Source organism: Ovis aries, chromosome 23 (assembly GCF_016772045.2).
Source record: "Ovis aries strain OAR_USU_Benz2616 breed Rambouillet chromosome 23, ARS-UI_Ramb_v3.0, whole genome shotgun sequence".
Lineage (NCBI taxonomy): Eukaryota > Metazoa > Chordata > Mammalia > Artiodactyla > Bovidae > Ovis > Ovis aries.
The window spans coordinates 62,233,096-62,293,094 of NC_056076.1; the positions used below are offsets into that span (position 1 = coordinate 62,233,096).

At 46.8% G+C, this 59,999-nt stretch overlaps 2 protein-coding genes and 1 long non-coding RNA gene across 5 annotated transcripts in view; all 3 read left to right on the plus strand.

Moving 5' to 3' along the window:
* The first annotated feature begins 12,057 nt into the window (after nucleotides 1–12,057).
* Nucleotides 12,058–29,715, plus strand: LOC101104363 (serpin B11). Its single transcript, XM_027960789.3, has 8 exons — nucleotides 12,058–12,130; nucleotides 19,520–19,704; nucleotides 20,997–21,056; nucleotides 22,480–22,608; nucleotides 24,310–24,427; nucleotides 25,641–25,783; nucleotides 26,428–26,583; nucleotides 28,812–29,715. The coding sequence occupies exons 2-8, from the start codon at nucleotides 19,537–19,539 to the stop codon at nucleotides 29,214–29,216; spliced, it is 1,179 nt and encodes a 392-aa protein (XP_027816590.2). The 5' UTR covers nucleotides 12,058–12,130; nucleotides 19,520–19,536; the 3' UTR covers nucleotides 29,217–29,715.
* Nucleotides 29,716–33,247: 3,532 nt separating this feature from the next.
* LOC121817735 (uncharacterized) lies at nucleotides 33,248–42,329 on the plus strand. Of its 2 annotated transcripts, XR_006057776.2 has the most exons (4): nucleotides 33,248–33,323; nucleotides 33,439–33,674; nucleotides 34,283–34,357; nucleotides 40,878–42,329. It is a non-coding gene; the product is annotated as an uncharacterized LOC121817735 (long non-coding RNA). The 2 variants fall into 2 exon arrangements; XR_009598187.1 differs by having other exon boundaries at nucleotides 33,263–33,674.
* Nucleotides 42,330–52,292: 9,963 nt separating this feature from the next.
* The window catches only part of SERPINB7 (serpin family B member 7), a 23,733-nt gene continuing 16,026 nt past the window's right edge, over nucleotides 52,293–59,999 (plus strand). The window contains exons 1-2 of one of the 2 annotated variants that reach the window (XM_004020578.5): nucleotides 52,293–52,337; nucleotides 56,734–56,919. In XM_004020578.5, the coding sequence (XP_004020627.3) occupies nucleotides 56,752–56,919 (168 nt within the window). In that variant the 5' untranslated portion in view covers nucleotides 52,293–52,337; nucleotides 56,734–56,751. Of the gene's footprint in view, nucleotides 52,338–54,529; nucleotides 55,370–56,733; nucleotides 56,920–59,999 lie in introns of those variants that run through there. The other variant, XM_042239256.2, reaches the window with a different exon arrangement.

The window sequence follows — 59,999 nt, forward strand, 5'->3', positions numbered from 1 at the left end:
AGCACCGAAGAATTGATGCTTTTGAACTGTGGTGTTGGAGAAGACTCTTGAGAGTCCCTTGGACTGCAAGGAGAGCCCACCAGTCCATCCTAAAGGAGATCAGCCCTGGGTGAATATTGGAAGGACTGATGCTAAAGCTGAAGCTCCAGTACTTTGTCCTCCTCATGCGAAGAGTTGACTCATTGGAAAAGACTCTGATGCTGGGAGGGATTGGGGGCAGGAGGAAAAGGGGTCGACAGAGGATGAGATGGCTGGATGGCATCACTGACTTGATGGATGGAAGTCTGAGTGAACTCTGAGAGTTGGTAATGGACCTGGCATGCTGCGATTCATGGGGTCACAAAGAATCAGACATGACTGAGTGACTGAACTCAACTGAACTGATTCAACCCACTACAAATAACGATCTCATTAGTCAAGATGAATCACTTTAATAGTTTGAGGGGAAACCACCCGTCATTTCCCATACCTATGAGACAGGAATTTGATGGTGGGGCCCTTCCCCTTGCCCACACATCTTCTGAAGCTGGCCTTTCCATTAGAGCAAATCTCGAGGCGCCTGCCAGGATGTTTCTATTTCTCTATCTTTTCAACATCTCAAGGGTCTGTGCTCTGTCTCCAAACGTAGCTACCTGAGAGTCTCCTGCATTCACAGGGGCAGGTTTCCTAACCTGCCAACATTTCACAAAAGAATAGTGACCTTGTCAGCTCACTCAGACCTTCCTGATGAGAAACGCCTGGGAGCAACAAGGACAAACTCTTTCACCCATCAATCAAGACATGCAGGCCCACTCACAGGCTTCTGCCTTCCCCCTTTTCATACAGCTTCCTGTAACATGTGAAGTATGGGGGGTCAGAAAGACAGCATTTGGGGACTTTCCTGCCTGTCTAGTGATTATTAAGACTCAGCACTTCCTCTGCAGAGGACAAAGGTTCCATCTCTGGTCAGGGAACTAAGTTTTCATGTGGAATGGCCAAAAAAGGGGAGGATGGGTGGGTATTTTAGTTCATATTGACTTGTTCTGAATTAAGAATATACAGAAATTAAGATGAGGAATGGTGGGAGTGATGATATATGCTCAGTAATATTAGCCTCTTCGAGGCTTTGACTGTGGTCAAGATTGAGCTCCTCTGGAGACCAGAGCAGAGGGCATCTACCGAAATTAAATATGATTTTTCTACCAGTGAGTTTATGTGTAGCAAATTCTTTTCTGCTGTTCCTGACACTTAATGTCAGTGACAAGAAAATGCCAAACCAACTGGAATGCTCTACTGGATGATGTATTTTTAAGCCTCACTGGATAAAATGCATGAAATGTTTTTTCAGATACGGCACGCATCATTCAATCAACATATAAAATCTAATTCATCAAATCGCATCATGATTATTTCCTCCTGGGAAAGGACTCCTCATTTTACTTTATCTCTAAAAGTGTTAAATGGCTCCACTAGTTAGCTGTTCAGAAAGTCCAAGATTCTATGTTAGATGCAGAACCAATGAATTTTTAGTAGTTGACATTTTTACCTGAAATTAAAATATGGATAATTTTGCTGACTCTCATTAAGAATGAGCATGCTGTTCCAATGAAAAAACTAGCTTTTGTTTTAGTAATCTCTCATCAGATTTCTAATGGATTCTTTTTCCAGTTGTACGGTAATGGTAGGTGTAGTGATAATCCAATCCAAAAGAGACCCGTGAAATTTCGAGAAATATGATCATAGAAAATAAGAACATTTCATGTTTTAAATTTATAAATATTTTCATTTGAAAGCAAAGATGACAAAGTTATCAGTAAAAGACTTTAAAATTTAAAACTAGGGTAAAATTTTTTGGAGAAAGTGGAGTAGAAATATAGTCTCCTTGTAAGGAGGAACACTGTAACACATTAGAAAGCTGCGGGGCTTGTCATGTATTTTGAAAATGGATGATAGTGAGCGTCTTAGGGTTGATTCCACTGGGTGCATTTTAAAACGTGATGTGATAGTTTTATCATAAAACAGCAACACTACTAAATAGAGTAGGTCATGAATTTTCTCTATAACTGTTTACAGCACGGACAGACTTTGGATGTCAAGTAAAAACTCCGGGAAAGTTGGAACAGAAGCTCTGAGCTGCTCTTGAACAAAAGGCTTGGACATCTCTGTTGCGGGGGCCGCGCCCAGGCCCGCGTGTGGCTGTGCGTTTCCGGTGCGGTCTCTTTCTGGCCAGACCTCTAGCGACACCGTGTGGCAGTATCCGCAACAGCAGCTCGGCGGAACAAGACTTCCGGTGTGTATTTCCTCTTTAAAGCGAGTGTAAGGTTGACCATCCTCCTGTATACCTTAACTTGGGATCACCCTGGGCTACTTATAGTTATTAGGAGAGGGAGAATCCGGGGAGAGAGAATGATGTTGTAACTGACAGGATGGTGGATGGTTTATACTCCATCTGATCATGTAAAGGGTGTGGTCTTCCGTGTTCACTAAAATTCATTGTTTCTCCCAAAAGAAAAGTCCTGTGCTAAATGGCTTTCACTGGTGAATTCTACCAGATATGCTAAAACAGCACCAATCCTTCTCACACACTTCAAACAAATCAAAGAGGAGACAGTACTTCCTAACATCCCAGAGAGGCAGCATCACCCTCATACTGAAGCTGCTGCTGCTGCTAAGTCGCTCAGTCGTGTCCGACTCTGCGCGACCCCATAGACGGCAGCCCACCAGGCTCCCCCGTCCCTGGGATTCTCCAGGCAAGAACGCTGGAGTGGGTTGCCACTTCCTTCTCCAATGCGTGAAAGTGAAGAGTGAAAGTGAAGTCGCTCAGTCGTGTCCGACTCTTGGCGACCCCATGGACTGCAGCCCACCAGGTTCCTCCGTCCATGGGATTTTCCAGGCGAGAGCACTGGAGTGGGTGCCACTGCCTTCTCCAATGAAGCTAAACAGACACTAAAAAAGAAAGCTGCTCCAGTATCTCCCGTAAGTACTGATACAAAAGTCCTTATAGAATAACAGCAAACTGAATTCAGCAGCCTGTTAAAAGGACTATGTATCATAACCGCGTATGGCTTATTTCTGGAATGCAAGGGTACATCAACATGTTGGCAGAATCAGCTTCTATAGCACGTTAGGGCTTCCCAGGTGGCGCAGTAGTAAAAAATCAGCCTGTCAACCAGGAGACCCAGGTTTGATCCCTGGGTCAGGAAAATCCCCTGGAGGAGAAAATGGCAACCCACTTCAGGACTCTCGCCTGGGAAATTCCATGGACAGAGGAGCCTGGCGGGCTTCAGTCCACGGGGTCACAAAGAGTTGGACATGACTTAGCAGCTAAACTACCACCACCAATGGCACAGAAATGAAGAATGAAGAGGAAAAACCACTATGTGATCATCTCAGTTTACCAGAAAATCATCAGACAAATTCAAAACGTTTTCTTGATAAGAGCATTTAGCACATTAGAAATAGAAGGATATTTCCTCAACACGATAAAAGATGTTTATGAAATGCCCACAGCTCGCTTCACACTGCAGAGTGAAAACTTCAAGCGGCTGCCTTTAGAACAGGCGCTTTCTTTTTCCTCTTCTCCTCACATAGTTTTGGAAGTTCTAGCTAGGGTAGTCAGGGAGGAAAAAGAAATAAAAGGCATTCAGATTGGAAAGAAAGAAGCATTAACAAAATGGTCTCTGTACACATATGGCATGATCTTACACGTAGAAAACCCTCAAGAGGCCACAAAAAGATCTTCTAGCTCTAACTAATAATTTAATAACTGCAGGAAGTTTCTGCAATATGGAATCAACACACGAAATGGTTTGTGTCTGCAGGCCCTAAAAGAGAAAAATCTGAAAAGGAGATTAAGAAAACATGTCCATTTATAATAGCATCAGATTTTTGTGGGTTGTGGTTGCAATGAAAGTTTTATTGTCAGAGCATTTGCTGTGCTGCTCTGGTCTGTGTGATGCTTGATAAAGCTGTGGGTCCCGCCGGTAGTGACTGGTCATGACCGGTGCCACGGCAGGGGGTGAAGGAGTTTTCTGAGGCAGGGTCTCCTGGTTCCACTAGATGGAAGAAAGAAATTTCTGAAGCCTCTCTGACCGGCGGCGAGGGAGGTTACTTCACAGGACTGGTCCCGTGTTACGGTGGATCCTCCTTGCTGATGCTGCCTGGTCATGCAGCATCTCTTTTAAAATTATTATTTCTTATTTGGCTGCACCTGGTCTTAGTTGTGGAATATGCACTCTTAGCTGTGGCATGCGCAGCCCAGTTCCCTGACCACATACGGAACCCCGGCCCCCGTACTGGGACAGCAGAGGCTTAGCCGCTGGACCACCAGCGAAGTCATCTGGGCAACTTTTAGAGTCTTCCTTTGGTGGTTCTTCCCCAGAAGGAGAGGCTGTAAGTTTTGGAATATGTTGATATATCTCATTGAGATATATCAGAAGAACACCCCCCAGGATTTCGTACAGGACTTATTTGGGTGGCACAGGCAGCAGCTAAAAGAAAGGACGATTCAGATATCAACAAGGTAAAGAGTTCTAATGGTCCAGGTGGAGACTGACCGCAGGCCGGATCTAGTCCCAGTGAGCCCTTAACCAAACACACAAGATCTAAGCTTCCCTGGTTTGTCTTGTGTAAGAGGAGCAGTTTGTCCTCAGTGAACTTTGAGGTGTCAGCCAACTCTCATATGTACAAGCTGAAATCCATCCTTTTCACACTTAGTTAAATTAGAATGATGAGCCAAGTTTCCTCCATAAATTCCTCCCAACTGAGGCAGCTGGATTCAGGGATGACTGGGCATAGAAACCGTTCTGGTATCTCTGCTGGCATCATAAGCAAACCTCAGTCATTTGTATATTAATTATTTATTGGTTCATTTGATTCAGCATCACTAATTAAACAAGTATTTTCTGTATGCTCCTCAGAACCAGTTTTGTCTGAGGTCCCGTACAAGATAAAATGTGAAAAGGAGAGATAGATTCTCCCACCCATGTTACTCAACCACTTATTTGGAAATTTCTTCCAATAAGCACGCATTCAATGATGTGAATAAGTAACTTTCCAGACGAAGACATAGCCTGTGGCTAGACTTAGCATTCCAGAGGGTGGCACTGGTTTTCTGTGAGGCTGCCTAGGGAAGCTGGGGGCGCTGTTTACGGAGTCTGGGAGCACTGTTTAAGGAAGCTGGGAGCACTGTTTAAGGAAGCTGGGAGTGCTGTTTAAGGAAGCTGGGAGCACTGTTTAAGGAAGCTGGGAGCGATGTTTAAGGAAGCTGGGAGCGCTGTTTAAGGAAGCTGGGAGCGCTGTTTAAGGAGTCTGGGAGCGCTGTTTAAGCGAATCTCAAAGCCTAGCGCTCTGCACTGCTTGGCTCCCAGGAACACGCTCCAGCGATTCTGCGAGCTTTTGTTCTCTAATAAGTTGCACAAACGTGATCAAGTGTGGTCGCCTTGTTGCTGTTCACTGTGCTGTGTAACTGGAAGAAGAAGCCCTAGTTTTCCTCTTCCCTGAGGAGCAACCAGTCAGGCAACAGAGCAGTCTTCCAACATTCCTGCCTAGGATGGTTATGGAATCTCAGGGCTCAACACTATATAGACTTTTTTGCCTGATTCACAGTATTAATAATAGCTGGTACCAAAATCTCAGCGAAGCAAGTAATCATAGATGCATACAATAAATTACAGACTATACTTAAAGGGCTAAAAATCTACAAGCAGATTAAACATTCAGCAAAATGAACAGCAGCCCAAGCTTTCAGCAGGGCTGCTGTGTCAGAGCCTCCGCACGGAGCCAGCTTCAGGCCTCAGAGACGGGCGAGGTCAGCACAGAGAAGGAACTCCAGAAAACCGTCTGCTCCACCTGCCTGACTTAACACCCGGGAAGATGAGGCCAAGAGCGTTTCCTAAGATGGCCCGGGACGTGGGACTGGGCGCGTGACCTCAGCCGGGCCCCGAGGGCTGCGCCTCTCCTCCCGCCGCCCCGCCCGTGCCCCCGGCCAGCCTGCGGCTTCTCTGGTTCTTCCCTCTGCTCCTCGGGCCCCCATCACACCTCTGGGCTTCCCTGATGGCTCAGCGGCGAAGCATCCGCCTGCGATGCAGGAGACCTAGGAGGCACGGGTTCCATACCTGGGTTGGGAAGATTCCCTGGAGGAGGAGGTGCAACCTGCTCCAGTATTCTTGCCTCGGAAATCCCAAGGACAGAGGAGCCTGGTGGACTACAGTCCATGCGGTCGCAAAGTGGCGGACACGGCTGAGCACACCCCCCCACATCTTTCCCCTCCCCCTTATCTCTCTGCTTCTAACCCCCACCTTGACTTCCAGCTCCTGCCCCTCTTCTTTTATTGCCTAGTATAAAGCTCCAGTACTTTGGGCACCTGATGTGAAGAGGTGACTCACCGGAAAATACCCTGATGCTGGGAAAGACTGAGGGCAGCAGGAAAAGGGGAGACAGAGGATGAGATGGCTGGATGGCATCACCGACTTGATGGGCATGGGTTTGAGCAAACTCTGGGACATTGTGAAGGACAGGGAAGCCTGGCGTGCTGTCGTCCATGGGATCTCAAAGAGTTGGACACAGCCGAGCGACTGAACAACAACTATCGAAATTTTTATTATCAGTTAGTTCAGTTCAGTCGCTCAGTCGTGTCCGACTCTTTGTGACCCCAAGAATCGCAGCACGCCAGGCCTCCCTGTCCATCACCAACTCCCAGAGTTCACTCAGACTCACGTCAGTGATGCCAGCCAGCCATCTCATCCTCTGTCATCCCCTTCTCCTCCTGCCCCCAATCCCTCCCAGCATCAGGGTCTTTTCCAATGAGTCAGCTCTTTGCATGAGGTGGCCAAAGTACTGGAGCTTCAGCTTTAGCATCATTCCTTCCAAAGAAATCCCAGGGCTGATCTCCTTTAGGATGGGCTGGTTGGATCTCCTTGCAGTCCAAGGGACTCTCAAGAGTCTTCTCCAACACCACAGTTCAAAAGCATCAATTCTTTGGCACTCAGCTTTCTTCGCAGTCCAAGTCTCACATCCATACACGACCACTGGAAAAACTATAGCCTTGACTAGATGGACCTTTGTTGGCAAAGTAATGTCTCTGCATTTGAATATGCTATCTAGATTGGTCATAACTTTCCTTCCAAGGAGTAAGCGTCTTTTAATTTCATGGCTGCAGTCACCATCTGCAGTGATTTTGGAGCCCCCCAAAATAAAGTCTGACACTGTTTCCACTGTTTCCCCATCTATCTGCCATGAAGTGATGGGACCAGATGCCATGATCTTAGTTTTCTGAATGTTGAGCTTTAAGCCAACTTTTTCACTCTCCTCTTTCACTTTCATCAAGAGGCTTTTTAGCTCCTCTTCACTTTCTGCCATAAGGGTGGTGTCATCTACATATCTGAGGTTATGGATATTTCTCCTGGCAATCTTGATTCCAGCTTGTGTTTCTTCCAGTCCAGCGTTTCTCATGATGTACTCTGCATATAAGTTAAATAAGCAGGGTGACCATATACAACCTTGACGTACTCCTTTTCCTATTTGGAACCAGTCTGTTGTTCCATGTCCAGTTCGAACTGTTGCTTCCTGACCTGCATATAGGTTTCTCAAGAGGCAGGTCAGGAAATGGTATTCCCATCTTTCAGAATTTTCCACAGTTTATTGTGATCCACACAGTCAAAGGCTTTGGCATAGTCAATAAAGCAGAAATAGATGTTTTTCTGGAACTCGCTTGCTTTTTCCATGATCCAGCAGATGCTGGCAATTTGATCTCTGGTTCCTCTGCCTTTTCTAAAACCCATACTTATGCTCATTAAATCTAGTGTTCTGTTTTGAATCTTTTTTTATTTTACAAGTGGATGTGTTAAATATTTTATATTTATCTCTCTGAGAAAAGAGTGTGTGCACTTGCCAAGTTGCTTCAGTTGTGTCTGACTCTTTGGGACCCTCCAGGCAAGAACAATGGAGTGGGTTGCCATTTCCTGCTCCAGGAGATCTTCCCGACCCAGGAATGGAACCCACGTCGCCTGCGTCTGCTGCATTGACTGGTGGATTCTTTACCAATAAAGCCACCTGGGAAGCCCCCCATTAATTGAGCCGCGTAGGGACCCTGCATCTACTCGGCGGCTTGCATGCCAGCTCCCACCCTCACATCCCCTAAAAACGACTTCTCCTCCTGCCCCAGATGCTCCCTTTTGGATGTTAGCCCTGGAAAAGTTTCTTTTCTTCTAAACTCTCCAAATAAGACTCTATTGTGAACACAAACCTCAGATAGTAAGCTCACATAGCATTCACTGTCTCCTGCGGTCAGTGGCACTCAACGCATAGGCTGGAAGCCTACAGCCCCAGCGCGGCTGCTGCCCAGTAGCTCCCACCTGTCTGGCCGCACATTTCCTGGGTGAGCCTCTCTCTGAGAAGCTGAACTCTGTCTCCCCATGCAGTAAAACAGACCCTGTGGACTGCAGTCTCTAGGAAAGTGGAAGAGGTTGGTGCCAGGCTGGCGTGGAGGTGATTTGCTGAAAGGCTGAGAAATACAGGAAGCAGATCAACCCGGGTGAGTCAAATTGGCACCAATTCAGGGCCCCGGGCTGTCAGAGGAGGGTATGCTGGGGCTCCACAGAGGCGTAGGTATCTCACACCATCAGTGCTCCAGCCCAGGCGGCTCAAGAGGTAAAGAATCCGGCTGCCAATGCAGGAGGCGCAGGAAACACAGGAGACCTGGGCTCCATCCCTGGGTCGGGAGGATCCCCTGGAGCAGGAAAGGCAACCCCCTCCAGTGCTCTTGCCTAGAGAATCTCATGGACAGAGGAGTCTGGTGGGCTGTAGTCCCCGGGGTCGCAGAGTCGGACTCGACTGATTGACTGCACGGCACAAGTTCCGTTCCATCCAGACGCAGTGTTCTACCACTCCAGGGAGCGAGAGCTGACAAAGATACAGGCCCAAACAGAAGCTGTGGGGCCTGTAGATGGAAAGAGTGATTCTCTAGGACAAAGGATAACTAGTAGCAGACATTAGGCAAGTGGGGGACATCCCCTCGTCTCTATAGTTGGTGAAGAGGGTGCATTGAAAATTTGAAATACAGTTGGAAACTCAGAATTTCTGATAGTTAATAAGCAATACGGGTGCCTCTGTTACTGTTTACTTATTTTTGTAACAAGAACGTCAGGACCTACCTGGAACAAGGGCAAAGGGACAGAAGCAAAACCTGGAAGTCTCAAGAAGATCGCTGTGGTCCAGAAAAGATGCCTGAAACAGCAGGGGATCCGGGGGGAGGGGTCGTTCCCCAAAGCCGCCAAGCACAGAGCTGGCACCTAGGCGTTGGCGTCTAGGCACCAAGTTGTGTCCAACTCTTCTGTGACCCCATGGACTGTAGCTCACCAGGCCCCTCTGTCCATAGGATCCCATAAATATAAGTTGAATAGTCAAGTAAGGCTTTTGACAAGTTTCTAAGGAAGAAGAGTTAGAAAGGAAGGCTGGGAACCACCATCTCTCCTCCCCCTCTGTTGTGTATGTTCGCCAGCTGAGCACGTTCCTGCCACAGAAGGGAACCAGCTAATCCCTGACTCTGCTCGTAAAGCTACAGGTGAGAGAATTTTATGGTGATAAGCGAACTGGGTGCATCTCCCCTAAGGACTGCAGCCGAGATCCTGGCAGAGGCCAGAACCTGAGGGCGCCGCGCCCGCACAGGGTCTGGTGTTTCATGAATCGATTATGTAATATCCGCCACGTGCATAGGGCCAGACGCGATAGGGAAGAGGAGCAGGAGGGTGCGTCTGCTTCCCTCGGTGGCTTTTGATTTGCTTGGTCCTTTTACTTCTCTGTTGCCAAGTAGCAAGTGACGCAGGGCTTCCCAAGTGGCTCAGTGGTAAAGAACCTGCTTGCTGAGGCAGGAGACGCAGAAGATGCAGGTTCTATCCCTGGATCAGGAAGATCCCCTGGAGGAGGAAATGGCAACGCACTCCAGCATTCTTGCCTGGAGAATCCCATGGACAGAGGAGCCTGGCGGGCTACAGTCCAGGGGCCTGCAACGAGTCGGACAAGACTGAGTGACTAACACACACACAGCAAATGATGCCAGAACTAAGTGTCTTAGAAGAAACATTTTATTTGTTTGTGATTGTGTGGGTCAGGAAGCCAAACAGAGCCCCGTGGAGGTGGCTGGTCCCCACTCCCTGCGGCGCCTGCTGGGGGCTAAGAGCAGCTAACTCAGTCTAAACCGGCTCCCGTTTGCCCATTTCCCTTCCTGGTGTGGTTTTGGCCCTCCAGAGGCTCTCAGCTCCACGGCAGCTCTTCGGCTTCTCGGTTCTGCGTCTGCACTCACCCTTCACCGATTGTCCCGCCGAAGCCACAGGAGGGGTCCCGGCTCATGTAGCTGCTCTCCTGACCTCCTTCCTCCGGGAAGGGAGGCAGGGAGGAAGGTTCTGACACACACCACTCCCTGTCTTCCCGCATCCGAATAGGCTGCGGTTGCAGACGCGAGGCCTCGCCAGCTCTGCTTCCTCCATCACCGTCTCACATCGCAACCCCACCCGAAGCGAGGGCTGTGCTCCAAGGCGCTCTGCCAAGGGTCGCACCCCAGGTTCCGCACTTAGAACACTGTCCAAGCAGCTCCCGCCAAGATCACTTGGGCCTTCCTAGTTGCCTCCAGGTTCTTCCTTGAACTATTTAAAAAGTTCAGGTGATGGGTACGGGGACCTTATCATTGTGTATATTCAGTCATGGCTGACTCTTTGCGACCCCGTGGGCTGTAGCCCGCCAGGCTCCTCTCTCAGTGGAGTTTTTCAGGCAAGAATACTGGAGTGAGTTGCCATTTCCTTCTCATAATAACCTATAATGAAAAATAATCTGAAGAAAGAATAAATATATATGTACATGTATAAAATCTGAGTCACTTCGCTGCAGCCCTCAAACTACCACAACATAGTAATTCAACTAAATTTCAACAACAAGAAAAATAGATCAGAGCAAGATGAAAAGATGGAGAATCAGCCTTAACGTTGGATATGACGATTCCAAACGACAGAAACTCCTCATGGGAAGGGGCGCCCATCAGAAAGCACTTTCTCTGAGCAGAGGAAGATGGGGCAGGTTTGGGACTCTTTAATTCTGTGCAAATGGTTGTGTACAAGTATTTTTCGGAGAATCTCATGGGGACAGTGGGGAGTAGGGGCATACTTTCAGGCCTGGCTTTTCTTGTTCTGGCTCTGTAGAGGGTGCAGTTTTGCCTGAGAGAGGACGTGTTGCACACCGAGGATGGAGAGAAAAGCCCCATGAAGAGCGCCCCCGCGTTGCATGTGGTGCAGCTCAGCTCTCCTTTCCACTCCGGGCAGTGGCGTCAGTGGCAGCCTGGATGTCACCGGCCGGGGAGCCTGGGGGAGGTGGCCTTCACTCAAGGCGCTGACCCCGGTGACTGTCGTCCCAAACATCGTTCTTTTGCCCCAGTTTTCATGCGTCATCTCTAGTCTCTCTTACACGGCACTGGGTCACACCTTCTAACTCACCTGAGGTGGGGTGGCTTGCGGCTCCTAGCAAGCTTTTAAATGAAAACCACAGAATAACTCTTGCTTGAGCTCATTCTTGTGTTCATTTTATGGGACAGGAACTACCTGCCAGCAGATTGCTTCTGCAAGAGAGCTCAGGAGATCTCAGGATGAACGTGCCTCAGGTCAGGCAGCTTTGCTCACGGCTGGAGAGCTTCCACTGGAGTAGCTCTGTGCATGCTCCTGACTCCAGCTATCCTTCCCGTGCTGAATATGGCACCATGGACTTGAATGGGTTCAAGTTATTCTTTTGAGAAAGACAGCTTATCCTCTTGAACAGAGGTTAGGCTCGACAATGCTTCCCCATTAGCAAAGTGGAGGGAGGTTGACATGCGTGCTTCTCCAGCGTCGGGAGCCACACCTCGGGCTGGTGGCCCTCCTGAGAGCTCTGGGGTCTTTCAGAAGGATTTCCCCTAGCCGTCCTTTCCTGAGGGCCTCCCAGCGCAGCTCTGGAGCCTCTCAGAAGGATTTCCTCCTCAGAGCCGTCCTATCCGCCCGGCAGGTGGAGTTGAGTCACTAACAGCAGAAGGTGAAAGGGAGGGGCAGAACGTAAAGGCTTATATTTCCTCTCCAGAGACGCAGCTTGCATATCTCCTGCCCGACTGTCCACTTCACCACCGAAAAACAACAAGGTAAAGAGAAGTAGCTTTGCGCTTTATCATTTCAGCTGTGCTTCTTGTCAAAGGGGAACAGATAAAGGCAATAAACGACAGCATTTGAACAGAGTTGCCATGAACCAAAATGAGGGGGAAACTTACTCTTTAATGAGGGTGGTTTTTGTTCATATGTACCTTAGCTGGCCTGAATGTCACTGATAGCGTGCATTTTTAAGTCTCTGAGGCAGGAGAAACTGATTTCAGATTTCTGATTCGTTCAGCGAAACAGCACTCTGTGGATATTTTTTATAAACCCCCTAATAACGTTTATTCAGAACACAGCTGGCCACGTGCGGCTGCCAGCTCCATGTGATGAAGTCCTTCTTAGCTCCTCAGAGGACCTTAGCTTCACTGGAAATACCTTAGTAAAAACTTTCTGTGTGGGGAAGAATCCTTTTAGTTTTCTGGGTCTAAATGTCTTCTTAGGGCTTTACCATTAGTCTCTCAAGGTGAAAGTGCATTCTGTAGCCAAATGTAAAATCTCGTGGTTTATGTCTGTGTGATGGGGTGGCCACCCTGAAGTTCCTGCTGCTTCTAGGACCAACAAGCACGTTGTGAAGTTTACAAAGCCTGAAGGACAGAGCCTGAGAGTGAAGGATTAGCCCTGATTTAGGGCAGGAGAGGGGGCACTGTTGCGTGAAACGGTTAAGAATTTAGCCGGGCCCTGCTCCAGTCTGGAGCACTTGGTGTCTCAGCCACCCTGGGAGATGTGTGTCCCCCGGAGTGACGCACCCTGGCTCCGAGTCTTCTCGCAATCTCTTGGTTGTCAGCATCCCCTTCTGAGGGGCTTCCCTGGTAGCTCAGTGGCAGAGAACCCATCTGCCAATGCAGGAAACACAGGGTCCATCCCTGGGCCTGGAAGATCCCCTGGAGGAGGAAACGGCAGCCCACTCCAGCGTTCTTGTCTGGGAGAATCCCGTGGACAGAGGAGCCTGGTGGGCCACAGTCATGAGGTCACAGGTCGGACATGAGTTAGCGACTCAACAGCAACAATGCTCCCCTTTAAGGCATGTTCTCTCCTCCTGTTTCCTGAACAAAAGCCTCCCTTTCTCAACCTAGAAGAGCTGCAGCCTTGCGCATCCTTTTATTTCCCTGTCTTTCCTTTTTCCCATGACAGCTTCCGGATGACACAGCTCTACTGCTTGGGAGGGATTTTTTTTTACCCTAAAAGCAGATAGAGAGGTGCACTAAGAGAAAATGTCTGCAAGTCTTTGTCTTTGAGGTTTAATTTGAAGCCCTTCTACCACTAAGGACACTTCCAACTTGCCCTCACTGCCTGGGTGGTGTCTTCTGTGTGTGTGTGTGTCTCAGCTGTGTACGACTCTTTGTGACTCCATGGACTGTAGCTTATATCTTTGGTGGGATCCATGTGCCTTGGAGCTTCTGTGTTCCATGGGTTCCTTTATCCTGAAACTGACTGGGTAATATTAATGAGACCAGAAATTGTGAAATGTATGGAATGTCCGTGTTGCTAATACATATTGGTTCCTGGGTGACTGTGCAAGACACTGACAATTTCCAGGTAACTTTTCCCTGCTCTCAATAAATGTTAAATCTAGTGCTGAAGACTAGCCTATGCAACGTAAGAGATGCAGGTTCGATTCCTGGGTCAGGAAGATCCCCTGGAGGAGGGCATGGCAACCCACTCCAGCGTTCTTGCCTGGAGAATCCTCATGGACAGAGGAGCCTGGCAGACTACAGTCCATGGGGTCACAAAGAGTCAGACACCACTGAAGCGACCTAGCATGCGTGCACACACGCACACACACACACACACACAGAAATGCTGACATGAATAGTATGTGACAGCATGTGGAAAGAGCGTAGGCTTCAGAGAGATGGACCCATATTTACATGGTGGTAGACTGTGAATTCCCAAGACCTTACTGTCTCATCTGCAACACCAGGGTAACATGACCCATTCTGCAAGACAGAGTCTGAGTAATGTGTCTGTGGTGATTGACGCATACCTGAGCCCTGTGATCCAGCTGCTTCCTTTACAAAGAAGCTCCCACCCAGGTGGGTAAGGGAGTGTGCAGGCGGCGGTGCCCCCAGCAGTGTTTGTGATGGTGTGGGCTAGGAGGCCACTGGGTGTCTGTCCCTGAGGGGTGGACACACCAGTGCGGTGAAAGCATAAAAGCACAGCTACCCAGAAGTGGCAGCTTATGTTTTCAGAGTAACATGGATGAATCTGTTTAAAAATATTCATTTATCTGGCTACACAGGTCTCAGTTGCAGCACGTGGGATCTTTCATTTGCTACAAGCAAGCTCTTAGTTGAGGCATAAGGGGTCTAGTTCCCTGACCATATTTCAAACTTGCCTGCTGAAGGCATTGGGAGCTTGGAGTCTTAGCCACTGGACTACCAAGGAAGTCCCCACAGATGAATCTAAAAAAAATAACACTGAGTAAAAAATCAACACAAGCTCACTTTTGAAAATGAAAAAATGCATTTATAAAGAAATCAATATTATACATGAATGTGTAAATAGAAGAACATGCTTTTAAACAAATTTTGTCTCCTATAGGAATGGAGGTGAAAGGGGGCCTTTGGGTTGAAGGTAATAAGCCAAGGAGAGGATGACTTCTGCAGTCCGACGATGGCTCATGCTAAGAACGGAGAGATGTGATTGCCTCAATTTTTTGTGCTTATGAATAAAAAGCAGACACAAACACATGGAGCGTTTAATGAAAGGAAGGTGCCTGAACACAAAAAGGGCTTCCCTGGGGCTCAGTGGTAAAGAAATGGCCTACCGGTGTAGGAGGCGCAGGTCCAATCCCTGGTCCAGGAAAGTTCCCTGGAGCAGAAAATGGTAACCCACTCCAGTATTCTTGCCTGGGAAACCCCACGGAGGGAGGAGCCTGGTGGGCTCCAGTCCATGGAGTTACAAACGGTCGGACACGACTCAGCCACTGAACAACAGCAAAACCAGGGCAGTAAGTACTGATGGTGTTTTCCAAACTCTTCCTAGTGTTCCAGGAACTACTGGGCTACGGCAGCGATGCTATGGAGGCAGGTTGTTTCATAATGAAAACAAGACAAAGATTTAAGAAGCATAAACTCATATTTGCTTATAAATCAGAAACTGCATCCCAGAACCTGGCGTTAGCCAGAATGCCTTAGGAAGTGTGCCTGGCTTGGACATGCTTCATTATGGAATGTGCTTTCGTTATTGAAATGTTATTAAAGTAAGTAAACAAAGAGCTTCCAGAGATAGTTATTATCAGGCATGTTACAGAGAGCTGTACTGAAATTAACTCGTGGAACAGCATCTTGTTAAAGGCACGTACTAGTATTTTCATTAGGTAAGATCACCCAAACCTTTGAGTTATAGCTTCAAAAAACCGGGAAGAGCAGAGAAGGGTACGGTCCAGGCTCGGTGTTACGTAACTGTCAGACTCCATGAAACCAAGCTGGGTGGTCTGATGATTGGAACACGCCACATCTATTCCTTAATGATTATTTTAGGACAATGAGTTTCGATGACAGGGATGTGTGGTCATCTTTTTAACCACATAAATGTCCTGGGCCATTATTTTGAAAGTCCACGAGTGACACGCTCGATTTCAGCCTCTCTGCCTGATTAATGCTAAGCCATGCCCTCTCCTCCCTGCCCCAGTTCTGAGGCTTTGGCCCTTGGCTTTGTTTGGCTCCCAGTGTGTGCGGTGCTGTGCTAGTGAGAAGCTCTATACGCTGCCTGAATCAGCAGCCAGAGAATGCACTTCCAGAGAGCTCAGCTCGGGTGGGCATGGGTGGCAAACAAGGTAAGTTAGTAACTAAAATAAATACACACAGGTGCAGATGCAGCTCGGCCCCCTGCCCCAACAGCCTAGAGAATATAAACCTAGACTAGGATTCCGAAAGAGGGGGCAGCTGTGGTCTAGAATAGGGGTCCCCAACCTCCAGGCCTAATGCCTGGCGATCTGAGGTGGAGCTGCTGTAATAATAATCCAAATAAAGTGCACAATAAATGCGCCTGAATCATCCTGAAACCGCCCCCACCCTGACCCGTGGAAACATTGTCCTCCATGAAACCGGTCCCTGGCGTTAGCCAGAATGCCAGCTGCCAAAGAGGCTGGGAGCCGCTGGCCTAGAAGATGAGACAGGAGGATGGAGTCGTTCCAGCTCCCCGTGGGACTAATGGAAGAAACGCTGCAGGAAAGCATGCACGTGAGGTCAGTGGTCTAGTTGGTCCAGGTGGACGAGGATGTGTAAAGCAATTCCTAAAGAGAGTTGAGATGCCTCTAGCTGCAAGAAACAGAAGACTCAACTAACATGGCTTGAACAATAAGGAAAAGTTATCATCTTACAGGACAAAAAAGTCCCAAGGCGGGGGGCAGATCCAGGTGGCTCATGCATCCACTCAAAGGTGCGTCCTCAGAGACTCAGACTCTTTCCGTCTCTGACACCCTGGCCTGGTCACAAAGAGCTGCTGCACCAGCGGCCACATGAAGGCAAGACAACCCTAAAACGAAGAAGAGGGCGGTTTCCTCCTGAGAGTCTCTTATCAGCAGGAATTTTCCAGAGGTCTTGCAGCAAAGTCGGTCGTCTTACTGGCAAGGTTTGCCACGCCTTCCGATTTTTAAGATTTTATTCATTTATTTCTGCCCCCAACTTTATTGAAGGATGACTGACAAGAATAACTGTATATGTTTAACATGTAGTGATGGGTCTTCCCTGGCGGTGCTATCGGTAAAGATTCTGCCTGCCAGTGCAGGAGAGGCAGGAGATGTGAGTTCGATCCCTGGGTCGGGAAGATGCCCTGGAGGAGGGCGTGGCAACCCACTCAGTATTCTTGCCTGGAGAATCCGTGGACAGAGGAGCCTGGTGGGCCACAGCCCATAGGGCTGCAAAGAGTCAGGCATGACTGAAGTGACTTAGCACGCACGCATGCACCTCACTGTTAAACCTTTCTTTGGTGTATGACGAACAAGCTTAAGATCCATTCTCAGCAACTTCTGAGCACACAGTACAACGCTCTCACCATGCTGCACGTTAGATCTTATTCTCATAAGTAAAACTTTTTACCAGCTATGGCTTCCCTGGTGGCTCAGACGGTAAAGAATCTGCCTGCAACGCAGGAGCGGCGGGTTCGATCCCTGGATAGGGCAGATGCCCTGGAGAAGGGAATGGCAACCCAATGCAGTGTCGTTGCCCGGAGAATCCCGTGGATGGAGGAGCTACGGTCCTTGAGGTCGCAAAGGGTCAGACACGACTGAGCGACTTGATGCTTTCCTGTTCTTTTCTCACTGATGTGGGATACAGAATGCCTCAATTGGCTTAAACCAATCACGGCTTATTCTTGAGGAGTGGGAAGCCTTTTCTGAAGGACATTCTACATGAAAACTACACCTTGAAATCCATCTCTCAGCACAGAATAGGGGAATGGAAGGGAAGGACTGAACAGCAGGCAATGAACATTTTTAAAAAATGTGCTATGTGGGGAGAATTTGAAGGTGTCCGAAAGAGGGAAGACGTGCTTGCTGGAGTGATTGTGGGTGAGAGTTTCAGCGGTGGCTGTTAAAGCAGCTTGGGAAAGGGAGGGCAGGAGACCTCTGAGAAGAGAATTGAAGTCAGGAGACCGAGAGCGAGAGCTTCCAAAGCCAACATGAGCTCCAAGCAGGCAGCCTGGAGCCCTGACTCTGTGAGCCCTCGGGCTCCCTCTGATCTCTCCTCAGTGGGGTGTGCAGGGCCTCCGGGACATTTCTGCCCTTTCTCTGGCCCTCCTAGCCACCACCTTTGGCCTCCTTCGTTGCAGTCACATGATACAAATTTCTCTTTCAGGATTTTGAGTCCCTGCTCATGTTTAGCCTTCTGTCAGTAATGATCTTCCTTTATGTGTATACCTGGGTGACTTGTTTCATTCTTCAAGGGGGGTTAGGACATTGCCTCCTCCAGGAAGTCTTCCTGGGACTCTTGGGTTAGTTCTGTCCCCACTGAGCTTCCTCAGTATTCTGTGTACATCTGTGTATCATAGATATTTAGTGAATTGGTCAGGGCTGGTGCTGGAATAAAGCATAAAAAGCAAACTCCTTGCTTTAATGGAGATTGTATTCCAGTGAGCAGGTTAGGCAATAGATACGCGTATAGTCCATATACATGTTTTATTTATATAAACAAACATAGACATTGCTTATATTTACATTAAGTCATGTATATATAATGCATAAAACACAGATTTATAATACATGTGGTAAATATATTAAAAAGTGCAAGACTAGGCTGGGAGGGGGGTGCCTCCCTGGTGACTCAGTGGTAAAGAATCTGCCTGCAATGCAGGACATGTTGGTTAGATCCTTGGTTTGGGAAGATTCCCTGGAGAAGAAAATGGCAACCAACTCCAGTATTGCTGCCTGGAGAACCCCACGGACAGAAGAGCCTGGCGGGCTACCATCCATGGAGTTGCAAAGAGCCAGACATGACTGAGCAACTGAGCTGGAACAGTACAGAAGGCAGAGACTTGCACCCTGACGCGCTACTGCGTGCAGAGGCTGAGAAAGGCGCGGCTGGAGGAGCCGGTGATGGGTGAGAGAGAAGCATGGGCAGGAAGTTGAAGGAAGAAAGTGTTTGCTGGCAATGGGCCCAGAAAGTGGGGCATCCCTGAGGCCCCGAGTGCGGCTCGGCTGTCTCTGCACTCGGCGGTGCTCAGCAGGCGTTTGCGGGCTCCTTCCTGATGTGCCGCTGTCCGTAGAGAACACTCCTTTCCAGCGTCTTTTCTTTCCTCTCAACTTCTCCTCCTTTCCTCCTTTTTTCCTGCTGTCACGCGGGGCTGAGGGCTTGGTCCACCTTCAGATAGCATGACCTATTTGCTAGGATCCCCTTACTTCTGTGGAGGAGACCAGAAATAAGGGTCACCAAGGAGGTGAAATGTGCAGAGAATGCCATCCGAGTTCGCCCCACTGTCTCCCACCTTGCTTGTGCAGGAGTGAGAGGGTGGAGGCTGTGAGGACGGGAGCTGCTGGGAGGATCTCTTTTGGCTGGGCTGTGTAGCTCCAGGACTTTTCGGTACAAATTCCAGGACAAGGAGAGCCCTTAAAGCCTGGAAAACAAGAGCCAAGGGGTCCCATTCTTCGCACTTTTGCTCCAGAAAAATTAGCCGTCACTTTTAAATGTACACAAACGATAGAGAGAGAGCTTTGAAGTCCTGGTTGAAGAGAACAATAAATCTTCTCTTCATGAGAATAAAAAACTACTGTGAAGGCCCCTCCCCCATTCTAGCATTTATTAGCTCCTCGGGAAGTGTGACAACAGGCTATGAGGCAGTGGGCTCAGACGCTTACATACACAGAATGTCATAACTGAATGCTTGATATCAGCTTTGCCTCCAGGTATGCCTGAGATATTTTTTTTCCCTTCCATTCTCAGGTAGGGCTTTGCCTAAAATGGACTCCCTCAGCACAGCAAACGTTGAATTTTGTCTGGATGTGTTCAAGGAGCTGAGCTCTAACCATGCAGGAGACAATGTCTTCTTCTCCCCGCTGAGTCTTCTTTACGCTCTTAGTATGATCCTCCTGGGAGCCAGAGGGGACAGCGCAGCGCAGATGAAGAAGGTACTGGGCACAGCAGGAGTCCCGGGTGGCCTGGGGTCTTCCTCAGGATGACTTTCACCTCTATACCCAGGAAACGCTGCCGTCTTGTGAAAGAAGAACCACATGTGGACAAAGCATATTTCTTACTTCTAATAGCTGAGATAAAGCTATACCTTACGGTGCAAATAACACAATGCGTGCCACGTTCCATCTCTTTCTTGCCATCAGCGCTTTCACACATAAATGACTGAAATTTACTTTCATAGTCTATCCTTACAGTGATTTAAACATGCCAGAGAACACGTATACGGTACGATTCTTGCCCTCTACAATTTTAATTTACAATAAAATGGGTCTCTATCAGAAACGAACACAGTGTTGTAGAATAATTATATTCCAAATGAAAAAATAATGGAGTTTAAAAAAATGGCCAAATTCAGTAAAAAAAAAAAAAAAAAAGACTGTTTAAAAGTTATCTAGTTTTTTACAGTGCTCATTTATGCATCTGAAGCCCTGTGTGTTAGGGGTAGGAATTGTTATCCCCATTTTACAGATGGGGAAACAGAGGCTGAACTGAGACTAGGAGAGAACGGGCAACACAGCTGATATGCAGCGGGTTCCCGCCGTCCATGCGCACATACGCATTCACACGTCTCTATACGTGTGTGTGTGTATACGGCTTCCCAGGCAGCCCTAAGGGCAAAGATCGCCTGCGAAGGCAGGAGACGCAAGAGACGCAGACTTGGTCCCTGGGTGGGGAAGATTCCCCTGGAGGAGGAAATGGCAATCCACTCCAGTATTCCTGCCTGGGAAATTCCACGGACAGAGGAGCATTTTTTTTTTTTTTCTGTGAGAAGTCTGGAAGGATACCACTTAACAACTCCCAGGTTATTTGCACATCTTATTATTGCTTGTCCTTTATTCCATATTTTGATGCACTTTTAGCATTTTCTGACATTTAAATAAATAATTTACTGGGAAAACATGCAGCATTTGCGCAGCCCCAGAGGAGCTGTCAGTGCCTGCCTGGAGACAGTGGCGGAGGGGCTGAGGAGTCTGTGAGCCAGAGCTCAGGGCCTGGGGCCAGACAGGCAATGCGGGTTGGGCCAAGTGGATTAACCTCATGAACTCAGTTTCCCTAGCAGAAAATGAGGATAATAGTGTCTACTCTAAAAGTTATTGGGAGGATTAAGTAAGATATGCAAAAACATTAGTTCTTACTAGGTCTTTATCTGAAGTGGAAAAACTTGTAACTGTTAGCCTCTATAGACTGTACGTTGCTTCTGATGCCAATCTATCTCATTTTTTTCTAGGTACTTCACTTTAATCATATTGTAGAATCATCAGGACCAGAGTTCAAGGACTTGGCTAAGGTATGATAATATCTCTGCTGAGCTGTCAAATGCTCTTTGATAAAAGAGCACCAAGAAATAATGCAGTCCAGGCGCTGAGTGGCAGAGCGCTTTTCTGATTCATAAGCGCGCGAGGGATGGACCCTCGGTTTCCTCCTTTAATCCTCCTGAGGGTGACTGGCCGATAGGATTAGCGCTATGATAGTGACAACCACAGTGAAGCCCCCAGATTTTTATCACCCGCGTTTGTCGTCCTCGTTCAGCTTGCTGTTCTCTTATGGACTGTGCCCCACGGTGAGTCCGCCAGGCTCTTCTACGTAGGGTCAGGTCTTCAGGCCAATGAGGGGACTGAGACAGGACCCGATGCTTTACCTTTTAATTCTATAGCAGGAAAACAGGGCCTGATGTCACCCAACCGCGTGCTCCAGGGCTGCGGTCTCTGTTCTTTCTAAGAAAAGGGTATCTTTTGACGTCAAAATCAAATAGAACTGCCACGTATATGCTTGACTGTGATGCCTAGAGCCATAGAGTGCTTGCCTCATGGACCCTTATTGTTAGGAGATTAGAACCCATAGTTTGGGAACATTCACTTTGGGCAATATAGGCATGAACCCTACAGTTTCCATGAATTCAGATTCATCAAAGCCACGGGGAGAGGGGAGGAGGGGTGAGATGTATGGAGAGAGTAACATGGAAACTTACATGACCATATCAAAATGGATAGCCAATGGGAATTTGCTGAATGTCCCAGGGAACTCAAACAGGGACTCTGTACTAACCCAGAGGGCGGGATGCGGAGGGAAGCAGAGGGAGGTTCAGGAGGAAGGGGATATATGTGTACCTGTGGCAGATTCATGCTGAGGTCTGACAGAAAACAGCAAATTCAGTAAAGCAACTATCCTTCAATTAAAAAAGAAATAAATTTTAAAAAAGCCACATGCTTAAATGAATTTCTTCTGTGATGGACAGATGGGTGTGTCAGGTCAGTTCAATAAAGAGCTCAGTATTTGATTAAATGATCACATAGAAAATGAAGACATTGAAAGGAGCATGACCGATAGAGAAGGAGAATGATTCTTTAGGTTCAAAGGCAACAGTCAAACTCGGATCGTCGCTCTGAGAAGCCCCACTAGGATCTCGTCATTAGAATGTCTGGTTTTGGATTAAACCTCGAGAGCCGACAAGCCCCTGTGTGTTTGCGGTAGTTTACAATTCTGCACGCGGTCTGCAGCCCAAGTCCCAGAGTGCCGAGGTCACTGCGGGAGAGGAAGTCTGGAGGAGGAGAAGGCTTTCGGCTTGCCAGCTCCTGCTTTGCTCATGTTCACAGCCCTTCTATTCAGAGGCAGATGTCTTGCTGTCTGGTTATTGTTTCACATTATTTATACTCTCTAACGGCAAGAAATCAGCAATTTAATGCTCCATTCTTTATTTACTGGTGCTTCAGTGCAACCGAGCTGGAAGGATCCACTCAGAGTTGGGAGCCCTTTTCTCCCAGATCAATCGGCCAGACTCTAACTACACCCTCAGCATCGCCAACAGACTCTACGGGACAAAGGCGATGGCATTCCATGAGGTGAGTCCCTTTGGAACAGAGGTCAACAGCTTTCTTGGCACCCTCTGAATTTCACATTATAAAATAAAATGAAGGGTAAGAAGGGTCACACGATGTTCATCTTCAAGAGATTACATTTGAGTGGAGATAGAGCCTCAGTGAAATGGTTTTTACCAAACTCCTATTTAAGGTTGTGAAATGTCACGTAACTTCTGGCAAATAGCCGATGTTGTCCCAGAGTAAGGTGAAGGATGAAGCACAAAACAAATTTGGTAATAATTATCCCTTATGAACCAGAAAGAAAACAAAACGTATGTCTCATCTCTTTTTCAAAGGTCCCTAATGGCAGAATGTTGAGAGTTGATGGAAAGCACACTGAGCTGGGAGCCAAGAGAGCTGTTCCCACTGAGGCGTGACTTTGGACAAATCTCTTTCACCTGTAAAATGAGAGGGTTAGACTACGCTCTTTCCAGTTCCCAAATTCTAACACTAGGGAGGCCACTTTCCAATGGCATTAGCATATACAGCTTTACTGAGTGTTTATTACGTGCTGGTCATTCTACTTAGTCTCATCTATTCCTTACACGGTCCTGTAAGATGTAGTTAGAAAATTGTTATCAATTCTACAATCATGAAGCAGATTCTACAAAGGCCACAGACATAAAGTGACAAAGCCTAGATTTGAACCCTATCTAAACTCATCTTCCTGTATATTAAATGCTACATTATCCTGCAGCGAGTGAGGTGAAATCCTAAATTCAGTGACACAGCTTTGGTTTGACCAGTGTGACTTAGATGTCAATCAACCCTGAATATTCACTGGAAGGAGTGAAGCTGAAGCTCCAATACGTTGGCCACCTGATGAGAGGAGCTGACTCATTTGAAAAGACCCTGATGCTGGGAAAGATCGAAGGCGTGAGGGGAAGAGGAAGACAGAGGATGAGATGGTTGGATGGCATCACTGACTCAATGGGCATGAGTTTGGGTAAACTCTGGAGATGGTGAGCGACAGGGAAGCCTGCTGTGCTGCAGTCCATGGGGCTCACAAAGAGCTGGACATGACTGAGCGACTGGGCAAGGAAACCTAAATGTCAGCTGGGTGAAGCGAGATGCAGCCTTGAATTCCTAATGTTCTTCCCTAGCCTGGGTTGCAGGCTACATCTTATACTCAACAAGATTTGGATTATCAGAGTTTTTGCAACTTAGTGTGGCCCATCTTGGTATCATAGATATTTCGGAGGTATTTTCTTCTATAGCCCTAGAAGCGTAAAGAGAGCGTTTACGGAGAGGACCTGAAGTAAGGGGATTAAAACTGTGGGCCCCTCTCTCATTATTTTCTCTCCCTCAAAGCTGTCGTGATCTGGGCGTAATTGTAAATAGATGTTGACTTGAGACAATGATGATTACATCTGACATGAGACGCTGACTTGAGAAGCTCCCCATTAGTTTCATTAGATTGTCTTGGTCTGTGTCAGAAGATACTGATACCCCAGGATTCTGTCTGGAAAAACTCCCACTGCTGTGAGCTGTCATGGGCTGTGAGCAGTCACGTAAGCATGTTCCAGCTGCAGCTGGATGCAGCTCAGGGCAAGAACTGGGTCAAGGGCCAGATTTTACTCTCAGCTAAGCTTTCCCTGGATTCAGGCACAAAAAAATCCAGTTAAGCAGTAACTTTCCTTATACTATTTTTTTGGTGTTATGCAACTATCCTTTCTTTTGCAGCAATACTCACACTGTTCTGAGAAACTGTATCAAGCCAGGCTGCAAACTGTTGATTTTGAACGGTCTGCAGAAGAAACAAGGAAAACCATCAATGCTTGGGTTGAAAGTAAAACTGATGGTGAGGATAAGTCAACCACATGCCTCCAAACTTTATTTGAGCTGTGTTGGTAAACTTGCTGAGTTAACGTTAAGGAGGAAGCTAGATGCGTTTGTTTGTATTAGCGTTCTGGCCTCAGTTTGGGGCTCTGTGCCTAGAATAATGCCTGGCACGTAAAGGTTTTGTAAAGCTTTTGAGCATAGACTGATCAGTGCTGTCTGTCATCACGGACCCACATGCTGTGTATGTTTAGACTGTTACCAATATTTTGTCATTAATTTGTGTATTTATTTATTTATCTATTCATTTGTGTATATACACACACATGTATATATATAGTCAAATGATGTTCATCATTGTTGTTACATGCTAGGTATTATGTTTGGTCCAAAAGTTCAATAGAAATGAAAGCTCTCATCAGGCTTAGAGTCTGATATTTCATATACCTTTGTTTCATATTGTATGATAGATTATATTCCAAAAAAATGCTATAAATTGCAACACTCCAAAATGCTCCAAGAGGGCTTGGTGTTCCATCTTGATCAATATATTTACAGCAAGAAGTTCTTGGTATAGTTTTATAAATCCTGATTTTTCAGATACATTTTTATTTCAAATGTTGGCTTATATGCTTGTGATACACTAAGCTTAGCATACGGAAAGGTCCAGTGGATCTTTGGAATATGTAACATATTTGCAATTGGTGAGGTACTGGTAACTATAAAGCCTGATAGATATTAGAAGTAAGACACAGGAAATGATTCCGTGGTGGCTCAGATGGTAAAGAATCTGCCTGCAATGCAGGGGACTCAAGTTTGATCCCTGGGTCAGAAAAATCCCGTGGACAGAGGAGCCTGGCGGGCTACAGTGCAGGGGCCACAAAGACTGGGGCACAACTGAGCAACTGGCACACTGTAGGGATGATTCTAGAATTTTGCAAAAAGCAGTTCTGTATAAGAAACATATGACTAGCTACAAGACTGGTTGATTCATAGCTAACATACTTGGTATTCCTTGAATGCCAGCTTCTGATTAGAGGTAACAAAGCATTCAATATTCTTTGAAATAAACTTCGTTTGACAAGAGCATGTGTTATGGCCTCAGATGAGGGAAGGCTTCTGGCATCTCAAATCTGTAATTAGCCTTAACAAAGGCTCCAAATTTCTTGTAACTCTTCAACTCTCTACTAAGTTCAAATCCAAATATATTATTTATTCTTTTTGTTTCATACAAGGGAAAGTCACTAACCTCTTTGGAAAAGGCACAATTGAGCCCTCCTGCGTCATGGTCCTGGTGAATGCCATCTATTTCAAAGGACAATGGCAGAGTAAATTCCGGGAACGAGAAACGTTTAGAGCCCCTTTTCAGTTAAGTGAGGTGAGCATTTTATTTTCAGGTGGATGATCAATTTCGGAGAATGCCATATCCATTAAAGATAATTTAGAAAGTTTCAGTGGAAATACTGGTTCTAGGCCTTGTGTTTCCTCGAATTTTGTTTTTGTTGCCCCTATGAAGTGATGGTAACCTTTCTCACAGGGCGCCTAACAGGGTGATCAGGAATAGAAGGAAGTCCATCCTTTTCTTACTGTTCTTCTGGGTCTACATTCTTCCCAGACATGCTTTCTCTAGCAAATAGTTTCTCTAGAAACACAGCAAAGTTAGTTGAACTATTTTTCTCCCAGAAAGTCTCTAATCAGATCCCAAAAAAGGAGATGATCCTATAATCTCACTTTCCCACATAAATCACTTTATCTAGAGACCTTGCCTTTGTTTTGGGGAAACATATATGTTATCATTTTTATTAGTATGTATATTATCTGAACACAGACATTTTAAAATTAAAAAAACTTATAACCTTTGCAAAGCAATGTAATACAGGGTGCGTTTTGTCATTTCTGTTTCACCCATGCCTTTCTGGTGCTAATACAGTTACCCTTTGAAAGGAAAATCAGTATGCGCACCTGTACACACACAGATGTAACTGTACCATCTAATTACAACCTTTTGTTTTAAAAACATAGGGTAAAAGTGTAACTGTGGAGATGATGTATCAGACTGGGAAGTTTAAACTGGCCCTCATCGAGGAACCACAGATGCAGGTTTTGGAGCTGCCCTATGTCAACAACACACTCGGCATGATCATTCTGCTTCCAGTGGGCACGGCTGACTTAGACCAGGTGAGGGTATGAGAATGCTAGTGTGCAGTGAGAACACGGGTGTGTGTGCGCACACAAACACACGCACGCACACACACACACACAGACACACACAGACGCACACACACACACACGTGCACACACACGCACACACAGACACACACACGCACACACACGTGCACACAGACACAGACACACACGCACACACACAGACAGACACACGCACACACACATGCATGCGCGCACACACGGACACACACGGACACACATGTGCACACACATGCACGCACACACAGACACGCGCACACACAGACACACACACGCGCACACACACGCACACAGACACACATGCGCACACAGGCACACACAGACACACACAGAGACACACACGCACACACACACAAACAGACACACACACGCACACACAGACACACACACATGCACACACACGCACACACAGACACACACACACGATGTATATTTCATGACCATATAGTGCTGCCAGTCACGAATTCTATCAGGTTCAGCAGTTCTGCCCAGGTGCTGTGAGAGCAAAGCGTGGACATCCCGAAGCCCCTGACTTCAGGGTGATGTGTTCAGGGAGAGCAATCTGTTCTTACATTAAAAAAAGGGCATCTGGAGGCAGAAGTACCTGTGGTACCAGTACACACACACACAGATGCACACATACACACACAGACACGCACACAGACACACACGCACACACTGGTCATTGGGCATTTGGGAAACCCCTTTCTATAGCGGGCTTCCCTTGTGGCTCAGGCAGTAAAGAATCCGCCTGCAATGTGGGAGACCTGGGTTCGATCCCTAGGCTGGGAAAGCAGGGAAGTCTTCTGGACGTCCCTGGGTTGGGGTGTGTGCTCTGGAGCTCTAGGAAGAGCAGCACAGCCCCGGCTGTGAGAACGCGTGTGGCAGAGGTGCGGTCACTGCATGGGAGCTCAATCCTCTGGAGGTCTGCGGGCACAGAGCACTTGGAAGCAGCTTAGAAGTGATCTTTTTTACCTTTGGGCTGTGCTGTGAAGTGTACGGGTTTGGAAGGGTGGGGTTTTAAGCACTGGACTGCCAGGGACATCCCAGAAGTGGTTTTTATTGAATTGTGATTCTTTTATTTAATTGTTCATTTATTCATACACCAAACATTGAGTGTCTACAGCATGCTAAAAATTCTGCTGTGTTCTGGAAACACAGACAAATCTGAGGTTACAACACAGAGTTGAATGTGTAAGGAGCGCTGTGATAGACCCTGCAGAAAGCCACGTGGAAGCGCAGAGTCCAAAGCTGAGTGAGGAAATCAGGAAGGTATCTATAGAGTCACCGCGATGCCAGCCTCTCCGGATAAGGAGGAGATGAAGGAACAAGGGCAGTACCTGCTGCTCAGCCAGAGGAAAGGACACGTGCCAGGGCCTTAGAAGTATGCGGTAGCGAGGTGGGTCTGACATGAAGTCATGGTAACTCGGATCAGGGCAGAAAAGTACAGGGGAAGAGAGGCTTAGGAATGAAAACTGCCTTTATTTTAGGTCTGATTTTATACTGTCAGGATGGGGAAAAAAGTACAAAAAATTTTCAACTCTTGTAATAGATTGATGCGGTTTAACATACTGGTTTGGAGCTGCAGGGAGGTCTGAACAGAGAGTTTCAAATGACCAAGGGTAGAGTTTGAAGGGCTTCAGAAACTCTTGAAACTGGATGTAGGGTGAGAGGTCTGAGTTGTGAGACTGCTTGGGGGGAAATCGGAGCATAGACCCAGGAACTGCATTGCTGGGTGAAAGCAGAGTACATCTGGGGTTCAGAAGCTTCTGGCACAATGAGGGCAGGACCTGGGGTTAGAGCGGTGAAACCAGCTCATAAAGGAGACGTGACTCACGTTTCAGGTGTGCGCGCCCAGAAGAGATGGTTGAATTCATCCAGGAAATGGGGCACAAGGACTTCACGGCAATAGAGGGAGTTTAAGAGATGCCTAGCTGCTGAGGAAATGAGGCAGAAGAAGTGTGTAGGACACACATAGACAAGTTTGGTTATGAAGCATTAGTGAGAGGCAGACAAGGGAAGAGGGGAGGTGTGGCCGCACGTGGGGTTTTTGTTTTTTTCAGACAGGGCTTGAGCACATTTTAAAGGTAGGGAAGAAGCTGATGCTGAATTGTTGACGCCGAGAGTTAGGGAGCAAGCAGCGTGTAACGTGCAGGGCCTGTGTCCAGCTCTCGCGGCCCCACCCATGTCTTGTCTCTTAGGTAGAGAAGCAGCTGAACTCGAAGGCCTTTCAGGAATGGACCAGCCCGTCCAACATGGTGCAGAGAGACGTGGAAGTGCATCTCCCGAGGTTCAAGCTGGAGATCAAGTACGAGCTCAGCTCCCTGTTGGAGTCCCTCGGGATGACAGGCATCTTCAGCCAGGTCAGGGCAGACCTTTCTGGAATATCCCCAGTCAAGGGCCTCTTTGTATCAAAGGTCATCCACAAGTCCTATGTGGAGGTCAACGAGGAGGGCACGGAGGCAGCCGCGGCCACTGGCGATGTCCTGGTACTAAAAAGACTTCCCATCCGAGCTCAGTTCGTGGCAAACCACCCCTTCCTGTTCTTCATCAAGCACTTTCACACCAACACAATTCTCTTCTGTGGCAAGCTGGCCTCTCCCTGAGCAGAGTGGGTGGAGCAAGGCTCAGGGTCACAGAGGACGTGCAGTGTCCAACCTCGACTAAAAGCGGGTCATCCCTCACCGTCCTCCCTGCCTCAGTTTGCTCCTCTGAAAAATGGGTCTAGGACATCTCCTAGCTTATCCCATGAGTTGGTGAAGCCTCAGACGAGGGTCATCACAGAAGAAGCTATAGCTACACACAAGCCTCTGTCTCTCATCTTTGGGGCCTCGTTCAAGTGCTGTCCGGGTGATATGATCCAGCCAGCGGGACATAGTTTAGAAGATTAGATTTTCTCGACTTGTCTGTGTCACTGGGCTCTTGGCTAAGTGGTCACTTTACCTTCGGAAGACCGATGTAAGGGCTTCAACTTTGGCTGGGTCCTAAAATCTGTTATTTTTCTTGTATGTGTAAATATAACATCATGATTCTGTATTGACTATAATAAATTCATGAAACGCCTTAAACTCTTGGAGGATTGTTAGCACTCTGCAGCGACTCAACACATGTGAGAAAAGACTGGGTAAGTGGAAGCCTGATTCAGCGCACAGTTTAGTAGAATCTTTGGCTAAATCTTTTCAGGCTCTAAGTTGAATCAGAGCCTCCCTTCTTCCCCTCCCTCCCTCCCTCCCTCCTTCTCTTTCTCAATAGCGTTTAGTTGCTTAGTCACTAATTCGTGTCCAACTCTTTTGCTACTCACGGACTGTAGCCCTCTGGGCTCCTCTGCCCATGGGATTTTCCAGGCAAGAATGCTGGAGTGGGCCGCCGTTTCCTTCTCTAGGGGTTCTTCCCCACCCAGGGATCGAACCGGTGTCTTATGCATCGGCAGGTGGATTCTTTACTGCTAAGCCACCAGGAAGCCCTCAATATTCACAATAATGCAATAAGTAAAATTCACAACAGAAAAAACCAGACATCAATCAGAATATTCCATTAGAAAAATTTCTCAGGGACTTCCCTAGTAGTCCAGTGGTTAAGATTCAGAGCTTCCACTGTAGGGGGCATAGGGTTTGATCCCTGGTCAGGAAACTAAGACCCGGCATGCTATTAGACATAGCCAAAAAACAAAATAAGACCAATTTTTTGAAAAAGAAACCCTCCTTAATTTCTGTGTGTGATAACGTGAAGTGATGACCAGATAGCAGCGTCCATAATGTGCTCACTGCCTTCTCAGTGTCATCTTGACGAATGCTTCCTTCCAGAACTCTCTCAGAGGGCTGAACACAGAAGAGTCCCTCAGATCCCCCTTCTCTTATGCTGTCTTAGAGCAGTCAGTCCAAGACCCCCATTGATTCCCTCCTGCACTGACGGGCCACATCTTACTATTGCCAGTGGTGGCGGACAGGGATGGGCTCCAACTTCCCTACTGGGGCCTGAGGGATGTGCGTATGCTCAGTCATGTCTGGCTCTCTGTGACACCCTGTACAGCAGCCACCAGGCTCCTCCGTCCACGGGATTTTCAGACAAGAATACTGGAGTGGATTGACATTTCCTTCTCCAGGAACTTCCAGACTCAGGGATTGAACCCGGGCTTCCTGTGCTGTGGGCAATCTCCTGCATTATAGGGGGTTCTTTAATGACTGAGCCACCGGGGACGCCCTTATTTAATAATAGAATATAAAGTAGCAAGCGAGCAGTGATTTCCAGAGAGTATGAGACGGAAGGATACCTCCTTAAAGCACCACGTGGCGTTGCCTGTCGGCACTGGAGGGGCTGCGCGTGATCTTGGGCCCTTTACCGAGTGCGCCTGTCACATGGCACAAAGCCAAGAAGCCGCCTCGGCCCAGCTCACGGATGACCCAGCATTTTCAACTGCAGAACTGTGAGAACCATGGCGCAACTATGATGGGTGTGAAAAAATACGTTGTTTCTTGGCATCTACTTTTCACCTTAAACATCTAGGAAAGACAGCGGCGGCCATCTGTCTGGTGGATGCTGAGTCCTTCTCACGGCCCCCAGTGTGTGCTGTACAGGAGCTCAGAGGAGCTGCGGGACCAGGCATGGGGGTGGGGGGTGACTGAGGCCGAGATGTAGGACCTCCCTCCCTGACAGAGGCTCAGAGTGAGTGTCCAGTCACAGCCTCCATTCCAGAACCTCAGAGTCCCCTGAAGGGGTGGGAATTGAGCTGACGGTCACCAATTGAGAGGGCTGCAAAAGCACCAATGGGCCCTGGGCAGAGACATAGGACTTGGAGAGACAGTGACTAAACCAGTCTCTGGGCGCGGAGGAGGGGGTCACACTCTTGAGACTTTGCTGTGCGAAGCCAGGAGCTCCTCGAGCACCCAGTGCTGGGTGTGGAGAACATAGCTGCGTTCACTCTCTCACAGAGCTATTTTTTTTTAAACCTGAGCATAGTTGCTTTATAGTGTCGTGTTCGTTTCTACTGTACAGCAAAGTGAACCAGCCATTGAGGTTTTTTCAGTCACCAACTTGTGTCCAGCTCTCTGAGACCCCATGGACTGCAGCACGCCAGGCCTCCCTGTCCATCACCAACTCCCAGAGCTTGTTCAAACCCATGTCCATCGAGCCGGTGATGCCACCCAACCATCTCATCCTCTCTCATCCCCTTCTCCTCCCGCCTTCAATCTTCCCCAGCACCAACCTACATATGCATATATCCCCTCTTCCTTGGATTTCTTTCCCATTTAGGTCACTACAGAACAGTGAGCAGAGTTCCCTGAGCTATTCGGTAGGTTCTCACTAGTTACCTATTCATGCCTTGTATCAATAACGTATTTGTGTCAACCCCGATCTCCTTTCCTCCCCACCCCTCTTCCTTCCGTGGTGTCCACACGTTTGTTCTCTCTGATTGTGTCTCTATTTCTGCTTTGCCAATAAATTTATCTATACCATTTTTCTAGATTCCACATATATGCATTGATACATGATATTTGTTTTCAGAGTTAATGTTAAATGTCAGTTATATCCCAGCAAAAAATGGGCAAAGGGCTTAAATACGCATTTCTCCAGAGAAGGCATGCGCGCAGCCAACAGGTCCGCAAGCACGGGTGCAGCATTGCCGATCATCAGGGGCACGCAGATCAGAATCACGCTGTCACCTCACACCTGTTGGAATGGCCGTCATCAAAAAGAGACAGAAGTTCAAGAGGCAAAAGCTTAAATAAAAGGGAGCTCTTGATCACCATGGGTGGGAGGTTGATTCACCCATTATTGACAATAGTACGTTCCTCAAAAACATTGAGAGTAGAACCACCATATGACCCAGCAATCCCACTCTGGGTACGTATCCAGAGGGAATGAGTGGCTCTCTGCACACCTGTGTTCACTGCGGCATCTGTTGCAACAGCCCAGATGCGGAAGCGGCCTGTGTCCCCGCGTCAAGCTCTGAAACCATTCTGTGCGACGCCGGACTGGAGGACGCCGCCGCTATACATTCGGCCAGGTGTGGAGGATGCGAAATACGGAGTGAACGCGAGGTAAACTATGGAATTTAGTTAAGAATAATGTGGTTAAGTAAGCAGATTAATTACTGACAGTAACTGAAACAATGCAGGCTTACGGTCTGTGGCCCGTGTGTCTTGCTAATGGCGGGGCTGACAGCTGAGGACACTGTGGGGAGGGGAGGGGAGCATGTGAAGCTCTGCGTTCTCTCGGCTCAATTTTTCCAAAAATCCGAAATGATTCCAAACCACTGCTATTAATTAAAAGCTAAAGACTATGAGTTTAAAAATAAAGGAAGTGGGGACAAAGTAGGAAGGGCATATCCCTAACCTGGCTCCCGAGACCCAGAAGGGCTCTGCGTTCTCGTCAGGGGTTCTCTGATGGTGTTTCGTTTCCACTGCGCTTCTCTCTGTTCCTTCTGATACTTGGAAGTTCTTCTGAGTTTATCAATGGTCTTTTGTTCCCCCTCTTGTTGCAAGAACACTGAGCCTCCAGACTGGTGTCAGGGACACATGACTCAGACAAAATAGCTGCTTGCCTAATGCATTCACATCCGCACCTCTCAGCCCTGGGAAGCCTGGTGCCCGCCGCACGCTGTAAATAGCATCGCATGAGGCTCTGAGTCACAGCGCATCAGCGGCCAGCTTGCACAGGCATCTCTGCTCAGGGTGTCTCCTCCAGGTTAAACTCCTGCAAACTTAAAAGACTAAGTGAGAGAAACAAAGCAAAACAAAACAGTATTTGGGCCAGCGGTGAGAGATTTGTGTATTTACTGATAAATCCAGTTTTTCCTCTTGACCTTTGACTTGTCACTTTTTCCCTCAGAAAACTTCAGGAGCTGAATGGAATGGCAGAAACAAAGGCTTTTTACTGGAGAAATCCCCCGTCCGAGTCCCGCGTCTGAGGACTCTGTCTCCTTCTCCGCATGCTGTCCCTTGTGGAGCCTGGGTGATGGGGCGGTCTTGGTCCGGGTGTGACCGGGTCCATCCCGGCTCACTTCCGCTGTCCTCGTGCTCCGGTTTCAATGCTAAGTTATGTGATTTCCCTGCCCTAACGCTCTGGTAAGTCCCCTACGTACGGATAAGTTCCATTCCCAGAGCACAGTTGTAAGCCCAACAAAGTTAGCTTAGGTATCCAACTCACACAACTGGCTATAGGTGGCTGCTTCATGCTTGCTTCTGGGCATCCTGAGCTTGGAATAAAGCTCCTGTGCACTGCATGCTGTACAGAGGGTGTGCTTGTGCTGAGTTGCTCAGTCGTGTTCAGGTCTGTGACCCCAGGGACTGTAGCACACCAGGCTCCTCTGTCCATGGGATTCTCCAGGCAAGAACGCTGGAGCGGGCTGCCCTTTCCTCTTTCAGGGGGTCTTCCCGACCCAGGGGTCAAAACCACATCTCCTTCGGCTCCTGCACTGCAGGCGGACCGTGTGCCGCTGAGCCACCAAGGAAGGCCGAGGGCACGTGCGCCTCTGGCCAGCGCCAGATTTGCTGCTCAGAGTGAAAGACTTTGAAATGCTTTTGCCATTTCGTTATCCATGGATATCCTGATCCATTTCTTGAAGAAGCATTTTGTGGGCACCCACTGGGCTCCAAGCACCATGTTAAGACACAGATGTACAGCGTGAATAACAAAGAGCCTCCATCTTTGTCCTCAAAATCCTACCTTTTAGCAGAGAAGACAGACTTCAGAGAAGTCATGACCATTGGGCGTCGTGAGAAGATTGTTATGGGGAAGGAGAGCTAAGGTTAGTGAAGGGCTACTACCTTCCAGACACTGTTTGAAGTATTTTTTAAAGCCGATGGGAGCCCCACAAGGCTATGAGATGCCAGGTTACTGGGTCATTTGGAGCAAGGCTTGGAGAATGTTGGTGACTTGCTGAGGTTGCTAACTGGAGCCAAGGTTTGAGCCCATGCAGCTTGACTGCGTGGCTTCCCAGGCGGTGCAGGGGTGAACCACCCACCTATGGAAGCAGGAGACGCGTCCCTGGGTCCGAAACAGCATCCAGGCTCCACCCTCTGCACTATCGCTGTAACTCTGCTCAGCACATTCGTGGACGTTGGAAGAAGTGTTAGGCTGGCAGTTTACAGACCTAGGTTCTAACACAGCTTCTGCCACAGAGCCTCTTATAATGCTTTCAGTTCAGTTCAGTCGCTCAGTCGTGTCCGACCCTTTGCGACCCCATGAATCGCAGCATGCCAGGCCTCCCTGTCCATCACCATCTCCCGGAATTTATTCAAACTCACGTCCATTGAGTCGGTGATGCCATCCAGCCATCTCATCCTCTGTCGTTCCCTTTTCCTCCTGCCCCCAATCCCTCCCAGCATCAGAGTCTTTTCCAATGAGTCAGCTCTTCGCATGAAGTGGCCAAAGTACTGGAGTTTCAGCTTTAGCATCAGTCCTTCCAAAGAACACCCAGGGCTGATCTCCTTTAGGATGGACTGGTTGGATCTCCTTGCAGTCCAAAGGACTCTCAAGAGTCTTCTCCAACACCACAGTTCAAAAGCATCTATTCTTCAGTGCTCAGCTTTCTTCACAGCCCAACTCTCACATCCATACATGACCACAGGAAAAACCATAGCCTTGACTAGACGGACCTTAGTCGGCAAAGTAATGTCTCTGCGTTTTAATATGCTGTCTAGGTTGGTCATAACTTTCCTTGGAATCCCTAAACATTCCAGGAGAACAGGCAGGAACCGCGAGGCTGTAGATAGATTGCTGCAGGCCCCCATCTCACCACCAGATGGAAGGGTTTGCCGCAGGCAAGGGGAGCACACGACAGATCTTGGTTTTGTGAACCTTGAATCCTGCTGGTAAAGCAGTTCATGAGCTATTTCAACCAGCGTTACAAATACTTATTATATGATGACTTATTAAATGCTTTCAGTCTGTAGTCAACAGCTCCACTTTTCCTCTTTGCTTGCTCAGCGTGTGCATTTTCTACCAAAGAAGTGACAGCCTGGGGCTTGGCTGCCTCATTCACCAACAGTACCTGGCTTACAGCAGGGACTCAAAAATTTTAAGATTTTTTTCTTTTCATCATGTTGTAAGCACTTATTTTAAAAGAAATCTCTTTTGTTCTGAATGAAAAAGTTGCAAACAGAAAAAAGCATTCCCTTATATTGCTCACTCTATTTCCCATAATTTTAACATCTTACAAAGCCATAGTATAGACATCAAGAGCAAGAGGTTAATGCTGGCACAGCCTTACTTACTAGACTATAAATCTTACTTGAATTTTACCCATTTTTCACTAGATGTTATTTCTTCTTAGTCTCCCTCAGTCTGTAAAAGTTTCTTAACTTTGATATTCTGAAGTGATGCATTATTTTATAGAACGTCTCTTAATTTACATTTGTCCAATGTATTCTCTTAATTGGAGTGAGATTGTGCATTTTGGGCAAAAGAATCAGAAAAATGAAGTGTCCTGATAACAGCGTATCAGGGGGTTGGTCACGTTGGCTTGCCTCATTGCTGGTGATGTTGCCACTTGGCTAATTGTCAGGTTCCTCCACTGTCAAGCCGCCCTTTACTCCTTTGCAGTTACTGAGTGCTGTTGAGATTTGCTGAGGCTGTGCCAACCCTGTGCCCCTCGAGCTTTTGCCCACAGACTTTAGTGTTTGTCTCTGCTCTGACATGTCTCTCTATTATCCCTTTGGCCAGACTGCCATGCTGCTGGCCTCATTTCTCATTCTTACGTGACCCCCAGTCTCTCTGCTGCAGTGGCCATAAAGGAAAGCAGAACGCACAGCTATTATCTGTTGATGGGTTTTTGGATAATTTTTTTTTTTTACTGAAGTGTGATTGTATTTCCTAACCAGACCTCTCTGAACCTCAGTTTGAATATTTCTAAAGTGAGAGGCTACCTTCTGAAAAAAAAAATGCCAGAAGTGAATGTCAACAATCATTAATGGGAGAGGATGCTCGTACTTGTGTGCTCAGCTGCTCAGCTGTGTCCAGCTCTTTCTGACCCCGTGGACTGTAGCCCACCAGGCTCCTCTGTCCATGGGATTCTCCAGGCTAGAATACTAGAGCGGTTGCCATTTCCTTCTCCGGGGGATCTTTCTGACCCAGGAATCGAACCCAAGACTCCTAATGGAATAGAATCTACACTTCTAAATCCAATGAAAATATAAAGAGACTCTGTAGTTACAAAAATTTACCCAGCGGTATAAACATTAGAAATGATAGGTAATCATAATGAAAAAACTCGGTAATTCTTCCCTTAACTCTAACTTTTGTTAAAATTATGCCAATATCCTTCCAGAATATAATACACATATGCTTAGGTTTCATTTTAAAAACTATCATATCTCCTATATCATGTTAAACTTGATTTTTGCATTCTATATAAATTGGATATATATCCAGTATTCAGTATAGTCAGTATTCATTTACAGAATGCAATAAGATTTGTACAAACAATTCCTAATGATTGTATGGTTTTCAGTTGGTTTACTTTACCAAATGATATTTTGAGAGAATTTTTGAGGGTTGCTTTCTCTCTTGGGTTTCCATGTACCCGCCTTCATGCACCACGTGGGAAAAAGACATTGTTGATTTTTTCCGTGTATCTTCTAGACTCGCAGTGGTGGCAGGAGATTTGAAGGGCAAGCTTTGCTCGCACACAGCTGAGTTTAAATAGTTTGAGGTCTCTGGATTTCCGGAGAGTCCGGCACTAAATACGGAGGGGGCGGTGATGAGAGAAAGAGTATGCGGTTGCTTTGGTGCAGATATACGCACATTGAAAGCAGGCGGAAACAGCCGGCTTGTGGTACAGACTTAAAGACCGGCTTCAGAAGACGTGGCCAAAGGGCTCTCCAAAACAGCTTTTCCCGTTTATGCTTCCAGCGGCAGCCAGCGGGCCTCCAGCGCGCCACCTCCTGAAGACTCTTGGAATTACTCGTCCTATTCACAGCACTTGCTCTAGTGGGTGGGTAGAGGTACCTCACGGCGGCTTTAACGTGCGCTTCCCCGGGGTCTAACGGTGTGGAGATGCTTTCTACACGCTTTGAACAACGGGATTTCCTCTTTCGTGGGAACCCGTGCTTCTGTGGCCCGACCTTTGCTGATTTGTCCTTCCTCATATCCCGGGCTAGTCGCTGCTGTTGAGTCGCTCAGTCGTGTCCGCCTCTTTTGTGGCCCCGTGGACTGAAGCCCGCAGGCTCCTCTGCCTTGGGACTTCCCAGGCTAGAATGCGGGAGTGGGTTGCCATGTCCTCCTTCAGTTGCTGATTCACAGAACCCTAGGCGTTATGCATGGCTGCTCTCTGTCAGAAGTATTTGTTGCAAGCAGCTCCTACATGTATTGCCTATTCATTCTCTCCAGTGTGTCTCTTGGAAGATCAGAAGTTCTCAGTTTCAATGAATCCTATTTATCAATCGTTTCTTTTATAGCTAAGGCTTTCTGTGATCAAGAAATTTTTGTCTAAACCAAGTTAATTAAAATATTCTCCTTTTAATCTTCTGGTTGTTTTAGTGTTTTACCCTTAAGACCTATTATCCGTTTGAATTTATTCCGTGACTCCTGTTAAATAGGGGTCAGACGTCACTAAAATTATGGACACCCCGTTGATCCAGAACACTTACTGAACAGACATTCCCCTGCCTGGACCTTCGCCTAATGATGCCATTGTTTTCAAGCAGGACGGAGCTGGTTGGTCTACTTCTGGCTTCCCTGGTGTGTCCTGGCGGCTTCCCTGGTGGCTCAGCTGGCAGAAACTCTGCCCACAATGCAGGAGACCACCCGCAGCACAGGAGACCTGGGCTCGATCCGCGGGTCGGGAAGACCCCCTGGAGAAGCGAATGGCAACCACTCCAGCATTCTTGCCTGGGAAATCCCACGGACACAGGAGCCTGGGAGGCTACAGCCCTCGGGGTTGGGAAAGAGCTGGTCCTGACTGGGCGGCTGGGCCCAGCACTGTTCTCTTCTACCAGTCTATTTGTGTGTCCTCGCATGAAATGGCAGCCCACTCCCGTGCTCTTGCCTGGAGAATCCCAGGGACGGGGGAGCCTGGCGGGCTGCTGTCTGTGGGGCCGCACAGAGTCGGACACGCCTGACGTGACTCAGCAGCAGCAGCAGCAGCGCTTCGCTGAATTACTGTAGCTTTACAGTTTACATTTGCTATGCCAATCAAAACCCAGCATTTTTGTGTGTATGTCTTTGTAAATCAATAGGCTGATTCTAAAACTTGTATAAAAATAAAGAGGGTCAACTTTTTTTTTTTTTAATACTTCAAGATTTTCTTCTTGGTCCTCTGAGCGGAAAATGAGGCTCCCTCTCAGGTGCCGGTCCTGGTGAGCAGAGCTTGCTTCTGCGCCGTCATTCCCCTGTCTTGGCCTGCTTGTTCTGCTTTCCTCCCCTGGTGGTGGTTGTTTTTTGAAGCCTTGAGGCCGATGCAGGGTCCTCTGTGGCCAGGCATTTAACCTGTTTTGGCTAGGGAAACACTGTGTTATTCACCAGTTAGTAACAGGGCCACCCTGGGAATTCATTCTTCCCGAAATTTGCCAACGATGTATCTCTGTGTGCAGCTTCTAGTAACCCCTCGCTTCCAAGACATGTCTTTGTCGCTGCAAAGACGTGTCTTGTTGTCTCAGCAAGTCCCCCCTTGGGGGCTGAATTCCTAGGTCGCACTGTCTCTCTGTCCTTGAATTCCACCAGTCTGCAGCAACCAAAGAGAACCTGCGTGAGGCCGCTTCCAGCCGGACGTGCTGCCCGTCCGCCCGCCGCCTTCATCCCCTGCTTTCCTGGTCAGGTTGGGAGGGCGGCAGGGCCTCCGTCACTTCTTCCCTCGAGCTCGCTGCTCTCTGTGATGACTGTTTGCACGTGAACTCTGGCTGTCTTAACCCCATGTTTGCCACCCCATGGACTGTAGTACTTACATAGCTCACTTCCTTATCATTGTGATGGAGTTTTTCTCATTAAATTCTTAAAGTGTCATTTCTATTAAGGTTATACTGGGGAGAGATGAGGGGGTGAGAATTAAATTTGTGTCTTCAAACCTCATCTTTTCACACAGCTTTGAAATGGTTTTACTAGTCATTACATTGGGATATAATGAGCTATGTCTTAAAAAATTTGTCCGGTTACTCCTGATGTTGAAATCCTTAACGGAGGGACAAACTCTTTTCTTTACAGTTAGAGGGATGACTAAGGAAAGTTTCTCTGGGAAAGTGATGCTGAGAAACAGATTCAGATTAAGAAATAAAGACAAAAACCCCTACTTGCTCTATGAAAGAACACCTTTTGTTAGTGGTCAGAGGATGACAACAGAAGCCGGGTTTAGTGGGCGTGCTGGGCACTTGAGTGAGAGAGCATGAGGGAAAGCGTACATGTTTCCCTATTTCGTAAGTCTAGCCTTGGCAATGATCCTGATTTTTTCAGTGTCCGTAGTGTGTATGTGTGGTAGGGAGATTAAGGGAATGTCATTTCTATAAGAGATGTTATTGTTTCATTGCTAAGTCATGTCTGACTCTTTGCCACCCCATGGACTGTAGCCAGGCTCCTCTATCCATGAGATTTCCCAGGCGAGAATACTGGAGTGGGTTGCCATTTCTCTCTCCAAGGCGTCTTCAGGCCCAGGGATCAAACCTTCAGTTCCAGCATTGGTAGGCAGATTCTTTACTACTGTGCCATCTGTCAGAAGGCTAGGGTTAGACAAAGTGACAGTAGCTTTGTGAGGTAGCTAGGATTTTCATTTTCTGTACAGATGATAGTACAGTATGAAAACGAAACATTTTTCCTCCAAACAATAATTCAGGTAATGCCTAGGTATTTACGAATTATGTTTACAGTCTGGCCAAAAAAAAAAAAATACTATTTGAACCACAATGAGTTAAGTTCTTGTTATCACATGCTTACCAGGTGTCTTATAGTGTGTTGAATACAAAGGGAATTTTAAAACAGTGTGGAAAAGGTCTTGTAGGAGTGACTTGGTAGTAACTATGTAATAGTCCATGTAATAAAAGGAAAATTCATAAAATATAAAATCATATTATCAAGAAAGAAAGAAATCAGTATGGGTTTATGATATATGGAAGGTGTTAGAACTGGTGGGACTTGAGATGGACCTTGAATAATTATATGGAGATAGAAAAACAATCGGTGGAGTTCTCACACACCCTGAATTTCCAGGATTGTCCCGGTCTATTAGTATAATAATAACTACATTTATTAAATACCTACTATATTTCAAGTACTTTACATATATGTTACCTATAATCCTCTCAACCATAAATTTATTGAAATTATCCCCATTTTTTTCCAAGTGAACAAATCAAGACATAAAGATTCTAAGCAGCTTGCGGAAAGTCACATGGGTGTGAGGAGAGGAGCTGGAATCTCCGTGACGCCGCACCCTCTGTATTTTGCTGCCTGAAGTGCGCCTCCCTGAAGATGCGTCCTGCTGCGTGGTTCATCACACGCGGTCTCCACCGTGTATGTGGATTGCCAGCACTTCTCCAGAGTCGCGCATCACCGTGTGTCATTTGTAGAAACCACATGTTGCAAGCTTATCGTTAGATCTGGGGCTCGAGTCGCTTAATTTTTCAGGACAGCGCTGAGCCCTAGGTATGACTTCCCTGGGAGTGGATAAAGCTCGGGCATCCGACCGCGGCCCTGGACGGAGGGCAGTGTGGCCTGAGTTCCGCGCCTGAGGCTTGGCCCTCGTGACCGTGGCCTGCGCTCGTGTTCATCTGCTCCTCGTGTTCAGTTCTGCTGGCTCTGTTCCCCCCTCCCTAACCTGTGACCTGCCCCACTTCCAGGCACACAGTTTAGGAGGGAAAGTGAAAAGACTGTTGTTAGAATGTCTTGTTTCTGCGGTGTGTTGGGTTTCATTCATGCCTTCCTGAGCTGGACAGGGAAGCCTATTCGGTGTCCCTCCTTGCTGTTCCTTCCAAGCGTTTCCTCCTAGTCCAGTCTGGGAGGGAAGGTCTGCGTTGCTGTCACCGCTGCTACGGTCGGTCCCCGACCTCTCCTGTGGCAGCTGAGCCAATGGGAAGTCTGGGATGTTTTCTCTGAACCTTGGCAGAAGCAAGGTGGGAGGAGCGAGGAATCTCAGGTGAGAGGAGGCTGGAGGAGTGGAGCTCAGCAGTGAAGGCCAGAGAGGTGGTGGGAGGAGGTCAGTGTTGTTCTCGTGCGCGCTGGCTTCTTCTCGGCTTCCAGGTGTTCTCAGACTCTCGGCATGGACGGGGAAGCCCTGGAGCCCAAGGCTTGTCGTGAGCATTCATCCGCCTTTGTAACGGCTTCGCCTCTAGCATCTGGGTCCTGTAGTCAGACATCTCCTTGCCTGGTAACACTGTAGCCCCCTGTACCTCCCTGAGGACACTGTGAGCTCCCCCCATGCTCTCTGTCCTGCACAGGGGGGCTGTGCTGTGGTCTCTGAGGCCACAGTGGCAGTGAGTGGCAGCAGAGATCACACCGGGTGACATTGGATACAGGAAACCAGCTTTATTCTTGACCTTGTGTGAAAAATGCCTTCAACCGCTGAACAAGTCCTCGTGCTTATAAAAAGGTAACTCACACACTGCATATATTTAAGGCTTGCATCTGAGCTTTCTACCCTGGGCTTCACAATAGTACTGAATGCAGTAAGTCCCCTACATACAAACCTGCAGACTTTCAGAGATGCCAGTGTGTGTGCCAGCCCCGTGTGCCAGCTGTTGCTCTGTGCTGTATGCTGTCCTAGGTACTGTATTGTGAGATTAAAGATCTTTTCTTTATTTTTTGTGTTTGTTTTTGTGTATTATTTGTGTGAAAGTATTATAAACCTATTATAGTATAGTACTAGTACCCAATTGTGTTGGTTGAGTACCTAACCTAACTTTGTTGGACTTGGAACAGACTGGACTTACAAAGGCACTCTCGAAACAGAAACTACTCACATGTAGGGGGCTCGCTCTGAAGGCGTGTGAATGGATGCACGGGTGTTTACAAGATCATCTTTTTCCGCTTCTTTTTGTTTTTCTTTGAGTGACCCAAAGTTTTTCAGCTTTCAGGCCTAAAACAAAAGCTAGAGACCACAATATAATGATGATAATTCTCAAAAAATAAAGAAAGCCTGGTAGATTTTAGATACTCCTTGTTGATGATATTTCAGGTAATATCAATGATATTTGTCAGCTTTCACATAATGGTGAGAGGCCTGAGTTTGTTGTTGCTATTGCTTTTAGGAATATTAGGCACTTCTGAGTACTTTCAAGGTGAAGTTGGGAATGCCTCTGAGATGTCAAGTAGGCACTGGAATATAAAGTCAAAAGAGATCTGGCAATGCAAAAATGGGAGTCCTCAGTGGTAGGTGGTCTTGGACTTGATGAGAAAGGGTAAGGTCTCTGGAAGTAAAAGTGGAAAGAGACACGGGATCAAAGTTTAGAGCACAGAGTGAACAGGCAGAGCCGGTGAAGGAGCCTGAGAGGGTGTGGTCCGGGCTCCACTTGGCTCCCATCCATCTCAGAAGGAAGTGTGGGTGGAGCCCCGGCATCTGTAAGACGGCGAGTGAGAAGCCTGGGGTTTGAATGCATTTGGCATTTACTTGTTCTGTGGTTTGAGCATTTGTTCTCTTTAAAGCCAAGTGCTATGAACACTATTACTTTTAAACATTGGTTTTTCAAATAAGGGCTTTCTTAATCTTTGCCTATTTGAGTACGAATATTTAGAAGAGTCATTTAATACGATAACTTAATTCACTGTATTCAGTGATGCATTCTAGATTCATTTTTCTTTATCAATCATTACAATATGATTGTATTTGAGCATGAGTTTTATGCATACAACAGTAGAACATTTAAAATTAAACACTGAATTACCCTCGTGCCCGTAATGAAAGCAGAATTGTGAATTAAAAGGTTGATGAGATGTATATGAGGTTAGGCCATATCCCTATTTTTAGATTACATCACAAAACAAGGAGGGGTGGGGGATCAGCTTCTGTGGCCTACATTAAACATATCCCATCACTCTGGGCTTTCGGTGAGTTGTGATCACAGACTTGCTTTATAGGTGCTTGTGGGAAAGAATCAAAGAATGGATGAAAATCGTACTCGAGAAAGAGATTGAAAACCCTAACTAAAATCACAAGAAACTTTACTTTTCATTATCAAAATACTGACACAATTTTTCTGAATTGCTGCAGGGAGTCGTTGAAGATTCTCTGTCTCCTCCATGCAAACTTGTGTTCCAAATTTCCTTGCTACTAATTTTTTTTACAAGCATAAATAATGTTCTAACAAGTGGAAACAATTAAGACATTATCCAAAAAGTAAATTGGTGATTAGAATAAAGTGTTCTATAGGGTTTCTGTTATTACTTAAATATTAAAAAATTCAACCTAAAATAGTTTTATGTTTGAGTTGGTCTAATTTTTAATAATTTAAAGATTAGTAAACAAAGCACTTAAATTTATGATCAGGTCTAAAATAGGTTTGTTTTGTTTATTTTATTTTTTAAATTTTATTTTATTAAAGTACAGTTGATTTACAATATTGTGTTAATTTCTACTGTACAGAAAAGTTATACATACATGTATACATATGTATATATATTATATATTCTTTTCATATTATTTTCCATTATGGTTCAAAATAATCCTGGCGAAGTCACAGCCAGAAGCTAAATTTGGTAACATTCAGATTCATCACATGCATGACCGACAGGGTGATTGCTGGTCAAGATATAAGCAGTTTATGTTCAGGTGCTCTGGGAATATAAAGCATTTGTGAAGAGTACTTTAAATAATAGAAAGTCAGAGAAGGAGGTTACAGGCGGATGACCCGTAATCTCGGTGAACTTCAGCTTTCAGGGATATCTTTGGTCTGTGGCAGACATTAGTGGCTATTGGACCAAGAATGCTGTAGCTACCTCCCTTTGTAAAAGATCATGTTCCTTATGCACTCACTGTTATTTTTCTAAATTAAAGACTATTTTTGGTGGCAAATCCTAACATCTCATCATGCCATACTTTGAGAATTCCATGACTTAGGAATGTATTCCAGGTCAAGGAATCCAGAAAAGAACAAGTTTGACCTGTGTGTCTAAATGGGTCACTTTATAGAACTGCATTACAAGACAATTACAATCGTGTTGTGTTTCTCAGGTTATGAAAACAGAAGTCTGCGTGCCGTCTGTGTGGTGTGGACTCACCTGACGGCAGGTCCTAGAGTAGAATCTGACATGATCGTGGGGCAAGAAGAGACTTCTCAGACTCTTATAATGATGTCTGTCTGTCCGTCTGTGTGCACTCAGTCACAGCTGACCCTTCGCAGCCCCGTGGACCATAGCCCACCAGGCTCCTCTGTCCACATTCGGTAGCTGGAGAATCAGAACTTCCTGAGATTGGCAGCCGTGACGTCAAAGCTATGCGGGGAAAAAACCCACTTCCTTGTAGATTGAGCATGAAGATAAAGCACGCGTGAAAATGGTGTAAGCCCCACCAGACACTGAGAGGTCCCTCTGCTTATAAACTTGCCCCCTAGTTATGCAAGAGGTTGAAATTTTGGAGTAAAGAATGACTTTGGGTTAGGCAGCCCACTTCCTTTTATTTCTCATCTTTCTGTTGTGCAAGGTGGACACTTTTATTCACTTTGAATCAGCTTTTAAAAAGAAGAAACAGCTAGCAGTTCATTTAGGGAGAAGAGCAGGCGAATGGTCTTTAGATAAAGCCTTCATAGAAAATGGTAAAGATGATAATAGTAGAGAAAATGCAGGCCTATTTGGGTCAAAGGATGGTTTGGTAGTCCCCTCAGAGTGCCTATTTAGAATCATTAGTTTAATTGAGACAAGGAATCTTCCGGAGGCTGTTTATGCCTGGGTGTCTCTGAGTGCAGTGGGTGGATGGAGGAACCTCTTCCTGTGTTTCATCTGTTCCTAAGGAGAGCGTCAGGGAAAGGAACTGTTTAGATGACCAGCTCTGAAGATACAGTGAGTGTAGTAAGTGTCTCTGTTGGCTGTCTGTCTATCAATATAAGAGTTGGGAAAGGGACCTTCTTCCCATTTCTTCATGGGACCAAATGCAGGTGCTGGCTTCCTGCTTGGCATCTATGAAGGGATCAGGAAATGGTATTTTTTAAAAACATTTATTGATTTCTTTGACTATGCCAGGTCTTAGCTGTGGTGTGTAGGCTCTAGTTCTTTGACCAAGGATGGAACCTAGGCCCCCTGCCTTAGCGGCGTGCAGTGGAAGCCACTGGACCAGCTTAGAAGTCTCAGGAAATGGTATTCTTAACGAGGAAGCAGTGCTCTCCCAATGAGCAGCAGCAGCAGTGACAAACGTGAGGGGCCCTCAGGGGTGACGCCGATGGGGGAACCAGAACGGAGGGAAAACGTGGAAGGCCCTTGTGATGGATGCAGCTGATGGGCAATCTTGTTTCCCTGGCAACGCTCAAAGAGTTCAGCAGGCTTAAGTCCTAGGTAAGTCAGTGGGGACAGATGACAGTCAAAGTCAGATTGTTACGATTCACATGACCTCCATCTGTGCTCATGAGCTGGCAAGGCCTCTGCATATTTGGGTCACCATTGTATCGCAAGGGAGAAGAGTTATATGACCTGCCAGTTCCTGCTGCTGAGTTTCCTTCCTGGACTGATGTCATTTTGGGATTGGTTAATTCTGAATAAACTATTGCCAACACAGGTGTGGGAGGCTTGTCTGCATCAAAGTGAAGAAGGAAACAATGGGGAGAAGAATTTTAAATATGGCTGACTCTTAGTATTCTAGAAGGGTTATCCTGTCTGAATATCACTCAGATCTTTTGCCTTTTACCTACCAGCCATTTTATTTCCTGAAAGGACTTTATCCCTACTTTCTATTTCTTTGTAGCAGAAATGATGTGGAATTAAAAATATTTCAGCTCGTTCTAGTCAATGATCACAGCCATCAGAATACAGAAGACACAATCCATGTCTAAGCTTGTATTTTCCATACTCACAACAAGCATCAGAAAATTGACTGCAAATGCTAAATCAAAATTAGGTTTCAGGGATTCTTTGTGACTTTAGTTTCCTCTGCTATTATGTTAGTTGCGAATCATCATGGAAATGAGCACTGGCTATGTATAAACTGGCAGGAAAGAGGCAAAACTCACAAAATTGACAGGCAGCTGTACCGCGATGGTGCCTTGTGACTCTAATAGCTTTCACAACAGAGGACTCAGTCATCTGGGTAACCACTGGCTTGGCACTGGGAAATATTCAGCCAGAAGAACCAGGTTTGTGATTGGCACTTGTGGTAAAGAACCCACCTGCAAAAGCAGGAGACAGAAGATGTGGGTTCAGTCTCCGGGTTGAGAAGATCCCCTGGAGGAGGGCATGCAACCCACTCTAGTATCCTTGCCTGGAGAACCCCATGGACAGAGGAGCCTGAGGGCTACAGTCTACTAGGTCACACAGGCTTGGACATGATAAGGAGACGGCATGCGCACGCACTGGGCCCAGCAGACGCAGGGGCTGTAACACAGTGCTGCCCAATGTGATGCTAACCTGGGGTGCGCGCCCACACTCTGATGGCCAAGGTGTCAGCAACATGCCAGTCCTAGCCCACCTCTCCCCATACCTGGCCACTTTTCAAAGGGAAAACCCCCCTTGAAGGAGCTCTAGCCTGTGCTCCAGCAGGGAGGATCTGGGTGTTACAGATATAACTTTCCATTACCAGACCAGAAGGGTGGAGAAGAGGCTGGCAGGGTGCCAAGAATGAACTAAGTTTCAGCTAAAGCTGCTTCATCCAGGCAAGCATCGATAGAAGCCAGGTGAGATGACTAACCCAACAGATACACTTCTGGAAAATTCCAAGAAGAGAAAATTGGGAATAAGAGCAGATGAGAAAGGAGTTGAGAACAGTACAAAGAGAAGCCCGCCGAAACAGCTTAGGGTCCAGATGAACGTCTGAGTTTAAAGAATGACAAAAAATACTGCATTAAACTCTATTTGATTCCATGCACCTTCCTAAGTGCATGGGGAAAAGTGGACAGTCTGGACTCGGAACGGTTTGTGAGTGAGAAAGGAGACCAGACTCTCATCACTGCTTTTGTAAATTGGGTTATGGTTTTGCATATTCAAATACGCCTCTCCTGTTTCTGCTGTTGTGAGCAAGAGGTGAGCTCCTGACTGAGTTTGGAGAAAGGTGGAGAAAACAGCCGGTGGCCACATGCAGCAGCCTGAAATCTCTCCGGCCACATCTTTGGAAAATTGCCCTTCAGGGGAATCAGCCTGTATTCCCTTTGGTAAACCGTGCTTGGTTTGGGGAGCGCTGGGGTCCCTGGACTCTGCTGAGTGCATTGCATCAGTCCTGATCTTTCAGTAGCATATTCTTGACCTTGGGGCCACACTGTTCAGCCTTGGCTCAGGGTCCCAGCCTATCTTCCACCAAAGCTTGCTCTTAGGAATAGGTCAACTATCAGTTATAGACAATGAGCTGTGATCCTATCTCTGAGGCGTTTTCTTTCTTTATATTCTGATTTGTTTTTTAAAAAATTGAAAGGTAACTTGGATCCATAAAAGTGCATTCAGTATATGCAAACAGAACCTGATCAGAATCTCTGAAGTCTCCCTCACTTATTCCTTTCACAAAAAACAAAACAACAACAAAACTCCCTCTTCTCTTCCCGCTAGAGGCAACCATTTCTTCAGGACGGTCTGCCTGCCAGTGTAAGTCAGCATCCTTGAGAACCCGGTTTTGCTTTTGCTGTTGTTCAGCCACTAAGTCATGTCTGACTCTTTGTGACCCCATGGACCATATACAGCACGCCAGGCTTCCCTGTCCTTCACCATCTCCCGGAGCCTGCTCAAACTCACGTCCACTGAGTCGATGATGCCATCCAGCCACCTCATCCTCTGTCGTCCCCTTCTCCTCCTGCCTTCAGATTTTCCCAGTATCAGAGTCTTTTCCAGTGAGTCAATCCTTCGCATCAGGTGGACGAAGTATTGGAGTTTCAGCTTCAGCATCAGTCCCTCCAATGAATATTCAGGACTGATTTCCTTTAGGATGGACTGCTTTGGTCTTCTTGTAGTCCCAGGGACTCTTGTGAGTCTTCTCCAGCACCACAGTTCAAATGCATCAATTCTTTGCTGCTCAGCCTTCTCTTTGGTCCAACTCTCACATCCATACATGACTACTTGGTTGGACCATTTCATCAAGGAGCTCGTGTTGTGTGCCTTCTTTTCTTCCTGACTTATTTGGTTCCCTAAGCATTACTTCTAACTGTGGGGTGGGACTTCAGGTCTCCTGCACGGTGATTTTGGGCATCAGTGAGCAGAGGAAGATGAATTTCGGGTGTCCAGAATATGTTCTGGGTGTCTATAGTTTGGATTGAGTGACTGCGACCTGGTGTGGAGCAGAGCTTTGGGTGACTAGATACACCTTGGACTCGGGAGAAGCTCTGGGAACACTGTCTGAAAGGAGAGGATGTATTCTAGTGGACGCCACACCAGGACCAAGGGTAACCCTTGGAGGCAGGACTTTCAGTGCTAAAACCAGGAAAATCCCAGGTAAGCGAGGACCAGCGGGTAACCTGGGTCCTTGCCTCCACAGATCCACCTCCAGCTGGGCTCTCTGTCTGCTGTGTTAGCTCTGGAATTTTTACTCATAGCTGCTCATTATCCCTAAAGGCTCTCCACACTCTTCCTGTGACAAAAATCCCTGTGAAGAAGCCACTATAGTATCTGCCTTAGGAAGGGAGATAACACACTAGAGAGATAAACTTCCTGATTTTGGAGGGTAAAATCCTGTTTGAAAACGGCTGAAGTGATCTGACTTCTTACGTTATATGGTATTAACACATACAATAAAATGTAACAAAGGCAAAGAGAGGGTGGAGGGCAGGTAGGGGAGAATTAAAACTGTGTGCGTGTGTTAGTCACTCAGTCACGTCCGACCCCTTGAGACCCCGTGGACTGTAGCCCACCAGGCTCCTCTGTCCACGGATTTCTCCAGGCAAGAATACTGGAGTGGGTTGCCATTTCCTTCTCTAGAGGATCTTCCTGACCCAGGGATTGAACCCGGGTCTCCTGCATTGCAGGCAGATTCTTTACCATCTGAGCTATAAGGAAGTCCCTGAAATTAAAATTAGTGAGGACTTACCCTGCTTTGAATATGACGATAGTGAATATATGCATACATGGGAGACTCAGGGGACATGGATTTGTTTAGAGACACGGTTAGGTTAGGGTTACCATGGGGTGAAGAGTTGGACACGACCAACAGCACACGTAGGCAGGCATGTACACATACACATACATGTATGTAGAACCTAAGTATGTAATATATTACTACACATTTTAAATAAAAATATGAATATAATTGATACTAACTCTTATTCTTGGGCTTCCCTGGTGGCTGAGAGGTTAAAGCGTCTGCCTTCAATGCGGGAGACCCGGATTCGATCCCTGGGTCGGGAAGATCCCCTGGAGAAGGAAATGGCAATCCACTCCAGTATTCTTGCCTGGAGAATCCCATGGACAGAGAAGCCTGGTAGGTTACAGTCCACGGGGTCACAAAGAGTCGGACACGACTGAGCGACTTCACCTCACCTTACCTTATTCTGTGGATGAAAATGGGGGCTCAGAGAAGCTAAGTCACTTGCTGGAAGCCACACAGCTCAGTGAGCTGCCAAGCTGAGATTTAACCCAGAGCCAGTATTTTATCCTTCATTTGTTTTGAGTTTGCTATGGTCTAGGTGGTGAGGGAGTCGGAAGCAGACCACACAGCTTGTCATGCGAGGCAGCAGGCTCCTCCACTCTCCCCCTCGCCCTCTGCTCTCACTCAACAGGAGCAATTCTCCCCACTGCTTTTTAAAGACAAAGCCACTGTATCGGAGCGTGACTGCTTGTTGGATTGGTTTCATGGGTGGATGCTTATCTCCAATCTCAGTCGCTTTTAGTGTTGCTTCTTGTATCTTTTCAGACATCCAAGTAACAAGCTAAGGTGGCTCTTTTTTGTTTTACTTTTAGAGACGATCTGTTGCCTTCCTTTCACAGAAGGACAATGGACTCTGTGGACGTCCAGTTCCCTATCCCGTCCCGTACCACCCCCTCCTAATATCCCTACAGTATCAATACACCCTCAATCTTGTTTAACTCAATACTCCATATTGAAACGGAGAAGGCAATGGCACCCTACTCCAGTACTCTTGCCTGGACAATCCCATGGGCAGAGGAGCCTTGTGGGCTGCAGTCCATGGGGTCTCGAAGAGTCGGACACGACTGAGCGACTTCACTTTTCACTTTCATGCATTGGAGAAGGACATGGCGACCCACTCCAGTGTTCTTGCCTGGAGAATCCCAGGGACGGGGGAGCCTGGTGGGCTGCCGTCTATGGGGTTGCGCAGAGTCGGACACGACTGAAGCGACTCACCAGCAGCAGCAGCAGCAGCAACATTGAAATCGCTGTTGTTTTTTGGTCACTAAGTCACGTCTGACTCTTTGAGACCCCATGGACCATGGCCCACCAGGCTCCTCTGTCCATGGGATTTCCCAGGTAAGACTATTGGAGCGGGTTGCCATTTCCTTCTCCAGGGGATCTTCCTTAAGCAAGGACTGAACTTGGGTCTCCTGCATTGGCAGGCAGATTCGTTACCGCTGAGCCACCAAGGAAGTCCACTGAAATCGTTACAATAAGAGAATATTGTCCACGGCCCAGCTGTAAAGTGTAGCACGCCACGCATTTCCCTGCCAATCTTGTTTTCTCTGGAGTTAATCATTTTACTTTTTCCTTTTGTTTTAACGTTCTCATCAGTAACATATTCCTCTTACGATGGAGGTAGCTACTCTTCGTCTTGTTCAATATGTTCAAGCACATCTGTCCCCCTGAGAGGATATTCATCTGAGGAGACTTCAAATGGTCAGGATATTCCTCTCTAGAGTGAAAACGTACACTGAAGATGAGGCTGGGAGGGTAAGAATGTGTAAATACTGTGTCACGCAAGGTCCGAGACACTGTGGGGACTTCCCTGGAACTCCAGGGATAAAGGCTTCGCCTTCTAACACAGGCGCTGTGGCTTCATCCCCTGGTTGGGGAGGTAAGATGCCACAGGCCTGGCGGCCAAAACACAAAACTTATACCAGAAGCAATATTGTAACAAATTCAATAAAGTCTTTAAAAATGAAAAATGGTTCATAGCAAAAAACAGAAACAAAGCCAACAAAAAGTACTATGTAGAGTAAAGCCCTCTTCGTTCTGAAAGAGCCCACTCACCTACTTCCCTTGAGCACAGCGAACCCTTGGGTCCCAGCCAGAGCGACGTCTGTCGCACTCTCTCTGCCCTCCAGCAACTTGCCTTCTCCTCTTCTCTGGACCGCCTGCTGCTCCTCCACGACAGCTTTACACACACGCCGGGACGCGGCTCCTCAGAGGCGAGGAGCCAGACACACACAGCACGGATCAGTGAGTAAATACGACAAGTGCACCATCCATACCCAAAATGCCATTCGAGCCACCATATACCATATGAGAAGACCGCGCGGTGCTCATCAAATTGAGTAAAATTTCATGCTGGGCTTGGATTCATCAGAAACTATCTGCTTTGACTGTTTTGAATCGAGTCTGTAGCTAATACTCTGCACACTTTGAATTTGCACTATAAAGGGCCTGAACATAACTCCATTTTAATGACATTATTTCAAATTATCATGGTCATTACAAAAGGAAGTAGGGAGTGTCTGAGTCAGAGGCTTTATATTTCAGAGTAACGCAAGACTCTTTCAGACTCATCCAACCAGCGGCTCACTTCCTCTATGAAGAGAGTAAGGTAAATATTTTCAAAGCTCAGAACTTAAAGTCTGGCCAGACAGCTTACAAGAGAGAGACAGAGACAGAGAGAGAGACACACACACAGAGACAGAGCAGAGAGAGAGACACAGAGAGACAGAGAGAGACACGCAGACACACGCAGACACAGACACAGACAGACACACAGAGAGACAGAGAGACAGAGAGACAGAGAGAGACAGAGAGACAGAGAGACAGAGAGAGACAGAGAGAGACAGAGACACACACAGAGACAGAGAGAGACACAGAGAGACAGAGAGACACAGAGAGACACACACACACACAGAGACAGAGCAGAGAGAGAGACACAGAGAGACAGAGAGAGACAGAGAGACACACACACACAGAGAGAGACAGAGAGAGAGAGACACAGAGAGACAGAGAGACACAGAGAGACACACACAGAGACAGAGAGACAGAGAGAGACACACACACACAGAGACAGAGCAGAGAGAGAGACACAGAGAGACAGAGAGAGACAGAGAGACAGAGAGAGACAGAGAGACAGAGAGAGACACAGAGAGACAGAGAGACACAGAGAGACACACAGGGACAGAGAGAGAGACAGAGAGACAGAGAGAGACACACACACAGAGACAGAGCAGAGAGAGAGACACAGAGAGACAGAGAGAGACAGAGAGACAGAGAGACAGAGAGAGACACAGAGAGACAGAGAGACACAGAGAGACACACAGGGACAGAGAGAGAGACACAGAGAGATAGAGACAGAGAGAGACACACACACAGAGACACACAGAGAGACAGAGAGATAGAGAGACAGAGAGAGACACACAGAGACACACAGAGAGACAGAGAGATAGAGAGACAGAGAGAGACACACACACACAGACACACAGAGAGACAGAAAGAGAGACACAGAGAGACAGAGAGAGACAGAGAGACACACAGAGACAGAGACATAGAGAGAGAGAGACAGACAGACAGAGAGAGACACACACACAGAGACACACACACAGATAGAGAGACACAGAGACAGAGAGCAGGGCGGGTGGGGAGAGAGGGCAGTGAGCGCGTCTCTGTCGAGAGCCCGTCCCTCAGCGTGGCCCTGGGTCCGCCCTCCTCCCAGCTCCTCTGTCTCCGCTGTCTGTAGCCGCTTACCCTGGGGCACTGAGGATAGGGGCGCCCGCCACTCAGAGGGCATCCGAGACCACCCAGCACGTCATGTTCCATCTTGGAGAAGAGAAATAGCATCAGGGAATTATGGACAAGTCTAAAATTCTATATTTATGATGTTCTTATTTAAGGCATTATATGTTGGAGTATAAACGTTCTTGATGTTAGAATTGAATTCTGTTTTAATTGTCTATCTCAACTTATTTGATTAGGAATTTGTCAAAATTTTAAACTATGTTTTTGAAAAAAATGGAAAGATTTGAATGCATTACATTTGACTTACATGATAAGAGTAAAAAATAAGTCTGTTCAACTGTAGTTTCAGTTTTTTCCTCTCTGTGTACTTTAGTTCAGTAAAAACAGGAGGCATTTTTTCCCCTCAGTAATGTACCATGAAATATGGTTACTTTTTCTTGTGCAGACAGAATTATCCTAAGAAGAAATATTTTGATCAAACAATAAGGCACACAATTTATCAATTTGGTATAATAAGCTTAGATCCATGAAATATTTTCAATATAATTTCATGTTTTACTAAAAGTGTTTGTCCCTGGTTTTTCTCATGCTTTAAAATTTATTTTTCTTACTTTTTAATTAGACTTTTAAAAAGCTTTACTGAGAACATACCTATTCTGTTTGGTTTGACACAAAAAGTATGTTAACAAAAGAAAGCAAGGAATAAAAAAATTTCTCAAGTTGAAATGCACCGTAAGTAAGTGAATAGGCTTCAGTCTTCCCTGGACTTTGACATCCTTAAATTTTCTGTTTAGGATTTAAAGACCTTCATAAGCATCTGATTCATGTTAACTTGAAAATTATAAATTAATTCCATATCTGTATATTAGTTTTGTAAGCATTTTTGCAGTTTTAGTGAAATAAAAGATTAAGTCTCTGCATGATTTAAAAAGAATTTTCCTTCGCTGCTACACGGGATAGCGGCATCCTTGGAGCGCTGTGCTGATGCCGTCTTCTGCAGCTGGATGTGGATGTGATTAGTTTTCCTCTTCAGTTTAGTTATTTAACTGGGACCCAAATCCCAGTGTTTGTTGATGACTTGTTTACATTTAATTATATTTTTTTGTGTTTAATTTTTTTAAAAGTTGCTGGAAAAAGAAATTATGAGAGAAAAATCAGTTTTGGTAGCATGTTAATTTTATAATATTAATTCTATGTCATCTGATGGAAATTTAGGGTGAAAAACAAGTAATTCAGCCATATATATTGGTACTTATTTGCAGTGGGATTCAGTCTTTGTATCAGACGAGGGGAATGAAACTTACTTTCATTTCTGGAAACTACAAAGCACTTGCATAGAGAAAAAACAGAAGCAATGACGTGCAGTGGAACCTACTTCTTGGCATTTTGCATAGAGTATGAGCACGTCTGTACGAGAACATCTGACTGTATATTACCTGGAACAGTTTGTCATTTTAAGACTATTGCTTGAGAACGGCTGGATCTAAGAAGCTCTTGGCTGACGTTTCGCTGTAATGATTATTTATCTGGTATGGTTTCTCTGCCATAGAAGAGAAACCTGAGCCCTAACAGTATGTACTTAATTGTTTGAATGAACACATTCCTGGGTAGCTTCGCTTCTCTTCAATACGACAACAGTTTTGTGAAAAGTCAAGAGGATGACTAAAAAATTAGAAGATAAAAATTTGTGATTATTGCTTTTTTAGAAAGTGATTTAAAGAATAATTTTTAAAAACATGAAACGTCCCTTTCCCACCTGGGGGTAAAATAGTAAAAGCTGCATGTATAAGACAACAAGAACAGTCGGGACTTGGTTGAGGAGAAATGTACTGAAGAGTGTGTTTTCATATTTTGGATTCTGAAATTACCAAACAGCTTTCAGACCCCCACTGGACCACTCAGGTAGGTCCCCAAAGAGGGTTTGTATCGAATTGTTAATGTGCCCACAGTGCTTTATTAAAGAATTTCCTCTGTAAATATTTGGAAAGAATTATTATGGTTTTGCTTTTGAAGTTACTTTCCTAAGAGTGATTAATTTCATTTAAATACTATGAGTTTTTGGCAGTCAACATGAAGTCTTGAAAACTGTTTGAAGAGAGAGAATGTAACACACAGTCTTTCTTCCTGAAACACGGCCCCTTGAACAGACTGTCCAGCGTGAAATCTGTTTTACTGTACCAGCACTTCTGGGGATTCCACGGTGGCTCAGCGGCAGAGAATACGCCCGCCACCGCAGGAGACGTGGGTTCCCACCCTGGGTTGGGAATATCTCCCAGAGGAGGAAATGGCAGACCGCTCCAGTGCTCTTGCCTGGGAAATCCCATGGAGAGAGGCGCCTGGCAGGCTACTGTCCAGGGGTCGCAGAGAGTCACATCTGACTTAGTGACTAAACAGCAACAGCATTTCTGCTATATTTCAGCCTAGAAATCTGGGAGATTTGAGAAATAGTAGGTCCCATAAATGTGTTTGCTTGGGACTCAAAACAGAATTATCAAAGACAACTGAAGCTGGAAAGTCCACCTCCAGGAACAGTGAGACTATGCCCTGGGTGTGAATATGAGAGCAGAAATACAGAAACGTCGTGCTAAAGAAGACCAATGTCGTTTTAAAAAGGTATCATAATATTGTTGCCAGAAGAGAGCCTTAGAGCTTTGAGAGCAAGAATGCTGGGCCAAAAGAACTTTTCCTTTTTGTTGTGAGTTATTTGATAGTTACATCCAAGGCTGAAGAAATGAAGCCTCGGATTTAAAAAATGAATGAATATAAATATCATATGTAGACCACCATGTGTAAAACAGACAGCTAGTGGGAAGCTCCTGCGCAGCACGGAGCTCAGCTTGGTGTTCGGTGATAATCCGGAGGGGTGGAACAGGGTGGGTGGGGAGGAGACTCAGGATGGGGGGATATATGGACACTGACAGCTGATTCAGGGCTTCCCAGGTGGCGCTGGTGGTAAAGAACCCGCCTGCCAGTGCAGGAGACGTAAGAGACGCAGGCTTGATCCCTGGGTCAGGAAGATCCCCTGCAGGAGGGCATGGCAACCCACTCCAGTGTTCTCGCCTGGAGAATCCCATGGACAGAGCCTGGCGGGCTGCAGTCCATGGGGTTGCAAAGAGTCGGACGCGACTGAGACGACTTAGCACGCACGTTATTGTACAGCGGAAACTAACACAACATTGTAAGGTGATTACACTCTAACTGAAAAAAGAAGCCGCGTAATACCCACAGGAAGCGCACTCGGAGCTCCTTCTCTTCTCCCTCTCTAGGCTGCGCTCCACTTCACCATGGCCTCCCTCGCTGCAGCAGGTGCGGACTTCTGCTCCAGCCTGTTCAGAGAGATCGACAGCAGTCAAGGGAGTGAAAACGTGTTCTTCTCCTCGCTGAGCCTCTTCACTGCGCTGGCCCTGGTTCGCTTGGGTGCGAGGGGTGACTGTGCTTCTCAGATCGATAAGGTCAGTCTCGACTGCATCACCCACCGCGGCTTTTGTAATTGATCATCAGGGCAAACAGCTTTTCCCAAGAGAATATTGCCCTGCAATGGTCTCATGTAAAGGAAGACCTCTCAGCGGACCTCGTCCAGGGGGAGGAAAGAACGCGGCTTGCAACCCCTGCTCTTTAAGCTGGAACCTTTCCAGAACTGCAGCTTTGATACCACGCCTTAGTGTGTGTTTCAAAGTGGGTTTCCCACGCCAGCTTCACCTGGAGATCTCAGTAGGAATGCGAAATCTTCGGCTCCAGCTCAGACCTACTGAATCAGAAACTGCGGGCATGGGGCTTAGCACTTGAGCTTTGCTGGACATTCCAGGTGTACACGGAAGGAGAGAGCCTCAGCCTGAGTGATGGCGGCTTGGCGGGAGAGAACCTGCTGCCGACGCAGGGGACGCAAGAGACCCGGGTTCAATCCCTGGGTAGGGAAGATCCTCTGGAGAAGGGAATGGCAACCCACTCCAGTGTTCTTGCCTGGAAAATCCCATGGAAAGAGGATCCTGGTAGGCTACAGTCCATGGGGGGTCGCAAGGAGTCAGACAGGACTGAGGATTCATGCACACCTGGGCAATATGGATGAGAAGGAAGAGCTAAAAGATAGGCCAGTGAAGTCCTAGCTTAGGCACTGGTGACCTGCCCACAAATGACATAGCAGTACAGTCTGGACGATCACAGCCCACCACGATGCTTGTTAAATTGTTGCCAGCATCACCTTCCCCACCACGTTTAGAAACAGCTTACTAACTCACTCCTGCCCACTATCCTGAGCGAGACCGCAGGGAGGCAAAAAGGTTATGGTTTCTCTCCCTTCTCTCAGGAATTTGCCATTGAAATTCAGTGGGTCAGCAGCAGGTGAGATACCAGGGCTGAGCTGCGTGTTGAAACTTCAATGCCCACCCAACCTTCTGCCCACCGATTCCTCCCCTTATTTCAGTTCATAAACCAGCGCAAGAGGGAAGGGATCCCTGCTGTAACCTTTCACACTTAAGTACGTGTTGAAGGTTATTTGTGCAGTCACGGAAGCTGGAAAGACTTGTTTCACTCTCTGGACGGCTCCACCAATAACTAATGCTAGGGAATAACCGCAGAGTCTAAGAATGCTGCTGTCCCAGAGCTGGAGTGGTTCCTAACCGGTGCGCTGAGCTCCTCATGCTAACGCAATGGTAACAACAGCCAGCTGGGAGCTCCGTCAGGCTCAGGCTCCAGGATAAGCTCTCCGTGCATCTTCTTTGGTGCTCACAGTAACCCTGGAGTTGGCACCATTTCCCCGGTTTTATGCAGGGTTGTCACACCCTCTCTGTGCTGGTAAACGCAGGAAGGTCTTGTTCTAAAGCAGAGTTTCTCAGCCTTTGCTCTACTGACCTTCTGGGTCGGAGAATTCTTTGAGGGGCTGTCCTGTGCCTTGTAGGAGGTTTTGCAGCACCCCTGGCCCCTTCCTGTTGGATATCATCCGCACACCTCTCCCACATCGTGAAAATAAAATGTGTCTCTAGACACCACCAAATATCCCCAAGAGGAAGAGCTGTTTGTCTGAAGTCAGCAAACTGAAAGGGAGCTCAAAGTACCTTGCCATAAAGCTTCAATTATCCCGAAGTCAGTATTCTGATAAATACAGGCATTGACTTTGGAAAAATCAATCTAGTAACTAATAAAATAAGATTTCCATTCATTATTTAAAAAACACAATGTTTTAGAAGCAAGTGAGTCTGTTTCTGGTACATCCACATATTCTCAAATAGCTGATCTATCCAATGGTGACCTTGGGGAATTTTTTCTTAAAGACAGCTGCAGAGAAGGCAATGGCACCCTACTCCAGTACTCTTGCCTCGAAAATCCCATGGACGGGGGAGCCTGGAAGGCTGCAGTCCACGGGGTCGCTGAGGGTTGGGCATGACTGAGCGACTTCACTTTCACTTTTCACTTTCATGCATTGGAGAAGGAAATGGCAACCCACTCCAGTGTTCTTGCCTGGAGAATCCCAGGGACAGGGGAGCCTGGTGGGCTGCCCTCTATGGGGTCGCACAGAGTCAGACACGACTGAAGTGACTTAGCAGCGGGAAATTTAAAAAGTTAGTCTGACAGAAATTTTGGTCAAAAAGAAGAGAAGATTCCTTTCTCCTTGCTAAGCTTCAGTTAATTGAGTTAATTCCTAGGTTGTTTTTATGAGGTAGTCAGTAAAGTGTTCAGAACTCAGAGGAGCAGACACCATTCAAAGTGGTTTTCCACAAAGCCACATACATTTTACTAAAGACAGCATCACGTAACAATCAATGTGACTTTCAGCGTTTTCTCAGCCTTCTCTTGGTTAAATCTGTCTCAAAGATGATAGCAATGGACCCTCCAACTTCCAGGGCTTATTTTAGAAAGGAAATATGCAACGGGGCCGCCCAAGTTTAAGTTCAGTGAACAAAAGCTGGCTAGTGCTTCTTTCCACCTCGTACAGAGGTGACTGACAATGCAGCCTTTTCTCTGCAACTTTTCCTTTTTCAGTTCTGGGGGTACTGAGAGGCAAACTTTTAACATGAATGTTACCAATCAGTAAGAATTAAAAAAACTACTCTTGGTGACCCATGGACTGTAGCCCACCAGGTACCTCTGTACTTGGGGATTCTCCAGGCAAGAACCCTGGAGTGGGTGGCCTTCCCCTTCTCTAGGGGATCTTCCCAACCCAGGGATTGAACCCAGGTCTCCTGCATTGCAGGCAGATTCGTTTCCATCTGAGCCACCAGGGAAGCCCCATAATAACATAATCCAAGTAATAAAACTCATTCTTTTGTTTCCTCCCCTTGTGATTACAAACTAAGCTCCATGGGAAGGAGGGTCTTTGTTGAACCTCCCTTTCTTAGTGACAAATTAGCCATTTCTTTTTTTTGTTTGACCTGGGCGTTTTGTAAAGTCTTTATTGAATGTGTTACAATATTGCTTCTATTTCGTGTGTTTTGGCCACACACGAGGCATGTGGGATTGTAGTTTCCCGACCTGGGATGGGATCTGCAGCTCCTGCATTGGAAGGGGGCGTCTTAACCACTGGACGTTCAGGGAAGTC

What these genes read in the sequence shown, in the direction of transcription:
- LOC101104363 (XM_027960789.3), top strand. Translation starts at nt 19,537, where the DNA reads ATGGACTCCCTCAGCACAGCAAACGTTGAATTTTGTCTGGATGTGTTC. An exon ending in GGTTGAAAGTAAAACTGATG is followed by an intron (nt 24,428 to 25,640) that starts GTGAGGATAAGT and finishes GTTTCATACAAG; the next exon opens with GGAAAGTCACTAACCTCTTT. An exon ending in GCACGGCTGACTTAGACCAG is followed by an intron (nt 26,584 to 28,811) that starts GTGAGGGTATGA and finishes CTTGTCTCTTAG; the next exon opens with GTAGAGAAGCAGCTGAACTC.